The sequence below is a fragment of the Asparagus officinalis genome, chromosome 5 (genome assembly GCF_001876935.1).
Source record: "Asparagus officinalis chromosome 5, Aspof.V1, whole genome shotgun sequence".
NCBI classification, from domain to species: domain Eukaryota; kingdom Viridiplantae; phylum Streptophyta; class Magnoliopsida; order Asparagales; family Asparagaceae; genus Asparagus; species Asparagus officinalis.
The window spans coordinates 22,759,489-22,819,423 of NC_033798.1; the positions used below are offsets into that span (position 1 = coordinate 22,759,489).

At 39.0% G+C, this 59,935-nt stretch overlaps 1 pseudogene; it reads right to left on the reverse strand.

Moving 5' to 3' along the window:
- Positions 47,783-53,841, reverse strand: LOC109841614 (annotated as a pseudogene).

Here is a 59,935-nt window from a genome sequence, read left to right on the forward strand (position 1 = left end):
TGCGTGAAAGACTTCTTTGTCTCGGCTGGGAGAGGTAGTTTCGACTGTCTTCCGAGTTGATTTCTACGTCGTCTTGGACTTTGGAACCCAGATTTTTTGAGGTTTTGGTAGTTTTTTGGCCACCTTTTCCTTCTGTAATTCTTGTGCTTTTTGCACAAGAATACGGGCGTGCGCAAGAAGTGTGCGACGCTTCTGGATGCATTCTTTAAGAGTTGAACGAGTCCTTTTGACGCGAACCCATTCATTGGTCGATGGTTTGGAAGAAACACAAATCTCTTGCCGTTGAGACGACTACATGACTTGTCGCTTCCTTGACTCCGCATTAGTACGATAACGGAGTCCGTCAACCTGCTCTAAGGCTTTGGCATATTAACATGTAAGGCGTTGGTGTTGCCTCTGACTAGCCCTCTTCGTCAGAACTGGTTCGCCTTCAATAATTAACTCCTTGATCGAGAAGGGGCTGTTGTGATTAGCAGATCTGGCTTCATTGGATGGTTGAGGGGCATTGCGGGGAGAACCGTAATAACAACTGGGCTAGAGTCATCACCCTGGGTCTTCTTCAGACCTGAAGACCCGCAAACATTCTTTGAACAAGAGATCTTCCTGTACTTGCGAGAGGAAGAGGATCCAGAGGAGGAGAAAAGGTATTCCTCATACTTTTACTGGTCGAACTCGTACTCGACCTCTGCATCAATCGGGGTCTTGATCATTGGTTGCGATACGACAGTCTCGACAGAGAGGTTGTTGGCTCCTAATGTGGTAGTCAACGTGTTTGCATCGAAAATCATTTTTATTGCAGAATCTATTACAATTATTTATCAATTACAGATTCAAAAAGAATGAGCCTTTTTATATGACTTTTCTTACACAAATGAAAATAAACAAAGACTTTCTAGAAACACGCGCAGGATCGTTTATCGGTCGCTGCTTGTGTGGGATCTTTGCATATGTCGGGGACGCGTTAGTCTGTGAACCACCAAAAATCAGATCTGGGTTGATCGGAACAAAGGCTCGTTGTTCTTATTTCATTTTAGACACAAGAATAGAAGTAAATATCTCAATAATACGCGATAAATACTCTTCTCGAGATAAAAACGACGTTTGATCCCAAGAGAATATGGAAAAGTTACAGATCTCTTGAAAACTCCCTCTTTATGCTAAAGAATTCGCCAAAATCTCACCTTTTAGATCTAAAATTCGTAGCTCTCCTCTCACAAGGTCAGCAACTCGCCTCAAAGTTCAAAATTCCAGATCACGCGTGTATAGAGACCCTAGGGGTGTATTTATAGGCCTCGAATGCTATGTTTTCAGATAAGATTTCATAATTTGATCTTATCTTTAGTTAGAAATGATTTTCCAGTGTTTAGGGATGTTTCCAAAGCAGTTAGGGAGGCACTAGACAGCGTGAATGTCGAGATTTAATCAAAAAACGCGTTTCGGGGGAATCTGTCTGTGCGAGACAGACTTCTTTGTCTCTGCCCCAAGACACACTTTTGTGTCTCGGCCCCGAGACACAAACGTGTCTCTCAGCCCTGAGACACAAATGTTTGTCTCGGGTTTCAAGACACATTGGTTGTGTGTTGTTCGCCATTTTGTCGATTTACGTGCTTCGTTGCTTCGTTGTTCTGTTATTTTGCGCGTTCCTTTACTTCCCTTTGGCATCGGATGATCTTCTTTGACTCAGATATCGGCGTTCTTCGTCTTTTCTTTGTTTCGAGCTGCGTGCAGAAATCTATAGGTAACTTTTAATGCCTACATGTATTAAGTTACTTCACATTTATTTCATACATCAGTTGTACTTAGTTTTTATTCAGTTGGGACATGAGTATGTTTATTTGGATATCTCTTTCTATGTCATGTCTATTGTATTTATTTCTCTTATTTTGCCTGTTTTGTACCTACACTTGTCATTGATTCCACTAGAGAGATATTAGTATGATGGTGAAACATGTTGTTGCACAGTGTGGGTGCATGACAGGTTTGAGATTTCTGGGTTCACCTTGAACTGCAACCATTTGTGAAAATATGAGCGTCACATAGACCTAACCCCAAGTCCAGGTATAACGATATAGGTCCATAATAACTGGTCTCTACAAGTCGGTTATTGTGCTTTATCTCATTCCAGTCTAGTTTCTATAGCAATCCGCCGTAATTGGAGATGATTGATCTGAATCATATCTTATCCTCAACATACCATGTTAGGAGATATCACTCTGATAGCCAGTCTCTCTAATTGATGGCTTCCATAACTGTCCAATCTACACATGCGTCGATTATACCATCCTATGCTCACGAGTTACTGTCCAAGGAAAGCAAACAAAGTTTTGGAAGATTAGACTTTGACCTAGGCTCGCAACTGACAACCTTAGTTAATAATCATCTTCTTCTAAAACCCTAGCCTATTTACCTATTACCTATAATCTTTTATCAATAATTCGACCTAGGCATCGAATGGGCATTGGTGGATAACCTACCATCATCAATCTAATCTTCAATCTAATGCTTTTTCTCAGGCGAAGCCAAATAGACTCAATTACAGCCCGATGTAAAGGCCTATTTCTGTCCTCAAAATTAATCGAACGCCCGCCACGATAGTGTCCAATCTCACGGAGTCAATCCTGTATGATGATTTTGTGCATCAGGAAGCATAATTAAAATTGCCAAATTAACTCTGTGCACTTGGGTCGGGTGAACAATGTGGATCCTCCTCTCTCTTTCTCCTTCATCAACAACCACCTCCCTCCTCATCATTAATCTCTTCTCTGCCGCCTTCCTTGACTTCTGCCTTCCTTTGGGTCCCACACAACCGCCTCCGGTAAGATGTGAGTGGTAGGTGGCGATTGTAGTTGAAAGGAGTTCATGGGAGAAAAAAAAAGAGAGTGAGCAGTCAAGGAATTTTTTGAATAGTTAGAATAGTGTAGATAAAACCAGTTAAAAATTACGTACAAAAATTTATCCTCGTATCCTATCTAGAGTTTTTTTAATGCAATTAATTTTAGATGCAATGTTCTTGAAATAAAATAATTATAACAATTTTTTAGTAGTAAATAAATAGGAAAATATGACTAAGACAATCACGTCGAGATTAAAGTTGCAACTAACGTTAGGAGCCAAATACGTAACCATTTGTCATTCACCTAATCCATTGCGCTTAGTAGTGATTAAATAGGTATGCCCTTATTGATTACTCCACCAAACTTTGGATACACATATATACATAAACTTCTTAATATAAGTTATATTATATTATAATAGTTTGTTTTTAGGCAAAACTTTAATGGAGATCTAATACGTGGGTCAAATATCATTTAGGTTCTTAGTGTTTGAAAGTCGTCAGTAGTTGATCCTAACTTTTTTTTCATCATCAACCTTGGTCCTTATTATAAACTTCCATTGAAAATATTGATAATGTAGCTATGCCATGTCTCTGCCATATCATCAAAAAATTAGTAAAATTACTAGTTCAATTCAACAAAAAAAATTAGTGAAATTGCAAGTTAACTTAATTTGACTTTTACTAATTTTTTGTTGATATGGTAGAACCACGTCACTATCCGGTCAATAAAATTTAATAGAAACTTGTAAAAAACAGGCTAATGACGGAGGTAATATTAAAAATCACTAATAATGTTTAAACACTAAAAGCCCAAATAATATTTGAATGATAGATTAAGGACCTCCCCTTTCCTTGTTTATAACTATCTTGCGAAACATATCCGAAAGTATGCGTTAGGTTCCCAAAATTTATTGGTCTGACTGATTAATTCTAGGCATATATTGTGAAAACGGCGAAGGAATTGAGGAAAAGAATTAAGAAAAAACGTGAAAAATAAGCAAGACAGACTCCACCACACCCTGGTGTAGTGTCTGCCACATCTAGGTGGCAGGGTGTGGCAGAATCTGCCCATTTTGCCATGGGTGTGGTGGCTTCCACACCCTAATGTGGCAGAATCTGTCCTGTTTGCTATGGGTGTGGTGTGTGCCACACCGGAGTATGGTAGACTCGTTTTTAGAATTCTTATCTATTTGGAATTGTATTTTGTTATAAATAGAGCCACGTTTTTTCGGATTTTCTATCTATTGATTGAGTAGCTTGAAGGTGATTTTGAGCACAGAAAAGAGAGATCTTTCTGAGCAATTTGTTTGAGTGTTTAGTTTGAGAGATTTGAGAGATTTGTTTGAGAGATTACTTGAGTGATCTTGTAATCTCTACTTTGTACTCTCTTTCTCTATAGTGGAAACTCATCCCTTTTTGCCTCGTGGACGTAGGTAATTTGCCGAACCACGTTAAACTTTTGTGTTTGAGTTGGTGCCGTTATTTTGGATTGTTTTGGCTCTCTCTCGGCTTTTGTATTTGTTTCGTCACGCACAACAAGTGGTATCAGAGCTCAGGTTACGCTTGGGCTATTTGGAGGGGTAGATCACTTTGAAAGTTCGGCTAGGGCTTCATTTAGAGTTAAAGGTGGGATTTTTTTGGTAAAAATTCTATCTTTTTTCAGTTTTGGATCTATTCTTTGTTTGTTCCGCTTTGATTGTTAGTGCTTTGAGTAATTATGCCTAGGAAAGAAGGAGTTGTGGAGGGTACTTCAGGTGTGAAGACCGTCCAAAGTTTGAATATTCACTCTATGAAGATAGACGTGAAGAAGTTTAATGGCACTAACAATTTTAGACTTTGGCGATGTGAAGTCTTGGATGCACTCAACGCGTAAAATTTGGAAGATACTTTGGAATTGAATGGCAAGCCAGATGATCTTGATGAGAGGGTTTGGAAGAAGATGAATCGAACGACATGTGGTGTGATTAAGTTTTGTTTGACTCAATATTTAAAGTATGATGTGATCAATGAGACTTCAGCTAAGAAGATTTGAGAGATCCTTGAGAGCAAGTATTTGACCAAGAGTGTGGAGAATCGCTTGTATTTGAAGAGGAGACTTTATCGCTTCCAATTGAAGAAAGGAACCTCTATTGGTGATCACATGAACCACTACACGAAGTTTCTTACAGATTTGGCGAATGTTGATGTTATGATTGAAGATGAGGACAATGCATTGTTGTTGTTGAGTTCTTTGCCTAACGAGGAATATGAGACTTTCGTCCTTACTTTTATCAATGGGAAGGCATCTCTTTCGTATAGTGAGGTCACCGCTACACTTGTGAACTATAAGCTTCGAAAGAAAGATAAGGAGTCTACAAGTGAAACAGTAGAGGAGGCGTTGGTCGCAAGAGGGAAGAATCCAAACCGAAAGAATTTGAAGTCACTGTCTAGAGTAGAGCATCCTATAGTTGGAAAAGATCAGTATGCTTGGTACAAGGAGACTGGTCATTGGAAGAAAGATTGTCCAAAACTCGACGAATGGATAAAGAATAAGCAGAAGGGAAAAGGGGGTACGTAGGCAGTCAATTTGATGCAGCCGATTTGGTGAGTTGATACCGACATTTGGAGAGTGTTCGCATTCTCGTTTGGGTCTCGACTTGTTGTGGATTGAGTCCGTTGTCGTGGTATTATTCCACTTCGTACTGGATGCAATAAGTGAGACGTTTGATTTGGTTGGTGTTGGCTCAATTTTGGAAAAACTTTGCCGATGTGGAGAATTATGAAAACGGCGAAGGAATTGAGGAAAAGAATTGAGAAAAACGTGAAAAATAAGCAAGACAGACTCCACCACACCGTGGTGTGGTGTCTGCCACACCCAGGTGACATTGTGTGACAGAATTTACCCTGTTTGCCCTGGGTGTGGTGTCTGCCACACCCTAGTGTGACAGAATCTGTCCTGTTTGCCATGAGTGTGGTGTGTGCCATACTAGGGTGTGGCAGACATGTTTTTAGAATCCTAATCTGTTTAGAATTGTGTCTTGTTATAAATAGAGTAATATTTTTTAGGGTTTTCTATCTATTGATTGGGTAGCTTGAAGGTGATTTTGAGCATAGAAAAGGGAGATCTTTCTGAGTAATTTGTTTGAGGGTTTAGTTTGAGAGATTTATTTGAGAGGTTAGTTGAGTGATCTTATAATCTCTACTTTGTGCTCTCTTTCTCTATAGGGTCTGTTTGGTTATTTCCTAAAAACCAAGAAATAAAAAAAAGTGGAAATCTCAAAAAGTACAATTTCATTCATTTCCATCCCTAAAAGTCACTCACAACATCCAATAAAATATTATTTTTATCCAACAACTCATCCACAATATCTAATAAAAAATATTTTTATCCAATAACTCATCCACCACATCTAATAAAATATTATTTTTACCCAACAACTCATCCACACCCTATCTAATAAAATATTATTTTTATCCACAACATAACTCAACTCATCTCATCTCATCATTTCAAATCACTCACATCATCCAATAAAATGGTGACAACTCATCTCATCTTATTAACATTTTATTTTCACACATTTCCTCCCAAAAAGCTAGGAAAACGATTTCCTTAAGTGTGGATCACATCATCCAATAATATAATGATAACTCATCTCATCTCATCTATTTTCTTATTTTTAAGAATGAACCAAACAAAAGAAAACAACCTATTACAAGAAATAGGTTTATTATAATGCATTTCCTTATTTTTTTGGCCAACCAAACAACATCAAAACAATTTTTTTTAAAAAATCACTCACATCATCCTATAATAAGGTGACAACTAACATCATCTCATCTTCATTTTTTTGATTTCCTTCTTTTTTTTAGCCAACCAAACATTCCCAAAACTATTTTTCTTAGAAATAGTTTTTCATTTCTTTGATTTCCCTCTTTTTTAGGCAAACAAATAGCCCCATAGTGGAAACCCATCCCTTTTTGTCCCATGGACGTAGGCAATTTGCCGAACCACGTTAAACTTTTGTGTTTGAGTTGACGTCGTTATTTTGGATTGTTTTGATTTTCTCTCTCGACTTTTGTGTTTGTTCCGCCGCGCACAACATATATAACTTTTCCTAATCATTTTTGTTAGAATTATCAAAATTAGGATTAACATCATAAATTTATACCAAACCAGACTTAATTATTAGTTAGTGATTAGTGGATAAGGTATTGCTAAAGAGGACAAAGAGGATCTCAAGATAATCCGGCTAATTGGACAAATATCAGGCATATTAGAGACAAACTCGAAGTTTCGATAAAACGAAACCGGTTAAGGGATAAGCGGCCATTCCCCAATAACAAGGTCAGTGGAAGAAAATTCAAATACCTATAAACTCACATCAAACTATCATATAGTCTACATAAGACTAAGGTCTCGTTTGATATGTGAGTATGAGTGGACATAAAATGTCAATTCTCACTTTCCGTTCTTTCCTATCAAACATGACTTCTTTTTTAGTGCTAGAATATACATTCCCAAAATGAACATTCTCATTTAGATAATTGGATTGGGATCCTCTTTAATTATCATCTAATTGGAGAGGTCAAACTACTATGATACTCACTCTTTACCTTTAATTCAAATGACAAAATAAATGTTATGTAGGATTATCATAATTAAACTAGTGCTTTGTAAAACCACTAAGGTAGATATGATAGATATTTAATTTTATATAAAATAATTTTTTTTAAAAATCCCTATTAATTAACCTCTCCAATTAGATGTCAAATAAACAACGTTCCCTCACTAGTACAAAACAGGACAGCCCAAACGGTTGGAACCGTTTGGGAAAACACAGTCCCAAACGGTTACAACCGTTTGGGCTGATAAAAAAACCGGTTGAGCTGAAGCCGTTGGGGAAAAGTCTACCCACGGTCGCCCAAACGGTTGCAACCCGTTTGGGCGATATCCCAAGACGGTTGTAACCGTTTGGATTTTAATCCCAAACGGTGTACAACGCGTTTGGGATATAATACATTGCCAAAACGGTCGAAACGGTTTGGCCAAAATTAGGCGCCAACGGTGACACCGTTTGGGCCAGATATCTGCCTCAAACGGTTTAGGAACCATTTGGGCATAATTAGGCAAACAGTTTCGACCGTTGGTAGGCATTCCCCAAACGGTTCGCAACCGTTTGGTAAGTTACACCAAAACGGGTTAACCAGCCGTTTGTAGCATGTTTTTCACTTGCCCAACACGGTTACGAGAAACCGTTTGGCAGGCCAGTTTTATTACTAGTGGATCTTGTATTTCCATATTTATTATATTTTTAAATATACCTTGTATTTCCTTTTATATATATATATATTATATATATATATATATATATATATATATATTAGGTATCTATATATATATATAATATATATATATTATATATATATATATATAATATATATATATACTATATAGATTCATTTGTTTAAAACTTTGTGCTCACAAGTTGGAGAGACTTTTGTTGATGTAGATTTAAGTACAGAAACGCATTTGCTTCTGACTAAATCTAGATTAATTCAGGGAAAAAAGGTCATCTAGATTTATATACAATGACTATGAGCTATGTATAGGCTTGCATGAAGTTGAATAAGTATGAGCATGGTTTTCAGGCCATATGTTTTACTGCCTAATTGGACGGGGCAGAGAGGATTTCTTTTTTGGCTTTCAGAAATAACTAAGTTCATTAAAGATTAAATGATATCTATCAAATCTATCATGGAAATTTTCAAAACCTCTAGTTCAATTAGGAATCCTATGTAGCATTATCTTACTCTTTGCATTAGAGATAAAAGTGAAGATTGGAGTAATTAGATCCTCTCTAGTTACCGCTTAATTGGAGAAGATCCGAATCTTTCCTATTGAGATGATAGGGAATGGACATTCCCACTTAAATAAGAATCAATGAATATGAATTAAGAGCGGGAAGTAGAAAGGGGCGGTCTTAATGGTGCAAGATAGCGGGCGAATTTTTGGTTGCTATCTTGCTCCCCCCCCCCCCCCGGTTGATGGCGAAAAAGAAGAAAATTAGTGGGAAAAAAATCCTAGAGATCGGACTAAGAGCATCTACATCGAACTCAGATATCTCTGAGGAGTATCTTGAAGCTCGGAGTGAAGAAGATGATGAAGTTTTCATTGAAATGGGTTCAACTGGTCCAAAAGGGGAGAAGAAGACTAGATCTATGGTGGAAATTCTGAGTTCTGCCATTCCAGTGAAGGATCGAGTATGTATAAATCGATTACCAAGTGATTCCGACAATCAGCTTATGCAGGCATCAGATTTTCTTCCCACTCCTGGATCTGGAAGATCTGCTAGGGTATCATGGGCAGATGAGATGGATAATGGTAAAAACTCTGCTAATTCTTCTTTAAATCATGAGTTTCAAAAATCGCTTAGTGATTCAAGGCATAAATCGATCCTGTCTAGTAAAAAGGTTACTGTTACATTGAATGCGGAAGTAAATAATACTATAGATCCAACTTTAAACAAAGAAACTCCGCTGTTCTTGAATAAATCTGTGAATTCTGAGCTGAAAAAGGGGGAAAAATCTGATCCTTTGAATACTGGTTCTCCGTCTGGTGGAAATACTGAACAGCAAAAAGCTAAGATTTCGGCTGAGGCTAATGATATAAAATCTGATAAAAGCTGGGCTAGTTTGTTTGCAGACAACAGAAAAATAGAGTTTGGGATGAATCTGAACTATATTCCCACTGGAAAAAATGATTCAATTTCGTTTGATGATGATGAATGGAATGAAGATGTTTTAATATGGCAATCTTCACTAGTATGCCAAGTAATGGGATTGAATGTAAAATTCAAGGCTATGGAGAATTATGTACAAAAAACATGGAAGAAATTTATGCCGGAGGTCTTCTTACTCAAGCCTGGTATTTTTCTGATCAAATTCAAGAAAATTGATGAGCTAAATGAGATCCTGTGTTCAGGACCTTGGTTCTTTGGTTCAAGACCGTTGTTATTAAAGCAGTGGTCTAATGGAGATGATATTGAGAAGATAAATGATAATATATATCCTATGTGGATTCAATTCCCATATCTAAGGCTCAATTTGTGGAATGCAAAAAGTATTTCTAAAATTGCTAGTGCAATTGGATGCCCAATTGCTACTGACAGATTGACTGCAAACAAACAGCGTTTGGCTTATGCGAGGGTGCTAGTTGAGGTTAAAATGCCATCCCCACTCCCTGACAAGATCACCATTTTAGGTCCTAATGGAAAACAGTACATTCAGAAGGTGATTTATGAATTTAAACCTAAGTGGTGTGATTCATGTAAACAGGTTGGACATGACACAAAAACCTGTAGGAGGAGAGTGCAAACTCAAAAATGGATTCCTAAGCAAGGCCAGTTTCAAAAATCTGATGATATTGGGAAAGGAAAAGTTATTATTGAAAATGATACTACAATACCTTCAAACACCAGTTATCAGGAAGAGGATAACAGTGATATGGCTGTGCATAATTCTGATACAGGGGGTGAAAGAAGTAATTGTTTGATAAATGAGAAGGCAAATGTTAGTGAGAGTACAAATACTGCAAACTCAGAACAGCAAGTAGTGCATAATGGTGTGCATGTTGTGCATTCAGAACAGCAAGCAGTGCATAGTGCTGTGCATGCAATGCAGGTCAGGGAGAATATCACAGGTAGTATCTGTTCTATGGGTTCTGCATCAGGGAATAAGCCTTGGATTCATGTTCAAAAAGGTTTAAAAAATAAGAATATCATTCCTGGAAATTCTTTTACTGTTCTGGATATCTTGGATATTGATCCCTCTACATTAGATAGAGGGGGAGAGCAATGATGTATCTTGCCTTTTGGAATGTTAGAGGATTAAACAAATCCTCTAAACAACACTTGGTGAGAAACTTCATATCCCAATATCATCTATCCTATATAGCACTTCTTGAAACAAAAATAAAGAGTGGTAAGCTTCTTCAGGCAGGAAAAAAAATTGCAGGAAATTGGAATTGGTATTCAAATGTCAATAATCAAAGATCAGCCAGGATTTTAATCATGTGGGATTCACAAAAATTGGATGTTCAGGTTATCTCCATGTCTGATCAAAGTATCACAAGTAAAGTGGTATCTTCTGATGGGAGAACAGAATGCATAATTACATCTGTATATGGCTTTAATCATTTGGAGGCTAGGAAAGGGCTATGGAATGAATTGAAGGCTATACAGCAGTCATTGAGAAATGATCCTTGGATCATGTGTGGGGATTTCAACTCAATTATAAATGGTGAGGAAAAGATGGGAGGTGCAACTGTCACTGAATCTGAAACAAAAGACTTTAAGGATTTTATTGAAGACTGTCATCTCAATCATCTTAAAACAACTGGATGTTTTTACACATGGAGCAATAAGCAGGATCAAGACACTAGAGTGTGGTGCAGATTGGATAGGGCCTTGGTGAATGATTCATGGTTAAACATGTTCAATGCCAGTCAGGTGGAATTTCTACTTCCTCATTTTTCTGACCATTCCCCTGCCTTGGTTTCTCTTTTCCAGGAAAGTTCAATTGGGAAGAAGCCTTTCAGGTTCTTCAATATGTGGTCTAAGCATGATAGCTACATCCCCACTGTATCTAATATCTGGCAAACTAAAGTTAAGGGATGCAAAATGTTTACAGTCTGTAGGAGGCTTAAGCTGATGAGAGCTGCTCTTAAGGAGTTAAACAGAAAGCATTATTATAACATCAGTGAGCAGGTTATCAGAGCCAAACTAGCTCTTGATGAGGCTCAATGTGCTCTTCAGTTGAGTCCTCTAAATCCAGCGTATATTATGAAGGAGAAGGATTGTATGGCAAGGTACAATAACCTCCTGGACTGTGAGCTCTCTTTTCTGCAACAAAAAGCCAGGATTAAATGGAGTGTGCAAGGAGATAGGTGCACAAACTTTTTCCACTCCAGGATAAAAGCAAATAGACACAATAATAAGGTGTTAGTCCTTTACAACACCTTAGGGCAAAGGATTACTGACCTAGAGGAGATTGCAAATGAAATGATTGATTTCTTCAAGGGTCTTTTGGGAGTTGCTCCAGTTACAACAATGCCTGACTCTCAAGTTATTCAAGCTGGACCTTGTTTGACTGAAACACAAGCTAATTCTCTTACTAGACCTGTTACTAAAGAAGAGATAAAGAACACTATTTTTTCAATGGATGAGAACAAGGCACCTGGGCCAGATGGATATGGTGTTGCATTTTATAAGTCTGCTTGGCCAGTAATAGGGGAGGAGGTGATGCTAGCTATTGAAGAATTTTTCAAAAATGGGAAACTGCTGGGTATGGTTAATTCTACTGCTATTACACTTATACCAAAGAAGAAATGTCCAGTATCCCCAGCTGATTTCAGGCTCATATCCTGTTGCAATTGCATATATAAATTCATTTCAAAAATCCTTGTGAATAGGATTAAACCAATTATGGGGAGTATTGTAAATGGAGCACAGAGTGCTTTTGTCAAAGGTAGACAAATCACAAGTAACATCTCCTTGGCTCATGAGCTTGTTAAAAGTTATAGTAGGAAGAACATATCCCCAAGAATCATGATGAACATTGATATCAGGAAAGCATTCGACACAATAAGTTGGGACTTTATAAGGATGATGCTGGAAGGATTGAAGTTTCCAAAGAAATATATTAGCTGGATAATGGCCTGTATAACTTCACCAAGATTCTCTATATCTCTGAATGGTTCGCTGCAAGGCTATTTTGAAGGAAAGAGGGGCTTAAGACAAGGTGACCCTTTATCACCATACCTCTTCATACTTGGGATGGAGTACTTATCAAGGAGATTAGAGATGTTAAATAATGACAGGATGTTCAAGTATCACCCAAGGTGTGGAAATCTCAAAATCACACATCTCATCTTTGCGGATGACCTGCTACTATTTGCTAAAGGTGATTTTGTTTCAGTCCAAAAATTGTTTCAATGTGTTAGAGACTTCAGTGCTGCAACAGGTTTGGAAGCAAACATGGAAAAATGTTCTATCTACTTTGGAGGGGTTGATGATGCAACCAAAACACAAATCAAAAATTTTCTGGGGTTTTCTGAAGGAGTTATACCATTCAAATATTTAGGGGTTCCTCTCATCTGTAAGAGGTTATCATATGTGGATTGCAACCCATTGATAGATAATATTACAAATCAGCTCAAGAAGTGGACAAGACATTCAAATCTGTCATATGCAGGAAGGGTTCAAGTGATAAAAAGTGTGATTTTGGGTATTCAAAACTATTGGACGTCAAATTTCATTCTGCCAGTAAAAGTAGTGAAGAAGATTGATGAAATATGTAGGCAATTCTTGTGGGGAAAGTCTGAAAACTCCTACAAAACTCCTTTGGTCTCTTGGGATAAGGTGTGCTGTGGAAAAAAGCAAGGAGGATTGGGAATCTACTCTGCATATTCTTAGAACCTGGCAAATGCTATGAGGAGTTTATGGTATATACATATAAACAAGGAAATACTATGGGTGAAATGGATACATGGGAACTATTTAAAACATGGAGATGTATGGAATGTCAGAGCTAAAAGTGGAGATTCCTGGATGTGGAAACAGATCCTCAGGTGTAGAGATAAAGCTTTGAATGAAGTTGGGGGTATTGACAATCTGAAACTTTTGCTTGGTAACTGTTACATAAACTCTAAAACCAAGGTGTCAGCAGTATACTCTGCATTCTCTCCTGAAAATCAACAGGTTCCCTGGTTTAATACGGTATGGGGGAAACTAAATTACCCTAGGCACTCATTTGTGCTATGGCTTGCAGTACTGAACAGACTTCAAACACAAGACAGGTTGTTAAGAAGAGGAATTATCAGTACAAACAGCTGTCTTCTGTGTGCAGGAATTGAGAACAGAGAGCATATATTCTTTGATTGCAGTTATTCAAGAGATGTATGGTTAGCTATCATCAACTGGCTTAAGTTTGATTAGCAAACATGTAATTGGAGTATATTGTTGAACTGATATAACACAAGGCAGATGTGGAAAGGATTCAAGAAACAGGTTAAGAGACTTGCTCTTGCGGCTACTGTGTATAGGATTTGGGAAGAAAGGAATGGAAGAAGCTTCAAACAGAGGTTCAAGAGAACAGATCAACTGGTGAAGATCATCAAAACAGATATATACACAATCTGTTTAAATAGTCAAATTTCAGATGTACATAAAGATTGGCTGATATCTCTATGATTCAGTTATTTTCTGTTTTTTGAAACAGTTTCTCAACTTGAGATAGAGATGTACATAATTTCCATATTTTTGGTAAATGAATAAAAATTTTTCATTAACCAAAAAAAAAAGAATCAATGAATATATAATTTCCAAAAATATTCATTCCCACTTTATTTTTTAACATGCACCCAAACGTGAAAATAGAAATGAGCATTCTATTGCCACATTAATTTTATTTGTTCATTCCTTTTCTCATTTCATTCTCACTTTACTTGATTCTCACCTACCAAACGAGGTGTTTGCTAGAATGGAATCAACTTTAACTTGATTCTGGCAGTTTAAATTTGAGTCCTTAATCAGATTAGGATTGATCCATCTTTGCCCATGGATAAAAAAAGCCTTAACCAGAACAGTGAGGAGTGGCCAAACACAGTCTAAGTGAATTATAATTAGGAGTATACAAACATGTGGGGCTGGCGGGGCCACTAGGCCAAAAAAGGCCAAAGACCGTTGCCTTGACCCGGATCCTGTTAGGCCAAGTAGAGGATCCATTTCGAGTACTATCCATTCTAGGCACCGGGAAACCTGATCAAAAGTTTTATTTAATTTTTATTTAAGAAATTTTTAAGAAAATTAAAAATTAAAAATTAAAAATACAAGTGATACTCACAATAATGGTTAAATACAATGATTTGTTCTTGATAACAAATGAGAACACAATGAAGTTCACTCTCACTAAATCACACACCACTACCCAACAATATATTGTATGGAAATATTATAAGCTCAATAAGGTGTGTGTGATACCAGTGAATGAAAATATGCAACTCAATTCAATATAACTAAGTTATGAAAATGAATTAATAAGCTATATAAGAAAGAGTTTAGAAAACTTCTCAATAAACAAGAAGAACAGTAGATGATGATGAGGATAGGATCCTTAGTTGGAATTGAAAACCTCTTCTTGTTGTAGAAAACTTCTTTTGAAACAGACAACTAAAATCAGCTTAAACAACTCTTAAACACCTCTTAATATTTTGTTAAAAACTCACTGTAAAACAAACTCCTAGTTATTGAAAGAGGAGAGCAATGAGGTATTTATACCCACTCAAGACATCAGCCAAAACAATCTTGAAAAGACCAAAATACCCCCCAAAGAATCAAATCAGAATATAGCCGTTGGAATACAATGATGAGTTCGGCGGTCGATCGTGAGAAAAATGGGCAGGTCGACGCGAAGACAAAACTGGCGGTCGACCGTGAAGTCTCCTGGATTGAGACCACGGTCACGACGTCACGGTCGAACGCGATCCAATGAAAGGAATTTTTGAGGCTATTGAACTACTGGAGGTCGACCGTGGCTGTCGATCACAACTGATACATGCTGAGAATCAGGTTTTGAACCGCCCTTTGGCTGACTTTGAAAATACATAAAAAAATATCAAATCTTTTCCAAAAATAGTAAAACTTTGGAGAAAGTTTCTAAATGATAAAATAAACATGTTGAAAGGAATTTTTTAGAAATATATAATTTCATTTGTGAAAACCTCACTGTTTTTGAAAAGGTTGTTCAGAAAACCTATTTTTCGTGAACGATGAGAATTAAACTATGACTTGTAAACTTGTATATATATATATCATGCATACATTATATATATAATGAAGTATGAAAGAGATGTAAACATGAAATAAAAGCTATTGTAACAAAGTTTGATAAAAATCATTTGTATGATATAAAAAGTCAAACTTGTGTTGTGTTTACATATTGAGCTTAAATATAATCATACGATATATGTAAGCAAACTACTCTTATACCTAGGTGAATGCACACACATGAACTTGAATCTTTAATTCTTGATTGCCGTGTGTTGAAATCCTGTAAAGAGAAAAACAAACCACAAAAACTAAAAAATATCTTAGCTATAAATTGTTTGCCAAATCATCATCAAAACCATAGGGCCACCATGGTCATCAATCAACCATTCTAAAGTGTTGAAGGTGCATTTTTAAACTACAGTAGAGATCTGCACTATTAGTGAATCCCAAGCCATGATGAAAAGCACAGAATATGAAGTTGATCCATGTCTCCCATCATGATAAAAGGTCAAAGTCTAGTTCATTACTCCAAACACTTAATTAAAGGTGAAAATAAATACTATTCAAGTTTAGAAAATTTCCTTGTTAATGATCCACTATCTCTACTGGTTAGCTTGTTTACCATCATATTGCTTGAAGGTGAATATGAACCCTTACCTACACTCAGGCTAGATCTTGTAGTAGATGGACGTTGAGATTTGAACCATACCTATCACCACACTCTTTAAATAATTGCTTAAAATAATATTTGATTGTGTTATAATGACTAAGAATGGTAATAGACTCATCAGTATGGTCTATTACTATACTGTCATACAAAGAAGGGTGGCACTAGGGGCACACCACCAACCACAACCTCAACCACACTCCCTCTCTCATTTGCTACAGTGCAGGGTGGCACTAGGGGCACACCACCAACCACAACCTCAACCACACTCCCTCTCTCATTTGCTACAGTGCATCGGGCTCCACATGGGATTTTAAAATTTTAAAATCTCATGTGGGGCCCGGTGCACTGTAGCAAATGAGAGGAAGTGTGGTTGAGGTTGTGGTTGGTGGTGTGCCCCTATCATTTTCCTACAAAGAATGTATGAGATTTTGAAGATTGTCATCCTTCAAATACGGATCAATAAGAATGCTGAAACCATAAATAAAGGAATGTGTCTAAAATATTTATTAAATCTATTTCTTATTTTCATAATTATGTATGCAAAATAATTATCCATGCGATAAGTAAAAATTAAATGTAAAACTTTCAAAGTGGCTAGAGTAATTGGGTAATATCAAACAGACAATTAAACAGTAGCTTCTTAAAAAAAACTTGAAGCATATCCTTCATGCAAGTAACAACTGTCCATTCATGAGCAAGAATTGTAGCCATATAAGATTGGGAAGAATAACATAATGAAGAGTTTTCATGATAATAAAATTATCTATAATTACTTTATATTCTAGTGCTATATTTAATATTAGATATGTGGGATTCTACATATGGTTAACATCCATTGGAAATTTTTCTAGTTTTAACATTACTTTTTTTACAAAGTTATTTTCATCTCTTAACCCTTAGCGTAGAACTAGTAATAAAATAATCTGCATCCCTAAATTTTTTTATCATTGGTTTAATTTCATAAATGCACTTTGCACAATTAAATTTAGAATAATACAAAGGTATTTAAAGTAAAAAATACATCTTGGCATCGTAGTAGTAGAGATGTTTGGATATGGTCTACAGCTACATCGTCATATAACTAGCCAGTCAACTCACATACATCTGAGAACATGACCCAAGTAAAGAGTCAGCCAACCTATCTCATGACCAAATCAAATCCGAGATGAAAGGTGCATTTGAACCGGGATCTACTAGGAGTCCAAATTCGAGGTGAAAGGCACTCCCTAGTCAGACCCGACACTGGGCATCTTGAACATGGGAACGACCAGTCAACTTCACATTGTATTTAATGAATGGCCAATTAGCACCCACACTTTACCGCCTAATCGCTATCAACGTTAATGCAATGTTAGCGATTATGACCTCTTGAGTTAGAGTCTTCACAGTTCCTTGGACCATGCCAGTACTTCGGCAGCCTTATCATTGTTGCGAGGGCAACTCGTCCAACAAGTTGCTAACACGTGTAAAGCATGATTTGACCTATTACTACACAAAGCCGGCCAAATTATCAATGTATCATGCAAATCTTCTCTATAAATAATGGTTACTTCCATCATACTAAGGTAGGGAAATTTTACACACAAAAAATCAATAAGACTATACTTTATTTTTTTCTTTAGATTAATCAGATTAGTCATTGACTTGAGCGTCAAAGAGCACACTAAAGGAAATAATCTCTGGGCTCTCCAAAAAAAATCTTTGGGGTCTCTAGCTCTGCGAGCTATGTTTAGCATATGTCATTTGAGGAGGGTAGTCCCATATGAATGTTTAGTGTGACCCTAGGACTAGGTTGGGTCTGGGCAACCCAACTTGGTTTGAGTTTTTTAGTTGTTGGCATACCTATTTTGAACCCAGCCGGGTTCAGGCGGGATCCAAGCCAATGGGCTTTTAGGACACCCCTAATTGTAATAACTATCCCCTAATTTTGTGCCAATTTATACTAGTAAAAAACGCATGCAAATAGAATGTGGCGCCCCTGATTTCACACAAGGCTACAGTCCAAGGTGAACCCAAGGATGACAAACCTGTCATGCACCTAACACTAGGCAACAACATTTTTCACCATCACAGTAATATCTCTCTAGTGGAATCAAATACAAGAAGTGCGGGTATAAGCAAATAGATTAAAGGTAATGATATAAAGAACACAATATAAAGAAAAGATCTAATAATAAATGTAATCATGTTCCAACAATAGAAAATAAATACATCTGATAAGTCTGAAATAAGAGTAATAAATCTCTAACGTAAGAGTCAACTAATACAATACTAAAGCACTCAGCCTCCAACATGAAATACATCTCTAAACATTGAAAACAAATAATAAAAGTCTACTTTGGATCACTTGCTAACTACTAATAGATGACGGTAAGCTAAATTGAGTTTCCATCAACCTGCGACTCTCTGAACGTCTGACTCGTTGTCTAAAAAAGATAGAAACAACGAGCATCAAGACGCTAGTGAGAACATCTCCATCACCCCTAGAGCAAAATGAGTTAGGTGTATAAAAATACAAGTGATAGCATATATAATATATAAATCATATGCGCTAAACTAAGAGGAATTAAGATTTAGAAATCCACAACACGAGAATGGGTACGTCGAGCTAAATAATCCAAATAAGGAAACCCTCATGTATATACCACGTATCTCAAATTATAAATCGCTAAATACCAACTCTAAATCCTATGAATAAGAATAAATAACAAAGAATATCATATTACTAAACCTCATCCAAAACAAGTCGTGTCATAACTACCCTTGGGTAGTTGGCGTGGTAACAAGTATAATTATCCGGTAAAAGATCTCATATAGTATACGTCGTGTATTACAAACTTCAACCTTATAGCCTATACTCGGGGTAGATAACATGGGAGCAAAACACAATTTTATGATTCCTGCAAAGAAAATAATGATGGGGAGTAAGGCGCTCACAGTATCATCTGGCTCAACGCAACATGTTACGATTCACTACCTTAATCGAACACCTTGCAGAATAGAGGCATGTCAACCTATCCTGGAAAACAATACAAATAAAAAATGTAGAGTCTCGGCACTCACAGCATCCTATGGTTCAGCGCAATCTCATGCGACTCACAACCGAACTCACTCACTCTGCGGATCATAGGCATATCAACCTAATCCGAAAACAATGATGCATAACGGAGTGTAGTCCACTACGGTCTCATTGTAGTATACCAACTAACCCACTCAGAGTGTAGTCAATCCGCAGTCTTATTGCGTTGTGCCAACTAACCCTACTCGAGCATACAAAACTATCATAGTATGAAATAAACATGACTCTTTATCATGATGAACTCAAAAATTAAATTACGTACCTCCAAAAGATTGTGCGTACTTAAATCCAAAACGTGCTCTCTCGTAAACAACGTACGTGTATTGATGTGCGACTCGTACTTCGTACGTACGATCAACAACATGAGGAAATAAACAATATATGTAAAACAACCCAAGTCGGTCGACCGAAATGTTCCATCGGTCGACCGACGACGTGCACAAATAAGCACTCAGGAAAAAGGTCTTGATTGGTCGACTGACTCTATGTTTCGATTGACTGATCAGGGTACATCATTCAACCGATTCTTTGGGTCGGTCGACCGATCAGGGTACAAGAAACATGTACATGATTTTAGGAACAGAAGCCGATTTTCTCAAAAGAACTTGTGAATCGTTAACATGAGATGTATAAACATGTATAAATCTCGTGTTAACATAGTAGGGGTTTATTCTACTACATAAAATCACAAATATAAACCTTTGAAGGGATCTACTAACCCTAACATGGTTATATTGATAAATTTATCATGAAAACAAAATCAAATCGACAAAATCTCATATAAATTTAACTTCAGAACTTATACCCAAGTTAAGAAATCCGTTTCATAATATTTTAAATTAAAAAGATCAAATCTTTATAGCATACAGTTAAAAGGAGTGATTTTTACTCACAAAATAGGTTTTGTAAATCCAATAACACCCAATAAAACCAAATAAAAATGGAGATGTGATTGGAGGAGATGAAACTTGCCTTAAATCATGCTGAACTCCCCAAAAATGCAAGAGACATGATCCTTCTATACCAAACGTTGATGATCTCGCCCTCCTCTAGGTTTTTTGCTTCTCAAAGCTTCTTCAAAATCAAAAGGGACAGTCTAGGGTTTTTAAGAGGGGTGGATGTTGTTCACGTGGGAATAACAAGAAAAAAGAGGAGAAAAATCATGTTTAAGACACACACACACACACACACACACACATAGGTGTGTGAGCAAACAAGCCAAATTCTGACCCGAGCTAAAACCAGACTTTGTGCACCCTATCGGTCGACTGATGCTTGTTATCAGTTAACTGGTGAGCACCTATCAGTCGACGGATGCCATCCAATCAGTCGACCATCCAGTGGCTTATTTCAGTCGACTAGTTCATCTTATATACATGTTTACACTTGTATATTTACACTCATATGTACGTACTCAATCTCAAATCAATTTCAAACATACTCATTCATCTCATAATAGTATCAACCATAATAAAAATTATTTAATATTATTTTTTACAATATTTTCCTAATTTATGGGGTTTTACATGGAAGTATTGTTGGAAATTATGGTTAAATCTGGAATTAAACAGTGAAGGATGATGTGCTGTTATTTTAAACTTTTTTAATTAACTGTTGTGCGTTTGTGAAACGCTGTGCTTAAAGCAATATTTGGCCTACTCCGATGCAAGGATCCTAAGGCCAAACTGCTTCTAGGAACAGTAGTATAGTACTCTGGTGTGCACCAACACAGTACTATCAAGATCTCGTCGATCTATAAGACCTTTCGGTCAAGGCAAAAGATCTCCTCGATCTCAGAACCTTTCGGTTCAAAACCTTTCGGTTTCAGGGTTCCTGTGGGCACAGTTCTGCAGCAGCAGCACAACAACAGCTACAACAACATCGATCCGAGGTCCAGGGATCGGGGCTAATCGGGCTGAGGCGCTAAGTGGCGCTTTGTTAGGAACACTTTGCACTTCGCATGGAGGCATCGGGGCGAGGTAGCACCACGTTGGCTGCCACGAAGGTTGCCTCGCAGGCTGCTTCGCAGCATGCGGACGAGCTACGTATTTGCACGATGGTGGCCCTAGCGTTCTCGTAGTTTGACAAGCTTCGCTCGTTCGACGAGGTTCATCTATCATACGAGGTTCGCCTGTTTGACGATATTAGTTCGTTCGATGAGGTTCGTCTGTCATACAAGGTTCGTTTGTTTGACGAGGTTCGTCTGTCATACGAGGTTCGCTCGATCGTCGAGATTCGTATGTCATACGAGGTTCGCCTGTTTGACTATGTTCGCTCATCCGACGAGGTTTTTCTGTCATACGAGGTTCGTCTGTTTGACGACATTCGTTTGTTAAACGAGGTTCATCTGATTTGCTGAGATATGACCCTCGCATTTCGTAGCAATGCGTCCATTGATTGCCTCGTATTCAGCAGTTACTGCATGCAACAGTTACAATAGTAATTAAAGTAATTTAATGCATTGATGTTACAATCTTAATTGTCATTAAGAATTATAATGGTCACATTAATTTCTAGTGACTCTTGAGCTGGTTTTAGAGGCCTATAAATAGCGCAATTGGCAGCTCTTGGTTGCTGCTAGAAACTCTCTCGCGAGCGTGGAATACGAACGTCAGTATAGAATACGAACATCGGTATACACATGCGAGCTTGGAAAAAGAACGTTAGATCGACGTTGTTGTTGCTGTTGTTGTGCTGCTGCTGCAGAACTGTGCCCACAGGAACCCTAAAACCAAAAGGTTTTGAACCGAAAGGTTCTGAGATCGAGGAGATTTTTTACCTTGACCGAAAGGTCTTATAGATTAAGGAGATCTTAACAGTACTGGGTTGGTGCACACCAGAGTACTGTACTGCTATTTCTAAAAGCAATTTGGCCTTGGGATCCTTGCATCAGAGTAGGCCAAATATTGCTTTAAGCACAGCGCTTCACAAACACACAGCAGTTAATTAAAAAATTTTAAAATAACAGCACATCATCCTTCACTGTTTAATTCCAAATTTAAATATAATTTCTAACAATCTTAAAGCAATATTTTAGATCTACTAATGGATCCTGCGAGGACTCTTGGAGTGGACTGCCTCAAGTTAGAAAACTTTGATGGATCTAACTTTAATGCATGGCGTCGAAAAGTGATTTTTAGGATGCAACTCCTAAAAATCTACTATGTTGTTTCTGAGGAGAAACCTGAATTCGAAGAAGACTCAGAGTCTGAAGCCTCTTGGAATAAAGATAAACATTTCTGTAGGAGTTATCTCCTTAATTTCCTGGCTGATCATCTGACAGATGCTTACACCAACAAGTCATCTGCAAAGGAAATCGGGAATACTCTGGAGGAGCAATACAAGGATGAGGAGAAGCTTTCTAAGTCTCACCTTATTAACAAATTTCCGGACTTCAAGTTTGAAGATGACACTGAGGTTTTGCCTCAAGTTAAAGAACTCGAAAAGCTTGATATGAAGCTGAAGGATGAAAAGATTAGTCTTTATCAAACTTTCATTTCTGATGCAATTGTCAACAAGCTTCCTCCATCTTGGATGCCGTTCTCCATAGACATTCGAAGAAGGAAAATATAGGTGACTTTATCTGATTTGAAGAGGTTCATTCGGATCGAGGACGAGATTCGGACTCGCACAAAGAATGAGCTCCTAGCTAAGCAGAAGGCGTCTGCTAACATGGTGGTTACTAACTCTGACAAGGGTACCAGTTCTTCTAAGAAAAAGAAGTCTTTTAACAAAAAGAAGAATCATAATCCGAAGAAGCTGAATGTTCAGAAGAAAGATTTCAAGAAGAGCGGCAAATGCTTCAATTGTGAGAAGCAAGAACATTTTGCCAAAGACTGCAAAGCACCAAAGAAGGGAACAGTACACAATGTTATTTAACTTGATAATTGTGTGGCTATGCTCTTTCAGGTGATAACTCCCAGCAAAGTCTCTGGTTGGTGATTAGATACAGGTGCTACCTGTCATGTTTGCTCCAACAGAGATTTATTCTCTTTCTATGTTGCTGCCAAAGAGAGCGTATCAATGGCTGATCGTTTTGTGGTTCCTGTTCTTGGAACTGGGACTGTGGTGCTGACTCTTTCTTCAGAAAAGACTCTCACATTGAAGGATGTGAAACATGTTCCTTCAATTGCCAAAAACTTAGTCGCTGGAAGCCTGCTGTGTGACGCCAGTATGAGGCTGGATTTTCAAGGAGGAAAGGCTGTGTTATCGTTTAAGAAAATGTATTTTGGTAATGCATATTGTACTGATGGCATGTATAAGATCAGTACTATTATACCCAACTCAGTTGTAAATGAAGTATCCTCTTCTGCTTACTCCTCTATATTATGGCATAATAGACTAGGACATGTAAATTATAGAAAGCTGTCTAACATGGAGAAGTTAGGATTACTTCCAAAATGTGGGGGTAACAAATCTGATAAGTGTGAAGTTTGTGCACAAGCAAAGTTGACAAGGAAGCCATTTCCAAGCGTCACAAGGAGCACCAACCTATTGGATCTGACTCACTCAGATACTTGTGATTTTAAGAGCTTCGTCACTCGAGACGGCATGAAGTACTTCATCACCTTCATTGATGACCACTCTCGCTTCTGTCACGTCTACCTGCTGAAATCTAAAGATGAAGCCTTCTTCAGCAAGTTTGTCGAGTTTCGGACTCGAGTGGAGAAACAGCTTAGACTTTAGGTGAAAAGACTCAGGAGTGACAGAGGAGGGGAGTACCGATCTAAGGAGTCGGAGACATACTTCAAGGAGCATGGAATCATTGCTAAAACTACTGCTCCATATTCTCCGTAATCTAATAGAATTATAGAAAGGAAGAATCGCACATTGACCAAGATGGTGAATTCGATTCTAATCACATCCGGTCTACCTACATGCTATTGGGGAGAGGCTTTGCTGATGGCAAACTGGATTCTGAACAGAGTACCCTATTCCAAAACTGATAGTACTCCTCATTAATTATGGTTGGGATATCCAGATCCTTTGGATAGTCTCAAAGTGTGGGGGTGTTTCACATATGTTCGAGTTCCAGATATCAGAAGGCCAAAGCTCGGACCAAAAGCAAACAGATGTGTGTTTCTTAGCTTTGCTGAAGATAGTGATGCTTGCAGGTTCCTTGATCTTGGAACCAACTCCATCATCGAAGCTCGGGATGCAGAATTCTTTGAGTATAAGTTTATCAAAGATAAAGGATTATTGCTTAAAGATATATTAGAGAAGCTAGTACGTCAGACGTACCAAAGGAGCCAATTTTGCGAGAAACTGAAAGTATCAGTGATGAATGAGTTACTGAACCATCTTCTAAGCATGTCAGGAGACAGAAAGATTTTGGAGATGATTTCATTACCTATAATGTGGAAGGAGACCCACAGACTTTTCAAGAAGCAATGTAGTCAACAGACGTTCTTCTGTAGAAAGAAGCTATAGATGATGAGATGGATTCATTGATCCAAAATCACACGTAGGAGCTGGTGGATGTACCTGAAGGTGCTAGGCCTATCAGTTGCAAGTGGATCTTCAAGAAGAAGCTTCGTCCTGATGGTACTATTGAGAAGTACAAAGCAAGACTGGTGGCAAAAAGATTCTCTCAGAGAGAAGGAATAGATTTCTTTCACATCTATGCACCAGTTTGTAGGATCACTACCATCAGAGTGCTTATCGCATGGGCGACAATAAAAAGATTCATCATACATCAGATGGATGTAAAGACTACCTTTCTCAATGGAGACCTCACAGAAGAGATCTACATGGAGAAACCAGAAGGACTAAATGCTCCAGCTGGTAAACTTTATAAACTTATTAAGTCTCTATATGGACTTAAGCAGGCACCGAAACTCTAGCATGAGAAGATTGATGGGGTTGTTCACAACAATGGGTATCAAGTCAGTGAGTCTGACAAGTGCCTATACATCAAGGTTGTTGAAGGGAAAGTGGTGGTTATCTTCCTCTATGTGGATGATATGCTCATCCTCGGGAGTGATTTGGAGATAGTAACATCTACCAAGAAATTTCTATCAGCTCAGTTCAGCATGAAGGACCTTGGAACTACGGACGTGATTCTCGGAATCAAAATCATATACTCTGAAGAGGGTATTGGATTGTCCCAATCTCATTATATCGAGAGCATGCTAAGGAAGTATGGCTACTACGACCTGCCAGAATTGTCAGTGCCATATGATTACAACAAAAAACTTCGATCGAACACTAGAAGACCAGTAGAGCAGCTAAGGTACTCAAAGATAATTGGAAGTCTTATGTACGCGATGAGCTGCACAAGGCCAGATATAGTATTCGCTATAGGAATGCTTAGTAGGTTCACAAGTAATCCTGGAAAGCTTCACTGAAATGCTGTCCAGAGATTGATGAGATACTTAAAAGGAACTACAAGTCTGGGCCTATTCTACACTGGATATCCGGCTATAATCGAAGGCTATTCAGATGCGAGCTGGTGCTCAGAACCAGATGAGTGCAGATCTACTGGAGGTTTGTCTTCACCAATATGGGCGGAGTTTCCGTCTTGTGAAAATCTAAGAAGCAAACTATGATTGCACAGTCATCGATAGAATCTGAGTTCTTCGCACTCTGTGATGTAGGAGATGAAACTGAGTGGCTCATTTGTATTCTTCGAGACCTTCCATTGACAGAATTGCAAGGCACAATTACAATCTATTATGATAATCAGGCAACGGTTGCTGTGGCAGTAAACTCGTTGTTCAATGAAAGAAGCGGACCATTCGTCTGAAGCATGGCTATTTGAGAGAACTCATTTGCCAAGGAGTCATCTCGGTGATTGACGTTCGGTCTTCAGAGAATGTGGCTGATCCTTTGACTAAAGGTCTGAAAAAGGACATAGTCGAAAGGACGTCTGTTGCAATGGGTCTCAAAGTTTTGTGAGTCTTACAAATACTTACCATGTTCATCCAATTATTAGTTCAAAGCTTACGCTACTAATAATAAAGGTAACTAATTCAAAAGTCAAGTAAGATTTACAAAGTTTGGTGAGTCTTACAAACACTTACTATTTCGTCAAGTTATTAGTTCAAAGCTTACGTTACTAATGACAAGATGATTGGTTCAAAAGTCAAGTAAGATTTACAAGTGAAATCCTATCATATAACGAGGTTGGCTGTTAAGCCTTAATGGGTCCAAAGCATTTTGGATGCGGGGTGTTGGATAGGTAACATACCTAAATGACTCACTAATAATCCTATCATGTAAAGGGGTTGTCTGTTAAGCCTTAATGGGTCCAAAGCATTTCAGATGCGGGGTGTTAGATAGGAAACACACCTAAAAGACTCACCTAGAATCCTATCATAAGAGAGGATGGCTTTTAAGCCTTAATGAGTTCAAAGCATTTCGGATGCGGAATGATTGATAGGAAACATGTCTAAAGAACTCACCTATGCCTGGGTGAAGATTTGGCTGTCTCCTATGGTGTCTTATGGAAAGATACCTAGAGCCCTAACAGAAACTAGGACAAGCACAGGGCCATAAATGTACAAAGGTAAAGGCAAGTGTGGTTCAAAGTGAAAACTACCACAGATAAGTTTGATCTTGTGTGATCGCTGGATTTTAGACATGTGCTGGTTCAAGTCTTTACGACACCATGCATCTATCTTCTATTCAGTTGGTCTAAGGGGATTCAAGTCCTTACGACATCTACCTTATGCACAACGATTGAAACGATGGCACCATAACACGACACTACTTTAAAAACTTATGGGGGGATTGTTGGATTTTTTGGTCAAAACTGCTTTCCAAAATGAGTTTTCAAACTACATATATTATAAACTACAAGTACTTTTCATAAATGCTTAGTAGCCTAGTGGAAAGTTTATGTTTTGGTATTTCAAAAGGTCTCTTGTTCGAGGCTTGCCAATGTCAAGTCGAGAAGTATTTTATTGGAATTAATCCCTCACAAGTTCTAGTGGGCCGTGGGTCGTGGGCCGTGGGCCAATGGACCGGGGATCGGGGCTAATCGGGCTGACGCGCTAAGTGACGCTTTGTTAGGCGCACTTTGCACTTCGCACGGAGGCATCGGGGTGAGGTGGCGCTACGAAGGTTGCCTCGCAGGCTGCATCACAGCATGCGGACGAGCTACATATTTTCACGATGGTGACCCTAGCGTTCTCGTATAGGGTTCGCTCGTTCGACGAGGTTCATCTATCATACGAGGTTCGCCTGTTTGACGATGTTCGTTCGTTCGTTCGACGAGGTTCGTTTGTCATATGAGGTTCGTATGTTTGACGAGGTTCGTCTGTCATACGAGGTTCGCCTGTTTGACGAGGTTCGTTCGATCAACGAGGTTCGTATGTCATACGAGATTCGCCTGTTTGACTATGTTCGCTCATTCGACGAGGTTCATTTATCATATGAGGTTTTCCTGTTTGACGACGTTCGTTTGTCAAATGAGGTTCGTCTGATTCGCCGAGACGTGACCCTCGCGTTTCGTAGCAACGCATCCATTGATTGTCTCGTATTCAGCAGTTACTGCATGCAACAATTACAATAGCAATTAGAGCAATTTAATGCATTAATGTTACAATCTTAATTATCATTAAGAATTGTAATGGTCACATTAATTGCTAGTGACTCTTGAGCTGGCCTTAGAGGCCTATAAATAGCATCCTTGAGCAGCTCTTGGTTGCTGCTGAAAACTCTCTCGCGAGCGTGGAATACGAACGTCAGTATAGAATACGAACATCGGTATACACACGCGAGCTTGGAAAACGAACGTCGGATCGACGTTGTTGTTGCTGTTGTTGTGCTGCTGCTGAAGAATTGTGCCCGTAGGAACCCTGAAACCGAAACGTTTTGAACTGAAAGGTTCTGAGATCGAGGGGATCTTTTTCCTTAACCGAAAGGTCTTATGGATCGAGGAGATCTTGACAGTACTAGGTTGGTGCACACCAGAGTACTGTACTGCTGTTCCTGGAAGCAGTGATCGAGGAGATCTTGACAGTACTAGGTTGGTGCACACCAGAGTACTGTACTGCTGTTCCTGGAAGCAGTTTGGCCTTGGGATCCTTGCACCGGAGTAGGCCAAATATTGCTTTAAGCACAACGTTTCACAAACGCACTGCAGTTAATTGAAAAAGTTTAAAATAACAGCACATCATCCTTCACTGTTTAATTCCAGATTTAACGATAATTTCCAACAAGTGTCACGATGCATATTATATGACTTTAAATAAGAGTTATAGGTCGACTCCGATATAATTTTGGACCACTAATTCGGAGGCAAATAATAAAAACTTATGAATGAGTCAAGGAAAGTCCAACATGCAGAAAAAGAATTATCTACTAGTCACATGAAAGAAAATTTATTTTGTAAAATTCTGACATTATGAGTCGCAAGAGTATTCTTGGCGCATTGATAAGTCTACATAATACTATATTACATAATTCTATATTAGAATAGGATTTCACAAACACTATCTATGTGCACACATGACTCATAAACGCTATCTATGTTTATTTCACAAACACTATCTATGTGCACACATCTATGTGCACACATAGATTTCACAAACACAATCTATGTGCACACATGACTCACAAACACTATGCAAGTTATTTTGTAAAATAGGATTTCACAAACACTATCTATGTGCACACGACTCACAAACATATTGTTGGCCAAGTCAATACCAAAATCAACTAGTCATTAACGTCATATAGATTATATTTTTATTTTTTATTTTTATTTTTATTTTTTATTTTTTTGGTTTGACGTGAGAATTTCTCAATGATCAAACTCACAGCCATATAACTAAAGGGCACTCTCTCCTCCAAAGCATGATCTCGAATATTTCAGGAAATAAATTTCCTGTGGTACTTGAGAGTTAAACCTAAGATCTTTGTGTACTATTTATAGATAGTTTCAACTAGACCAGGCCCTATAGGTTATTAATTATGTGTCACAGTCCACCGAGTTAGGTCTTTGTTCAAAGATAAGACATTGAACCATAAATTAAGAAAAGAGAAAGGAAGAAGGGAACTAGAACTCTCTCTCTCTCTCTCTCTCTCTCTCTCATTTGAGATACAAAACAACAGAAATTCAGCACAAAGGCGTGGCCATGATCTTTGAGTCCTATAATAGTAGTGATGTGATCTTCTTCATGGCCATCATGTGGCTCTCCATCATCTCCATGGTCATGTTCGGGTCGGGCAAAGATCCTGCCCAGCCCAATAAGGAGCCCAGGGGTCACGGCCCGGTTTTCGTCGGTGGCCGGGGTTGTGACTGCGGCGCTTGTGCAGCTGGATGTGGTGCCTGTGGCACCTACTTATCTTAATTAAGCTTTGCTTAATTAGCTTATTTTTATATATTTTTAATGCAAATTTTAGTTTTTTAAAGTTTGTGAGGAGAGATAAAGGCATATATGCTTTTGTTTTTCTTCTTCCCTTTCTCTTTTGAGGTCTCTCCCGCATTTCTTGTGAATAAGGATAAGCATATGCATGTAAAGGTTAATTTAATGCTTGTGTTGTAAGTTCTTGGATCCTTGATGTTTATGTGATAATAAGAAGAAGAAACAAAATTGAACATTGATGACCATGTTATTCAGGTTTATAAGTGATTTACTGATTTTGTTTGCATTTTACATTCTTGTATGGTATATTTGTTTACATTTTACGTTGTACGATGCTCAAAACACAATTATAAATTCTTTCAAGTATTATCTTTAGAAAACTAAAGGAGCAGGTGGACCTCTAAAAAGTGTTTGGTAGTTAAGCAATCGCTAGCTATCAAATTAATGCTCTTTTATTTGTTTGAATTGGGATTCCTTTCACTGCCGATAGAGAGTAAAAACATTCACAAAAGGAACCATAGCAATCATTTGCTTTAAAAAAATAATAACCGTATCTAATCATTGATTGTCATACGTTTTACATGTATACTAATTGGAATGAGTGTAATTCACGGAGTTATGATGTTAGTTAGAAACATTACATCTTCACTGTTACATCTTCACTACTCAATATATGGAATAAAAGGTCTTAACTTGAAAATAGTACAATTTGTTGGGTGTAACTAGTAAAGTACTTGTTAAATAGAGTTATTGAGCATATTGTATCTCTTTCTTTAGTCCCACATCGCCTATAATACTAAAACCTCTTTTCTTGCTATTGTATTTAAACCTTTCAATACAATGAATAAAATAAGTCTTTTTCTACTAAACTATCCTTTTTTTCCCCAAAAGCTCTATTCTTGACAAGTCATTCTCTTGATCCCAGATAGAGCTCCTTCTTCCTCCTCTATATTAAGAGGTCGACTGAGTTTTTCTGAAAACTTTGTGCTTCCCCTCGACTGCCTCAATACTAGATTCAACCTAGCTCTTCATAGATCTTACGTCAATCATTTGGCTTACCAACTAAATCTTCATAGATCTTGTGCTAACCATTTAGCTTACCAACTAGAACTTCATAGATCTTACGTTAATTATTAAGTTTACCGACTAGATCTTCATAGATCTTGTGCCAATTATTTGGTTTACCAACTAGATCTTCATAGATCTTGTGCCAAGCATTTTGCCTACAAACGAGATGTTCATAGATTTTCTGGTAATCATTTATCCTAGTCAATTAGATCTCTCTTGAACCACTTGGCATAATTATATTGTTCATCCTCTTCATCGTATGCACACAAGGTGTTCGACGAATTTCCTTAGCGAGATTTCTCCCTCCTTGGCCAGCCTCAGGCCAAGCCCTCTCTAGCCAAGCGTTTTTCGTTCATTGATGCTTGCAAGATCCGGTCATCATGCCTCCTCTCACGACCACAGGTCCGTCCTCTCGCAATCACCGTGTGTGATTGCTGATCACTATTGCAACATCATTCCTCGCAGCTTGCAAGATCCAGTCATCATGCCTTTTCCGCGACTGCAGGTATACTCTCTCGCAACCACGGTGCATGACTGCCGATCACCATTGCAATAACATGATCTTGCATCCTGTAATTCTACCACCAATGTGCTCCAGTTCAACCACCTCTCGCTAAGCCATGCCAATAACTATCTATGCAAATTTGGCTCATCTTATCCAAATTCTCGGTTCTCTAGCGACCAAATAGTTATTGGGTATATTGTATCCCTTTCTTCAGTCCCACATCACTTAAGATACTAAAACTTCTTCTCTTACTCTTGTATTTAAACACTTCAATACAACAAATAAAATAAGTCTCTTTCTACTAAAATATCTTTTTTCTCCCGTAAGCTCTATTCTTAACGATACTTATGCGTAGTTGGAGAAAATCGCATCAAATTCATTACAGTATTTCAATTTTCCATATTTGTGGTGGGCCCTCTGCGCAATTAGACCATATTTTTCAAATTAAGCCGGTGACCGACTTATAAAGTTGAGAGTTGAGACGGACATGAGCGAATACTTGCATGGATACATATCTTGTGGTTGGTTTATTGTATATAATTGAGTTCATGAGGGGTCAGTAGAATTTGGTGGAAAGTGATAGAACTTTTTTCGGGTAGAACATTGTTCATGTAATATTTCTTGTTTGATCAATAATAAACTCTCATTTTGGTACTAATTAGTTTGTAAGATGATATATTTCATGAATAAACATATATGAACAGGTTGCGACTCAAAACGATACAAAAATCAACACGAGAGTTGATTTCAGCCTATTAGCCGCCGATGGTCTCGACGCACCATCGACGGTCGCACAAGTTATCGATGGACTATATTTAACAATCTGTATTTTTTAGAAACGAGAAGTCAAACCATCGATGGACTACAATCACTAGTAGAAATTTTAATTTCATAGACGGAATATTCTAGACGGAAAAATTTCCGTCTAGGATGTTTAACAATCTGTATTTTTTAGAAACGAGAAGTCAAACCATCAATGGACTACAATCACTAGTAGAAATTTTAATTTCATAGACGGAATATTCAAGACGGAAAAATTTCCGTCTAGAATGTAATATCCTAGACGGAAATTTTTCGTCTAGGATATTCCGTCTAGGATATACTATTCTAGACGGAAATTTCCGTCTAGAATAGTATTGTAGACGGATTTATTTATTTAAAATTTTTAAAATTAACTAAGCATCTTAGACGGAAATTTTCGTCTAGGATATTCATGTCAGTTTTTATTAAAAAAATAAGCCACGACCCCTAAATTTTGCCGCCTATAATTGCCACTCACCCCGCCCCCCATTCTCCCACCTCATCCCTAAATTCTCCCGCCTCAAACCCTAAATTCCCAAATTCTCCGCGCCCTCCCATTCTTCTCCTCTGTTCGAAGGCCAGAACCGCCGTCCCGTCGTCCCCCCTCGATCTCGCGCTCTCCCGTCGTCCTCCTCGACATATTCGTCCCGTCGTCCTCCTCGACGTTTCGTCGTCGCCTCCCCCTCAGCTCCTCGACGTCCTCCTTCGACATCGTCGTCCGGTCGTTGCCTCCCCCTAACCCCCTTAGCTCCTCGCCGTCCCGTCATCCTCCTCGACGTTTCGTCGTCATCCTCCTTCGGCATCGCCGTCCCGTCATCGTCTCGCCCCTCACCTCGTGTCCTAGCCCTCCCTCTCCTCCGGCATCGCCGCCCATCCTCGCCGACACGAGAGGGAAGCACCGGATCTTAGCGGAGCTCAAGAGGTTTGAACAAGAAGCTCGATTCTTGGAGGTAGTTCAAATCTTTTAATTTTGAATTGTTAGTGTACGTTTAGTCTAGTGTAGAATTTATGCCCTGGTAATTGATGGTTAAAGTAGTTTCTTTTTAAAGAGTTACCTGCTGATTCCTTATGGAATCATGAGCCTGCAGAAAGTGAACGATGAAATTGATGACTTACAGTTACATTGTCATTTATTTATTTTTAAATACAATCAAGCCTTGGATAACAATTTCGTGTAATTAACACAATTTCAAGAGAGATTAAGTTCTCCAAAGCATTATTTGACAAAATAAGCTTGTGCAGAGCAAGACTCCTCCTTTTTGTATAGATATTTAGAGCTATTTGGATGTCCTGTTCTCTAGCCTTTATTAGAGGTTGTTAATGAGAAGTATCACAATTTACTTGATAAAAGAGGATTCCTTTTTTTTTAGCCTTTATTAGAGGTTGTTAATGAGAAGTATCACAATTTACTTGATAAAAGAGGATTCCTTTTTTTTTTGTATATGCATTAATATAGATCATATCTGTAGAGTCAAACAATCGTTAATGTGGAAGGAACTCCACGTCAAATTTATCGTGTTCTGCGACACTATCATGTAACTTTGGAGATTTCTATATTTTGATTTGGTAACGATGCTAGGTATATGACCACTTTACAAATTGGTATATTGCAATGGGTGAGGTGCATCTGAATTGACACAAGCACCACACAAGCACCACTTTTCATTATGGGGTATATAGACAAAAATAAACAATGAAAATTTATTTCTTCTGAATTTAAAAAATATTTTTGCTGCATATAAGTAAATTATTTTCAGCGTAGGGAAAATTTATTTTTCTAAGGTCCACTAACATTAGTCTGTTGTGTACATGATATTTCATATATTCTCTACTTTCACTTTTATTTCGAAAAATATAGTATTACATAGAGATACATCTGGAGTTAATATAATGATGTATATTAGTCTACTGTTCCTTTGGTGCTCCACATGATAGTGTTTCTAGGGACCCATGAAATGGACGTGGCGCATCAAATTTTAGATAAAAATGCGGCCTTTCCTACACTTGCATTTCCCTGGAAAATGACATGCATGTTTGTATGTATGCGCGTAGAGAGAGAGAGAGTGCTCTTTTTCTTGTACTTAAGGCAGGACTCACATTCATTTGAGTCATTAAGATTTGTCTTTTTGAGTATCTTAATAGAGTTAATAGCTCTAGAACATGATAAGGAAATATATAATTGTCCATGAGAGAAGACGGTTTAAGGAAGGTAAATTCCTACACAATCCAATGTTTGTCCATATGCAATGTTAAATGTCATAGAAAGAAAAATTGAACATGAAACTATATTCTTTTAAATGAAGTTGCATATTTGTCACTCTGATGGTTGGAGATGTATTCTTGAAAGGAACATTATTTTTCCACGATGATGTCTAGTTGCTATCTCTGCGTTAATAATTTTTTTTTCCTCCAAATCAACAATAGATTAAGTGTATTTTATTGCATAAACCTTTTGATGAATCAATGTTTTTGACCAAGCTATGATATGTGATAAGTTGTTCGGAAAACCTGGTAAAATGTAAATTATTTATTTCATCAATATTGTCATATTTAACTGTTATCATTGCTCAATTAGTTATTAATTCAGGAGAGTAAGCAAGATATTGTACATTTGGGACTACATATTCAAGTAGTTTATGTAAAGAAGTTATATCATCTACTTAAGGTACAATCAGAGGGGAAGGACGTCTTATCATGTCAGCTATTGCAAGTTTTTCTATTCTGTCTCCAATTGTAATATATAAATAAGTTTTTCTAGTTCCACCCGGACCATCTATAAAGAAAAATGCAAGAGTGTTTGAGAATATATTTTGGCTTATAATATCAAATGCATATTTTTATTGCTTGTTTAGTTTTGATATTGTAAGGTCTTCTTTAGATACATTGATATTTGTTTTCATCTTCTATCTCTTTACATATCCCATTGTCTTCACAATCATTATTCTCAAGATTAGTAAAGTTAATTATATTCATTCATATTAGTAGAACTCCAAATTATCACTGTCATGAAATTTGGGCTATAATCTATATTGATGTCCAGATTATCTTTTATCTTCACAAGTGTATATACATGTTTTTATTTTTTTTCAAGTATTTCCCACGAAGTGAGAACTATAGGAAGACAATCCATTTTAAGATATAGCTCGATGGCTTTATATAAACTAATTTGTCTATTGGCAAGCATATCATGTTAGCATGTGACACTATATGCAAGAAGTGATTTAATTAAGCAAACGGGAAAAAAGTGATTTTTTGCTCTCTTTTATAAGTCCAACATGCATTTTCTTTTTTCTTCACCTTATTAGCATCTTATCAGGACTGAAGCAATAGATGCATCTTATCACTTTTAATCTTGTTTACTAGAAGTGTTTTGCCCCCTCTTGACTTCTAGAGCATATGTATAACACAAGTTAAGATTGGCTACTGGTATAGCAGAAATTGATTGATTGTCTGGAACCTGGTTATTTTAAGTTAAGACTTAAGACATGCCAAAAAAATCAAGCTCGAATTTTTTTGAAGAGGACACACAGATAGTTGTTTGATATTTTGGACTGTCTTTCTCATTTTTTGTAAGTGTTTCAATCCTTCATACTAACGACAATGTTTACTAGGTTATTGCCTAGAGCTTGTCAGAAGACGAAATTGCTGGCCTCAAGGATGCCTTATTTTTTACTTGTGTGAGTAATTTAGCCTAATATTTTGTGAGAATCAGAAAAGAAACTGTAGGCGTCAAAAATTTCCCATAGGTCCCCGAATACAACTCGAATCAAAGAGTGGACGAATCGAGAAGGTTCACGTCAACCAGCTCGCACACGTCAATCAGCTCGTGCGTGTCGGTCAACACGCGCACGTCAATCAGTTCGCGCGTGTTGGGCAATACCCACGCGTCAACCAGCTCACGCGCGTCGGTCAACGCGCGTGCGTCAATCAGTTCGCGCGCGTCAGTCAACGCGCGTACGTCAGTCAGTTCGCGTGCGTCAGTCAGTTCGCACGCGTCAGTCAGTTCGCACGCGTCAATCAACTCGCACGCGTCAATCAACACGCGCGCGTCGATCAGTTCCAAACGCCGTAAAGAAGCTAACGAGCGCATGAAGCAAGTTAGAAAATCGTACAAGTCAACAAGAGGTTCAAATATGCAAAACGGTGAAAAATACAGGTCCAAGAAGTTCGGAAAACACCAAAGGCCAAAACACTCGCGCCCGCGAGAGTCGCGCAATCCGACCCGCCACCCGAAGCGGGTCGGAAGATCCGACCCGCGCGAGTGTGCGCCGGTTCGGATCCGTCCGACCCGCACCCCCCGCGGGTCAGCGGGGTGTTTCGTACAGATTTGACCCCCGAACGCGTTTTTCGACGGTTTTGTACGGTTTTCTCGGGATTTATCTGTTCCAGGGGTTCCCAACTGACTTGATATCATCCACAAACGTAGTTAGGCCATTATTGACTGAAGATAAGACCAAATCACTTATTCTTATCCACATACCCGCATTCGGAGCCCTATAAATACAAGCCTAGGGCCTCTTTTCAGCAGGGGCGAATTATTATCAAGACGTGGAGGTGCTGCTAGATTGAGGAGTCAAGAAGCACGAATTTCAGCGAAGGCAAATCAGATCCCGGCGAACTTCGGCATAAAGAAGAAGCTATTCGAAGGATCTGAACCACATCCGTCCGTTCCTTGAGATTAGGTTTGGTCTTAATCTCGAGAAGATTCGCTTGGTCCATTTCAGCGCTTCAAATCAAATACTCCCTCGCTGAAGGCGAAGCTCTGCCCAATTTTCTATCAACCGAATCCAGATCTAAGGCGGTCCACGGATAAACCCCGGTAAAGGCAAAGATCCCGCAAAAGCAAAAGACCGATAAACGATCTCCCTGCGTTTGTTTGACGAGAGTTGTAATTTTTGTTTTCATTGTGTAAGAGTCTTATAAAAAGACTATCTTTTTTTGTTTTCATTGTAACGACTGAAGTTGTAATGAATACCGTAATGAATACATTAACTTTCGACGCAAACAAACTGGCGACCATAGTGGGAGCCAACAGCTTCGCTGCCGAAGCTGTCGTGTCGCAACCTCGGATCTGCATCCTGGTTGAAGAAGTGGTCGAATACGAGTTCGACCAATTGAAGTTCGAGGAGTATCTGTCGTCCTCCTCTAGATCTTCCACCCTTCGTAAGCGCAGGAAGATCAACACCCCCGTTGCTGCAATGGCTGCACCTCACAACGCCCCTTCGGCCTCCAATGAAGTCGGAGTTACAGATCTGAGCTCCTCCTCAATCAAGGAGATAGCCGCTGGATCCGCGTCAATCCTATCGAAGAGGCCACATCAAAGGCAACGCCAACGACTTGCGCGTCGACTTGCTAAGACTTTGGAGCCAGTTGACGGGATTTGCTACGAAGCGGATCTGAAGTCCAGAAGGTGCCAACCCCCTCAACAGCCAACAAATGGCCTTTTCTCCAAGCCAACGATAAATGAATGGGTCCGCATCAAAAGGACGCGTTCAACGCTCGAAGAACGAATCCTGAAACGCCGTGCGTTGCTTGCGCACGCGCGAATTCTTATGCAGAAAGCACAAAAGATGCAGAAGAAGGACATAGTTGGGAAACAACCAAGGCTACATCAAACTTGGAGGCCAAAGTCCGAAACAGCGACCGAAAAGATCGAAAAACGCGGGTCACCCAGATCCGACCCTCCAGCTCGCGGGTCACTCAAATCCGATCCTCCAAGCCGCGTGTCACCCGAATCCGACCCTCCAGCTCACAGGTCACTCAGATCCGACCCTCCAGCTTGTGGGTCACCCACATCCGACCCTCCAGCTCGTGGGTCACCCAAATCCGACCCTCTAGCTCACGGGTCACCCGAATCCGACCGTCCAGCTCGTGGGTTACTCAGATCCGACCCTCCAGCTCGCGTCACCCAGATCCAACCCTTCATCTCGCGAGTCACCCAGATCCGACCCTCCAGCTCGCGGGTCACCCAAATTAGACCCTCCAGCTCACGGGTCACTCAGATCCGACCCTCCAGTTCACGGGTCACCTAGATCCGATCCTCCATCTCACGGGTCACACAGATCCGACCCTCCAGCTTGTGGGTCACCCACATCCGACCCTCCAGCTCGTGGGTCACCCAAATCCGACCCTCTAGCTCACGGGTCACCCGAATCCGACCGTCCAGCTCGTGGGTTACTCAGATCCGACCCTCCAGCTCGCGTCACCCAGATCCAACCCTTCATCTCGCGAGTCACCCAGATCCGACCCTCCAGCTCGCGGGTCACCCAAATTAGACCCTCCAGCTCACGGGTCACTCAGATCCGACCCTCCAGTTCACGGGTCACCTAGATCCGATCCTCCATCTCACGGGTCACACAGATCCGACCCTCCAGCTCGCGGGTCACCCAAATCCGACCCTCCAACCCGCGGGTCACCCAAATCCGACCCTCCAACCCGTGGGTCACTCAAATCCGACCCTCCTAACCGTGGATCTGACCAGCGCCAGGGTCAAGACAGAAAACATTGTACATCTGTTCCATCGAGTTCCGCCCCTGCTCTTATTGATCCGATACTTCCAATGAAGCCTCGCGGAAGTGTAGACTTGTTCAAAAGCAAGAAACCAATGGCGGATCGTCTGGGTCCTTTGCATAAGGATCAAGGCAAGGTTGTGATCAAAGAACGCTTGAGTCTGGTGGCTGAACCCCGAACAATTACTCGAGCTGGGGGTCACACACTAAAAACTCCTGTAATTGACCGCCTCGGACCGCGAGTCATAGTCCAAGAGCTTGTCAAGAGTTCACGCTTACAAATACATAGCTCTAAACGTATGACTCTTGAGAACGCCAACAAGGCGGCAAATCCCTTGAGAGAAACATATTCATCTGATGATGATAACGTTATGCCTGGGAAATCGTGCCAACACACGATAGGTTGCTCTGGTCATCTGACCGATGAGTTGTACTATCGAGTTGGGGGTACGAACAAGTCTCAGAAGAGAGGTAGCCGGGAGACCCACTCTTACTATCCGTGTACCAAGTTAATCAGGACAGTTTTATCAACGTGTAGCTGCCCCAAGACCGCTCCGTAGAGGGTCTCGGTATTTGAGAGGATTTTTAACGAAGCGACTAAGTCCAAGCCAAGACATTTTCGCAAGAAACAATCGGCCGTTCAAGGTGACAAACTCCCGGAAGTTACAATAAATATGGCTGATAAGGGAAAGTCGATTCGACCTTCTAGCTCTGACTCGCTTATATCGTATCGTCTAACCCGGTTGCGATCGGGAACTATTAGACAAAGAGATTATCAGAGAATGCAGAGGGGATTATCCTCGGATGATGAAGCATCAGATGCTAACTCTGCAGTCGCTTCTGACAATACGGTATCAGCCCAGGACAATCCCGCGAGGCATTTATGATCAACACCGAGCAAATGGCCAAAATCATTGAGGATGCTCTGGCTAAGCAAAAAGAGAGCTTCAAGTTCGAAATGGAAATGGCTATGATGCAGATGAGAGAGGAGCATGACCAACAGATCCGAGCCTTATCGAATCAGATAGGTGAATCCAGTCGTCATAACAATGTTAGCCAAGCAGCTAGCGATTCAGATATGGATGAACACCTTAATGTTGATAACCCTCCCGTTAACCAGAACGCTAGGGGTAGCCCTACTAAAAACAACGACGCTGGGGGTGGTCCCACCAAGGATAACAACACTGGGGGTGGCCCCGTTGTTCCTCTCAAAAATCGTCCGAAGCATGATATGGACGAGGACGAAAAGATGAAGGACCTCGAGAGCAAAATCAACACTCTGATGTCTGCTCGAGAGGTAAAGAGAACTGGTATTCCGAGTCCTTACCCACGAGAGTGAGATTCAATACCATACCCGGCGAAGTTCAACCTGATCAACTTCACGCCATTCGACGGGAAGGGTTCGCCCACTCAGCATCTGATCTACTTTAAGTCTCACTTGGGCCAACTTCACGCCATTCGACGGGAAGGGTTCGCCCACTCAGCATCTGATCTACTTTAAGTCTCACTTGGGCATGATCTCTGGCAATGAGGCATTGATGGTTCAGTCATTCGTCGGCACCCTTCACGGGACCGCCTTTGATTGGTACCGTCGTCTCAAGCCTGGAGGCATCAATAGCTGGGATGACCTGGAGAGCCTATTTCTCACTCACTTCTTTGATGAAGACACTGAGGTGTCAATCAGGATACTCTTCGATGAGAAACAAGAAGACGACGAGACAGTCGACGACTTCGTCAAACGCTTTCGGAATAAGGTGATGAACTACCGAGATCCGATCACGGAGGACTTCATCCTTCAAACCTGTCACAACAACCTTTCCTTGGACGTGTTGAAAGTTATGGGAGTAGCACCGTCCAACACCTGGAAAGAGTTGAAGATGCGCGGAGAGCGAGCCGAACGCTTCCTCCGAAGGAAGAAGGCCGATAGGAGCCAATCGACGGCTAATCCTCCAAACTCGAACTTCAACTCCCGGGGTAAGGGAAAGGCACCTGCAGCAGTTGTTGACATTAATCAGACATCACAACAATAACCCCGAAGGTAGCAAAAGACTTCGGATCCGAGACTCCAAAAAGAGTACTCCTTTAAGGATGAAGATGTTCCAGCTATTTTTGAGTCCCTCCTTAAAAATAATAAGATCAAGCTACCACCTATCGTAGACCAGGAGGAAGCTGACAATACTGCGGATCCAAAGTACTATGCGTAACACAGGAGGATCCTTCATCCTACCAAGACTTGCTTCACTCTCAAGAATAGCATCCAAACCTTGGTTGAAGCCGGCGTCATAACGCTCAATAAAGTTGAATGAAGACTCCGATAAGTATAAGAGTATAAACTGCTCCTTCTGACACTCCGAAGAGTATACGAGTATAAACTGCTTCTCAAAACTCCAACAGGTATATGAGTCTAAACTATTTCCTTTCTTTCACGGGAAGTTCCTGGAGAATGTCATGCCTGATATTCTTAAGGATAACCCGGTCATCCAACTAAGTACAATGTTAGACTCGGTTTTGCAAAGGAAGCTGGGGGTGGATGGTTCATGTAACGAGAAGTTCCCGGAAGAATGATACATGTAATTTTCTTAGGGATAACCCGATCATTACAAACAAAGTGATAAACACTAAACTCCCACTATGATTTCCGAACACTCTTTTGTTGATATGAGATTCGATCACTTTGTTGGATCAATTTTTCCTCACAAAACTCTCATTGGTGTTTAACGACTCACAGTCTTCCACCACAAAATCATCCACCGATCAGACTAATTGACGGTGAGACCACCAAAATTCCTTTCGGTTGAATCCATTCAAACTTCTATGCGTTTGTGCACTCAACATTCCCATTATTAAATTCCAGACATAGTACTTAGAATTTTAACATCTTGATCATTGGCGACTGTCAAGCCCCTCCGTGTTAAGTACTTGTCACTTAACACTAGAAATACCCCTTCGAGTGATTTGTACGAGTCAACACTCCTACTATGATTTGTACTCCCACTCTCACTGTGTACCTCGTCAAACCTTCCTACAGTTAGGACCACAACCAAAATCCCCTCTCGATTCCTTCAATGAACGAGAGGTCCACCTACAGTTAGGACCACAACCAAAATCCCCTCTCGATTCCTTCAATGAACGAGAGGTCCACAAATCGAGTGATCAAACCTATAAAAGTTAGAGGTCCACAAATCGAGTGATCAAACCTATAAAAGTTAGGGTCATCTCACGCTCCCACTCTCACTTGGTCAAACCATCCTACAGTTAGGACCACAGTCAAAATCCCCTCTCAATTCTTTCAAATGAACGAGAGGTCCACTTTCAAATCGAGTGATCAAACCTTCCTACAGTTAGGATCACCTTAAACTTCCGCTTGGTCAAACCTTCCTATAGTAAAGACCAAAACCATAATTCACTCTCGATAAACGAGAAATTCATCTTTAGATCGGTAATCAAACCTTCCGACAGTTAGGGTCATCCGAATCTTTTTAATTCTCGGAGTGGAGATCCCACTCTTAGTTTCACCTTTCCTGATTCTTGAAGTAGAGATCCCACTTTGAGTTTCCTTTTGTAACTGGAGATAGAATATAAAAATTTTCCTCTTTAGCTTTGGGAGATAGAATATAAAATTCTTCCTCTCCCGCATCAGGTTCGTCTTTGCCCCAAGAGAAGACACCACTTTTTTAACTCCCAAAATCCGTGCCTCACACGCACGGGGAATTTTATCCCGAATCTTGAGCAGGGATAAGTCAACACCTAACACGTGTTACCGGTTTAGTCTTTTACTGATTGAAAAAGACACCAGAATACTAATCTGGGGCATTTTATTCCGAAGCCTAAGTGGGGATGAGTTAGCGTTTAACCCGCGTTGCTGGGTGGTTTGTTTTCGTAAAAACGACCAAGTCTACGTATTCAGTATCGCAGTAACAAAAATCCATGCCTTTTATGCATGGGGAATTTTATCCCTAATCCTGAGTAGGGATAAATCAATGCCTAACACGCGTTACCGATTAGTTCTTAACCGTAAAAAGAACAAAAACTCACATATTCAACATTGTGGCAGGTTGTTATTCATAACGCCAAAATCCGCGCCTTACACGCGTGGAGAATTTTATCTCGAATCCTAAGTAAGGATAAGTCAACGCCTAACACGCGTTGCCAGTTTAGTCTTTTACCGATTGAAGAGGACACCAGAATCCAAGTCTGGGGATTTTTATCCCGAAGCCTAAGTAGGGATAAGTCTACACCTGACACGCGTTGCCGAGTAGTCTATTCCCGTGAAAAGGACAAAGTCTACGCATTCAATATCGTAGCACTAAGGGAGTTAACTCTCTTAGCATAACGTCACATGTGGAACGGACTTAAACAATCCGCATGCAAGCCCGATTCAAACGGTAATCGGTAAAGGCACATCAAATCCGTTAAAGGCTGAGGATTTGCCAAAAATCCTAAGTCTACGCCTAATACGCGTCGCCATTTAGTCTTTTCACGTGAGAAAGACGAAGTCTACGTATTCAATATCGTAGCACTAAAAGAGTTAACTCTTTTAGCATAACGTTGCATGCGGAATGGACTTAAACAATCCGCATGCTAGCCCGACTCAAACGGTAGTCGGTAAAGGCTCATCAAACCCGTTGATGGCTGAGAATTTTCCAAAAATTCTATAAATGCAAGTCATTGACGCATCAGCTTCATTAGTTGGTCTCATGACTTGATCATCCAACGACTTCAGGATAAGATCTATATTTACAGATGAATCAGCTTTAACAATTGGTCCTGTAGCCCTAATATTTGGGATCGTCACGCTCCAATGCCTTAAGAGCTTAAACTATGTAGACTCCAGCAAACATACGAGTATAAACTATGTTAACACCGATCGATACAAAACCCTAAGGTCAACGCCGGTCAACGCGTAGCCCAAGGTCAACGCCGATCAACGCGTTGCGATACAACTAATTAGTTCAAAGTCGACTCAATGACATGAGCCAAAATCAACTCATCAACTTCAGTTCAAGATTTCAACAATGGTCAGACGATAAACGCAGCGTCAGAAGAATTTTATCTATTCGACAAAATACAGAATAGACTAAAAAGTGGAGAAGTCAAGAACTGAAGCCAGTTATAGGTCCTTTGGCACCGATTGAAGGTGGGGTCTATCACATCCAAAGTATTTCAGACTCATCTATAAAAGAATGAGGTTGAAACATTTTGGAGGGGGTATCTGTAGGCGTCAAAAATTATCTATAGGTCCCCGAATACAACTCGAATCAAAGAGTGGACGAATCGAGAAGGTTCAAGTCAACCAGCTTGCGCACGTTAATCAGCTTGTGCGCGTCGGTCAACACGCGCACGTCAATCAGTTCGCGTGTGTCGGGCAATACGCACGCGTCAATCAGCTCACGCGCGTCGGTCAACACGCACGCGTCAATCAGTTCGCGCACGTTAGTCAACGCGCGTACGTCAGTCGGCTCGCGTGCGTTAATCAGCTCGCACGCGTCAATCAACACGGGCGCATCGATCAGTTCCAAGCACCAAAGAAGCTAACGAACGTATGAAGCAAGTTAGCAAATCGTACAAGTCAAAAAGACGTTCAAATACGCAAAACGGTGGAAAATACAAGTCCCAGAAGATCGGAAAACACCAAAGACCAAAACACCCGCGCCCGCGTGAGTCGGACGAATCCGACCCGCACCCGCGTGGGTCGGACGAATCCGACCCGGGGGGGGCGCGGGTCGGATCCAACCGACCCGCGCCCCCCGCGGGTCAGCGGGGTGTTTCGCGCAGATTTGACCCCCGAACGCGTTTGTCGATAGTTTTGTGCGGTTTTCTCGGGATTTATCTGTTCTAGGGGTTCCCAACTGACTTGATATCATCCACAAATATGGTTAGGCCGTTATTGACTGAAGATAAGGTCAAATCACTCATTCTCATCCACATACCCGCATCCGGAGCCCTATAAATACAAGCCTAGGACCTCCTTTCAGCGGGGGCGAATTATTATCAAGACGTGGAGGTGCTGCTGGATTGAAGAGTCAAGGAGCATGAATTTTAGCGAAGGAAAATCAGATCCCGGCGAACTTCGGCATAAAGAAGGAGCTATTCGAAGGATCTGAACCTCGTCCGTCCGTTTCTTGAGATTAGGCTTGGTCTTAATCTCGAGAAGAGCCCTGATTTCGCTTGGTCGATTTCAGCGCTTCAAATCAAACACTCCTTCACTGAAGGTGAAGTTCTGCCCAATTTTCTATCAACCGGATCCAGATCTAAGGCGGTCCACGGATAAACCCCGACACAGCTAAAGATCCCGTACAAGCAGAAGACCGATAAACGATCTCCCTGCGTTTGTTTGACGAGAGTTATAATTTTTATTTTCATTGTGTAAGAGTCTTATAAAAATACTATCTTTTTTTGTTTTTATTGTAACGACTGAAGTTGTAATGAATACCGTAATGAATACATCAGCTTTCGACGCAAACAGAAACTAGTGTTTTCATGTGATGTATCCAACAAGCTATTGTAGTGTTATCTTGTATGATTCATGACTGCGGTTTCAACAGGTGACATACCTCTGGTAGACTTATTTGTCGATGCACTGACATCCATTGTAAATAATTTATGTAAAAGTTTATAAACAATTTATGTATTATTTGAATATAATTGGATTTGATATTGGAATATAATTAGATTGTGTTGGATATCCATATAATTTGTTGTTGTTCAATATTGTGTACATGCATTCAAAGTGGATTCTGAAAAAAAAAACTGTAGAGTAGCATTCTAGACGGAAATTCCATCTAGAATGCTCAAAATTCCGTCTAGGATGAATATTTTCTTTCAAAAATTAAAAAAACATTCTAGACGGAATTTCCGTCTAGGATGAGTATCCTAGACGGAAATTCCGTCTAGGATGTTTTGGATATCCTAGACGGAATTTCCGTCTAGGATACCTATCCTAGACGAAACTTTTTTTCGTCTAGGATAATTTCCATCTAGGATGAGTATCCTAGACGGAAATTCCGTCTAGAATGTTTCCGTCTAGGATTATCCTAAACGGTTTTGAATTCCGTCTAGAGTAATCCGTCTAGGATATATTCTAGACAGAATTTTCATCTAGAATGCTATATCCTATACGGAAACTTCCTCGACGCGAATCCTAGAAGGAATTCCGTCTAGGATACTCATCATAAACGGAATCCTGATTTTCCTAGACGGAATTTTCCGTCTAGGATATCGCGTTTTTTACTTGTGAATCAACCATTGATGGTCGCTTCAATCATCGATGGACTACAGTCAATAATCTATAAATTTTAGAAACTAAAATTTAAACAGTCGATAGACTACAGGGAACCATCGATGATCATCAACAGCCCATTAATGGTCGGTTTTAACCATCGGTGGTTTGGACACGTTTTGGCAGTTTTCAGGGTTTTACCTCAGCCGTTTGTTAATAGATTTGATCACCTATTGAAACTTTTGTTAGAGAATCTCTTTCCAATTCCATCAAAGTCTATATGAAGAGGGATTGATGAGGAGATTAATAACAACAATAAGAACAAGATAGAGAGAGGATATTTGCATAAGATTGAAAGATCAAAATCTAGGGTTTGAGAGAGTTTGAGTTTGAGAATTTGATTCCTTGAGCCGCGTTCAACATCGGAAGTTCATTTCAGCGAGGAGTGCCCTTTGCGTTTAACTTCAACATCACTTCTTCACAGATCATCATCAACATCAGTTTGAAGAACGATTTGTTTTAAAAGGGCTGTAAATCTTTTCAATTGTGCTTTAATTATCATTAGGTTGGTTTAATATTTCAAGCTTACGAGTTTGACGGTGTACTGAAGCTGGGATAATTGAGGGTTTTCGTGCTCAAACCAAGGTAATTGAGTATGGCTAGCTAGGGCTAGGTTGTTTCTGATTATTGTGAGGACTTAGGTACATTGATTGGTTTTAGGTACATTTTAGTGTCATATTTATAAAGCCTACTGAATCGATTTGTGATTCAGGAGAACTCCGGTCATAGTGAAAAAGGCCCTTCGCGAGAAGAAAGAGTAGATGAAGGATTTTGATCTGAACCATAAAAATCTCATGTGCTCTTGTGTTGGTTGTTTAGTTTTTCTCATATTTTATTTCCACTGTATTCTGAGTTTATCCAAAAAAAAATTATAGCAATCCTATTCATCCCCCGTAGGCTTGCATCCAGTTTCCAACAGAAAGAAAGTCATATAGAGAAGTACTTTATAGAAAATTGTTTAGGAAGGAAAGAGAGATTCCTGGTTGTCCCCGCATCACAAAATTGGTGACTACACTGGTTCACTAATTTACTTGCAACAATAGTTTAACCACTTGCATTGATTTTTGTAAATTTCCATGTATGCTTTTTTGCCTTTATGATCAAAGAACAAGTGCTGTCCTGCACGGTCATTAAGAATAAATTTAGTATTATATCAATTAAGTTTTGTTTGATCTGCGTCTGGAATATCAATACCATGCTATCAAATTAGTAGAATTCAACTCAAAGGCGAGGACTCGCTTTATAATTGCAATGAAACAAGCACTTGATTTGCAAATTAACAAAGATGTAAATTCAGTACTTTCTCTAACTAATCAAAGACCACATTAACATAGTGAATTTTATCCCACAAAAAAAAAAGAATCCACATTTTGAACACACATTTTCCATGACAAATATAGAATCAGGCCTAATCATGTCAAAGGACCTTACCACTTCGACCAAAACTTCAAAACTGTGACGAGGATTACAATTTTATATTCTAACAAATCCTAACCCAAACATCTAATTATGGGTTTTAAAAGCTCAAAGGGGAATTAGTTGTCTATTGATTGACGCGTTGTTCTTCTTGAGCCTCTAGTGATATTTTCTGTCTTGTTTGTGCGGACATATCCATGCTTTTGCAACATAAGATGTGGATATGAATGGCATTCAAAAGACACATATGGGACTTTCTTTCATTTACTCATGTACAGCTTCTAGGCACCAATGTTGATGACATCCTGTGTATATGAGCTCCCTTAACCCAATTGAAGTAAAACAAAATGTTGCAGTAATAAAGTTTTAGCTGCAGCATAACAAACGACAGCTGGTTCTTAGCGTACCATGTGAGATAACGCTACTTACTATTTGCTTGCGGAGTTATTAAAATGTGCACGTTGTTTGATGTACCAGAAGAAAAACCTGGAAAATCATTCAATTAAAAGAAACAATTAAATTTAGATTGACATGTTTTTGTGTCTTTTACCAATTGCATACAAAGACAGTATGCATGCGCTCACCACCATACACACGCAGGAGAAGGAAACGAGGAGATTGCCACGAACCGCAATACTCTTCAAGCTCTGTGCAAATGTTTTGCCCATCTTCTCGCCATGAACGGATCAAAATAGTCCCAATTCTCGACACAGCTCGTCCTCCCTTGGCCGACACCGCCTCCGACCTCCCTCTCCCTCTCCCCGTCGCTGCTCAGGCTTTCCCCTTTCTCTTCAAACCCTACCACAGGTCTCCCCGGTCACCAGTCTGTCTGCATCCTCTCCTTCGATATAGCTATAACCGCACACAAACAACTCGTGAACCCCTCCTTCAATCCACCGGAATCGCCTCGCCCACTCCCCCTTGGACCCGACCCTCACATTAACCGCCCTAACCACACCCCCCATCAACCTCCCTAAGAACTCCTGAAACTCATGCATCACGAATCCATTTGATGCTCCAAATCCAAACCCTACATGGAACCGATACACTGGCATCTGCAGATGTAGCTGCAACCGTAAGTCTCGAGTTGTGCCTCCTGTCGGGCTGTCCGACAGGTGAAGGATACAACAGCTCGAGTTATGATGACTTCCGGTTCCTCTAGGATCCGGACCCCTTGCTGGGATCCCTGGGCCCGGGATCGCCTGCCGGGCCAAGGCAGATCAGACGGTCGACGACCCTGAGGGCGGACCTCTTGCCGTTAGGCGACATCCGACGAAGCGGGAATGCACGGGTCGCCGCAGTAGCTGAATACGTGACAATCGCGAGTCGGTCAGTCGGGCAGAGCGTGAACACGACGAGCGAGATCGCCTGTTTCAGCAGCCGGAGGTGAGGGCCGTTAGGGCTGACAAGGAGCACTAGGTCGGTAGGGCTCTGATGCGCGAGCTTCACCGAGAGGTAGAGGCGGGAAGACAAGTTGTCGGGAGTAGGGCAAAGTGGGAGCGGGGGAGCAGAGGCGGCACTGGTCAAGGTTGACGGGTCGAGAGGGTCATCATCGTCGTACAAACCTAGCGGCACCGCGGAGGGCAGGAGCGGCGGTTTCGTGCGGAGTGGCGATTGGAGTCTTCAAATGATTGGAAGGATAGGCGTCATTGGCGGCCGGCAGTGTGCGTGGTGAGGTGGCAGCGAGGTGCTCGGTGGGGATGCGCGGGTGAGCGTGGACCAGTGGGCTCGGCAGATGGGGCCAGCGTTACACTTCCGTGGGCGGACATTGGACGATGCAGGTGAGGTGGAAGCTGGATGGGTGCATTCAGCCGGATGAATGTCGCGGAAGGCGGCTCATCAACGGCGCGTGGCCGGAGTCGCGCTCAACAGCTGAGAGGGTCTAGGCAGATTGCCCAACGTAGGCTACTGTTCAAAAAGAGAGATGCGAGCCATTATTATGGACTTGGTGGGGTTTAAGAATCGTCGCGCAGGGCGGCTCATCAACGGCGTGTGGCGGAGTCGCGCCACAGCTGAGAGGGTCTAGGCAGATTGCACATAGGCTCTGTTCAAAAAGAGAGATGCGAGCTTTCTGTATCATATATTTATCTTTTCGATCTTCTCATGTCAGTTTGCTATAAACATTTGTAACCGCATTAATTATGGACTTGGTGGGGTTTAAGAGAAGAACTCGCGGGCAGCCTCATCTCATGCGATGGTTTAATTTGTTTCGGAGACGTTTGCAAATTAGGTGAAGAGATCTGCCCTTGCAAAATTTGGGTCCACTAACCAGGTTTTCCTACTGTAGTGATATTTGTGGTTAGTGTGTGATTTTACTTAATCGTTCATGAGTTTTGTGTTCACCTTATGTATGTCTGGGTGTTGATATAACATATATGGTGATTGTTTTAGGATTTTCATTGAGTTCTGTCTCTAGTTCAAGTTTGCTAGCTGGAATAATTTTCTTTTCGATGAAGTTGTGTGCGTATCAAGATGAGTCCAAAAATAGTTCAGGGGGTACGAAGGGACGAAAAGAATATTGTAGGGGGGCAAGTAGGTCCTGAAGGCTGAAGCTAGCCTTCTATAAATTGTATTTACTTTTTTTCCAAAATAAATAATTGTTCACAAACTTATACACGGCTAACTACTACACGGCTTCGATTGAATAAGTAAACTATCGCTGCATATTGACAACGTAGAGATCTCAATACATGGATTCAACATTCAAACAAATGCCTCTCTCTCTCTCTCTCTCTCTCTCTCTTTTTCTTTTCCTTTATTTGCTTCATCAAAAGAAATAAACAATCAACATGCAACTAATGGTGTGTATGGGTAATGAACAGTTCGAGCGCCTATTGTTGTTCTTACTACATCCAGATTTCTACCCACACATTTGATTAAATGCTTTTATGGTAAAATAGGATTAAGACAGGGAAATTGCATCCACGTTAAAGTTGAATAGTTTAGGAGTCCGAACTACACGATGTTGCAACGCGATTTTTTTTCCTAGGGCTTCGTTTGGATACCATGGTGTTTACCTTGTTGTGTTTTTGTGAAAAAACACCATGGTGTTTTGTTTTTTCCTTCAAATATTTTCGAAACACCATGGTAAGTATTTTTGATCAAGTTTGACCCGTTATAACATTAGTATTAAATATATTATTAATATATTATATATTAATTATAATAAAATATATTATAAATAAAATATTATAATATTTAGTTTACATTATTATATTATTATAAGTATTAAATATAATATTGTATAATATATTATTATAATAATATTATTATTTTATTACTAAATATGTTAGTATTATATAATATTTTATAATTATTAATTTATTACAATTTATTTATTAAAAAGTTAATAACATTAAAATTATTGTACTATTGTATAGTATATTATTATATTATTATTATATTATTATTTTTTTATCAATAATTTTTTATTGTTTTTATTATTATTTATTATTATATAATACATTATTAACATATTAAACACTGGTATTTAATATGTTATTATATTATTATATAAGATATTTTAATTATTATATTTTTATATTATTTAATAAATATTACTAATCTATTAAATTAGCTATAATATTAATATAGTGTAGTATAATATAATAATCACGTTGATAATAACTATATATTAATTACATTTAATATATCATGTTAGATATTACATTAACATCTTCTCAAACTCAAAATCAAAACACCAAACTTAAAACACCTAAATGGTGTTTTGAAATAAGTGTTGTGTTTTTTGTTTGAGGATGATTTAGCTCAAACACATGGTGTTTTGTTTTTGGCAAAAACACCATGAAAACAAATAAAACACTATGGGTATCCAAACGGAGCCTAATTAATCCTAGGCAAACACACCCACATTGTTCTCACACATTTTTTGACAAATTGATTCCCTAGTAATTTATACTATTTATTATTATTTTATTTATTGAAGGACAATTTATCCCAGGAAGAAATTTTCAAAATCGCCTCAACGGAATTTTTTTTTTAAAGAAATCGACCACATTCACTTTTAATTATAAAAATCGACCCACTTTGAGTTAATTACGGTACTAATTAGTCGGGGATGCCAACCCCGACTAATTAGTAGCCTAACTAGCAGCCGCAAACCTTCCCAGCTCCTTGACCCTGCTTGTAATTAAGCTAATAATTAGTCGGTGTTGGTACCGTAATTTACTCAAAGTGGGTTGATTTCTATAATTAAAAGTGAACGAGGTCTATTTCTTTAAAGAAAATTTCTGTTGAGGCGATTTTCTTCTTTATCCCATTTGTGTTTGTTTTCGGCCTACCAAAGTATTGCTGCTTTCGTTGAACGTTCCACCGGCAACGCTCCTGACAGCCCAACGAGAAGGATGGGGCTCTCTGATCTCTGATTGTTCGGGGCCCACTTTACTCTGGCCTCAACAATCGCATGGCTGTTGAAAGAGGACTACAGGAACATGATAGCCATGGGCCCACCACTCACTCCCTCGCGGACGACAAATACAGGACCCCCCAGTTCACACAAACAAGCCCGAGACCCAAACTTCGCAAACTTGGAGATTTTTCTAATATTCTTTTTTTTTTTCTTGTAATAGTGGAATCTTGATTAAGGGACTCCTACAGTCGTACGCCATCAGAGGCTCGAGAAAAACCTGGAGAATTAGGACCAACTGAAACGGACTTACAATCAAATTGAACATACTCATTTTGGGGTTTTTTGGAGATATTTTGATATTTTTGGACTAGTCTTTCCAAATCTTTGAAATTGTCGTCTAGTCTCTCAATTCCTCGAAGTTATATCAAACTAATCCTTCTGATACTATCTCTGCGCAATTGACCGAGCATAGTTATGTCAGTACTTAATCCAAGATAATGAATAATTATTCTATCATTAGGCAATCGACTCGTCTAAATCCACAATCAAACCTCCTTATTTCTCCATTTTTTTTAAACTAGTAGAATAGAGAAAATTTGAGTCGAACTTTTGGGTTTCAGTATGGGTTAGGATGTTGCAATTTTCAAAATGTTGAACTCAATGGTGCACTCTCCACATTTGAGACAACAGGCGTGATTTGTATAAGCTTTGAGTTGCTGACAGCAATGCATAGTTCGAGTTTAAGCATAATCTGTGGATCTAACTCCAGAATGAAATAAACAGACCACACAGCTTTGAAAAGAAAATTTCAAGCTGGATCCTAATATTGCTTGTGGAAAATTGCTTGCAAAACGTACATTTAGACGGAAAATATAAAAATGATTTGGGTATATAATTTACCTTAGCTCTCAGGCTAGTTTGGTCAGCATCTTCCGGGATATTTGCCTCATTCTCTGCCGCAGAAGTTGAGATCTAAATACGTAAATAGTTAGAAATTCGAAAAAAAAAATAGTTTCAAAAATAATATTCTTGATTATTTGAATTCTTTTTTTTTTCCTCCAGGGTGCACCTACCAAAATGGAAATTTGAGTATAATTAAAGAGGAAAATGCAGGATAAACAGAAATTACACTATAACGAAATTCTAATAAAAATAGAACTCTGAAATAAAATTTTGCAGTAACTGAAATATTTGAAATGAAAGTTGGACGTTGTAGGAGAAAATTCCGGAAATAAATTGGGAAAATTAAGAATTAAAGAAAACTCAGATATCGGCACAAATGGTAAGAGAATAAAAGGGATGCAGAATATATGAGAATAATTAGACAATAAGTATAAATTTGGAAATATTACTTTCAACAAGATTTTTTTTAAAATTGCATTTTTTTCCCCCAGTTCATAGTCACCAAATGGAAGAAATTTAATGATCATTAATCACAAATAAAGAGGAAGTTAAGGTATGAGAAAATGCAGCATGAAAGTAGAACTTCACAAAATATAACAAATTCCAAATAAGACTAAAATTTTAAAGTAAAATTCTGCAAAAAAAGATCAAGGGATGAGAACAATGTACGTATTACCCCAAAGATTTGATGTTGTACAGTAAAATTTGCAAAAACTAGTGTATGAGAACACTGTATAAAAATTGGATCTTTTCGAGTATAATTTCACGAAAAAAAAAGGGAAAATGAAATTTAAAGGAAACCCAGATACAATCACAATTGGGAGGGGAGAAGAAAATTCAAAAACAAAATGCAGGACTCTATAGAGTGAGAGAGAGCACAAGGAATTAAATAATCATTTTCAATTCGAACCCCAACAAAAGTTGGATCTTTCTAAGAACATTTAACAGAATACAGAAATTTAAAGAAAGCCCGGATATAATCACAAATGGGAAGAGCAAAAAAGGAAGAACAATTCGAAATACAATGCAGGATTCCAGAACGAGAGAGAGAGAGAGAGAGAGAGAGAGAGAGAGAGAGAAAGAGAGAGAGATTACTGTTGTAGGAGGTTGATTGATTGAGATTTGTGGGTATAAACAAGAGCAGAGAGACCCAATTTGCTTTGCTAATCTCTTCCATTTTGAATCATTTTCCTCCATTATTTCTTCTTCTTCTTCGCCTGCTGCTGCTGCTGCTGCTCTGTCGTCTATCCACTGTCTTCTTCTCCTTCTTCAGTTTTCTTTTTTATGGGTTTTTGGAGGTTTCTATCAATCAAAAGCTCTCTCTCTCTCTGTCTCTCTCTCTCTCTCAATTTGCTTCTGTCATCTTTGTCTCCTTGTTCCTTGCTTTATTCTTCTTTTTCCACACAGATACCTCTACCTTTTCCTTTTTTACCCATTTCTTTATCTTTTTTCATGAGATCACTTAATATTTATATCTATGCATTTTTACTCCTTCGTAATATAAAGTTTCGACAAAAACACATTTTCATTTCCTATGACATTTAGTGTTCGGTGGGACAAATATAGGTGAAAAATCTATATTGTACAGTTGAAGAAAATTTTCTCTAGATTGAATTGGAAATTTTTTACAAGCTGATTTTACTTTTTATCTTCTATTTCCTCTAATTGTAATGTTGCTAACCAAACTTCAAAGATCTAAATTTGACAGCAATATTTGTTCCTACAGCTCTGTTTCCTCTCAACCACACACACTCTTCTTAAATCTAGTTGTGCTTCTCTTTTTCTGGTTTACTATGTTTGCAAAAAGACTATGTTTCCTTTTTCTTTTCTTTTTTTTCCTTTTAATTATTTTTATTGTTAGTGCTATAATACTATTTATCAATATAAGAACTGTTGATGCTAGGAAAAGCTTACTAGATTGAGTCCATAAGATTAGACTCATCAAAGAGGGCCTCTCGATCAGCTTAGATGGTTCGAGAGGGTCTTGGTGTTGGCATCTGCTTGACATTCCTGATGGGCCTGTGATACACAGAAAAAATATCAGATTGACGATGGCGGGATGTCCACCAACACCCCTCCAAGTCTAAGTCAGACTCTTGTAGAATCCAAGCAAAAGGTATTTAGGCTAGGGTTTTAGAGGGAGATGATCCTTGGTCGAAGGTAGCGAGCCTAGGTCAAGCTCTCATCTTGTCCAACATTAGGTAGGACGCGTATTTATATTGACTACCTAGGACAGCTCAAATATTTACACGTATCACTATCCTGATGGTTGAGTTTGTTATCGTATACATTGCCCTTAAGATATTTACTTGGGCAGCAAGTGTGATCAAGTGGCAGCACCTCATCAGCGTAGGATAGTACAGCTGATGTATGTGTAGATTAAGTTATTATGGAAGTCGGCAATTAGATAGATTGGATAGCTAATTGATATCTCCTAACATGGTATGTTGACGATAGAATACAATTCGAATTAATCATCTCCAATTAGGATGGACTGCCATATAGAATGGGCCAGGTTGAGATAAGGCATGGTACCCAACCTAATGAGATAGGTTACCATGGACCTACATCGTTTTATTTTGAGATATTGGGTCAAGTTCATGGGTCGTGATCCGAGTTATAAGCTGATTGTGGATGTCCCACAGTGTAGTGAATTAAAGGGCATACTTAGTTGACCGAGTCGACATTCTATCATGAAGTGATTTGTTAACCGTAATGTCAAATCTGGGTTATATGCAAAAACTAATAAGAATAAAGGTTATGGAAGTATGAATTTGCATAAATACTCAAATAATCATCCTAAACTTGTTCCTCTCTGAACAATGATGCAACTCTCTGGTTTCCTTTGACAATTTAATTGCCTGGAGTGGTTAACAATTCAAAAAGTTTTTTGACCTCACTTGCTAGAAAAGATAGCTTAATTCAGGTGATAAGAGGGGCATATATATTATGTATGATTATTGGCTAAAGTGACAAACGTTATATCAATGTGGGGAAGAAAAGTAATCATATAGAGGGCACTAGGCACAAGTTAGGGGAGAAATAGAAACTTCAAGGCTGGACCACAAATTTTAAATTTGCTATGTTGATGCACGAATTGTAGTAATTTAATATTTTGTTTACTGCAGATTACACTAAAACCACCCGCACAACACGGATAGCCAAAATGACTTTCAACATTCTGCAGTAAACCCCTAGACAAAAAAATCACACTAAACCCCAGATAACTAATGGAATTGCATTAAAAAAAAAACCCAACAAGTTTTCGTGTTTCGCTAAAAATATCACATAGGGGTTATCTGCAAAAGACAAAATATTACTGGGGGGTTTTCGCAGGCTCAATGCGCGAAGTTCAGAAGTTATCGGAGGTGTACTTCAAGATGCTGAAAGTTCTAAGGGTAACTTACCATTTCGTTCACCTTGGCTTTTAACTATGTGCGCTGATTCTTTTTTTTTTTTTTCAGACTAAAGTTTATATTGTCTGCTGTACGGATTTAAAATGCGCAACAAGAGTCTCTTTCTCCTTTCACGTGTTTACTTTTCAATGACTTTATGCCATCAAGTTGGGTAATTTTGTTTGAACGACTTCGTTAACAAAATCACATTCAATATGGGAACAGGTTTAAGTCTTAATCATGGCATAAATTATTCTGTCTCAACTAACTTTAGTCTCGATCAGGTCCGGTTTTGGTCAAATTTGTTCACTTTTTTTTTTATAGGCAAGCACCACGTCACGAGACTATGAAAAGAAATCATTAAGATTTCCACATTTGCCAAGAAAAAAGAATGCTACGCGAGTCTTCTTTCTTCTTTGGACATTTTAGGTAGGATCCAATGCAGTTTTAGGTTTGTGCTGAGAAAGAACTGCTTTTTTGCAAATAAAAATTGTTAAAGGGGTTATTTAGAGACTAAATATTCCTTACCGTGGAAGATAGAAACGGAATCCGACAAGTGACTCCTCGGGAAATACTTGCCTCCCTTTTCGGTAAAAACTCGAAGAAAGAAAAATAGATAAAGATGAGGATTACATATAAAATTTCGAACAAATTACTGATAAACCACGCGGATTTTATGGGCAGTGTTCCGGGTCTTCCTCTTGCTATTTAGGGGGTGTTTGGTTGAATTTGGATCCTCTCCACTACAAAAAAATAGTGGAGAGATCACTACTTTTAATCTCAATCGTTGATTGATTAGTAGATGGTTATGGTATAATCTAAATCTAACACTCGCCATAGCCCTGTATAATGCACTCGTTCCTAATTTGCACTCAAAGAAAAACTCACAACCATCAACTAGATAATTAATGATTGTGATTATGTAGTGGACCATCCACTACTTTTTAGGTAGTGGAGAGGATCCAAATCCTGTTTGGTTAGGGTGTTTTATAGAAAAGTTTTGGAAAATATACTGACAGTGACAGTTTCGTAAATAAAAATTTTCTCATAATTTTTATAAAGTGTGTTTTGGTTCAACATTGAATTTACAGAAAAGTTTTATGTAAAGTACAGAAATCTATACAATTTTATAGAAATTGTTTTCCACTCAAAATGAGTTGAAAACACCCAAAAAACTAACAACCTATTATTAAAATATTAAACTCACCTCCTAACCACATTTCCGCCCCCACTTCACACTTCTCGTGGCCGCTAGAACGCGAAAAATATATAGGGCTTCCTCCTTCGTTCTCACCCCCAAACCTATTCCCCCGCTCGAGTTTTCCTTACCTCAAGCTCTCGTCCTCGATTATTCCCGCCAATCGCTAGCGAGCTCAAAGATCTAGGGCTTTGCTTTAGTTCGTCGGCGTTCTTGCAGCTAATTTGGATCGATTTTCCCTTGCCTCGAGGTCTCGTCCTCAATATTTCCTTACCTCGATCACTCGTCGTTGATTATTGCGACCATTCGCTAGCGAGATTGACCCACTAGGGCTTCCGCCACATACGTCATCGGTGTTCTTGCAGCTAATTTGGGGATTTTTGGTTGTTAGCCGAAATCAATGATTCTACCATTAATCTTCTGCGCTATTGAGATATAAAAATAAACCCCTAAACCCCCTTGATTATCCGAGATAATTCGGTTGATTTTTCACTTGATTTGATTTTTTAGTCGATTATCAGATCTTGCTTAGCTCTCGATTTTGTTATTGTTGTGGCTTAATTAGCATGTTGAAATCATCAATCATTTGAGCAGTTGACTATAAAGAAAATTATGGCCTAATTATGGGTTTGGATTTTTCGATCTATTGTGGTCGATTTTCTGTTCTTGTTTAGCTGTTGATTTTACTACTATTGTGGCATGAATGAGACTGAAAATGAGTCTATTAATTGTTGGATAAGAAAATATTGGCAAACTATCTTCATATGCTTGATAATTCTAGCATATATCCCTGGATAGTTGTTTTTTATGTTATTATAGTGTTATAAATAATATTCTTTGGTAATAGTTACAAAATTCTATATGCAAACATCGTCATCATGAGTTCAACCATTTGCATGACTATGTTCTATTATTGCATAAACGTTTTAAACTATAGTTTCTTTGTAATTAATGTAGATGGATGGTATAGATGAAGAAAAAATAAAGAAGATGAGTGCTAAGATGTCTATATCTTCCATGATTACAATAATAGCTTGTTTATTGAGATTGCGTGCTAGGCGCAAATCAATTTCTAATGCTTCAAGCGAGGATAAGATGATAAATTTTTTTGTAGAAACGCCAACTTCAAGCGTGTCTTTGAAGGATATTGTGATAGTTGTACGTCTTATATTAGAATGAAGCCTAAAACATTTTTCAAACTTGTGAATATTTTAAAAAATAATGGTTCTTTAAAGGACACAAGACACCTTCAAGTTGAAGAACAACTCACTATGTTCATGAGCATAGGGGGTCATAAAATAAAAAATAGAGTAATAAGGACTGAATTCATAAGAACGGGTGAAACAGTTAGTATGTACTTTAATAAAGTTCTACATGCTATGAATGATCTTCATGGTCGATATATGAAGCAAGCACCAAATGAGATTCCACCGGAGATTGCCAATAATCCAAACTATTTTTCTTACTTCAAGGTAAGAGAGAAATAAATTGTTATCGTTAGTGAATTGCATAATTTAATAAATATGAGAAACTAATGTTTATCACAATGTACTATTTTCATAGGATTGCATTAGTATGATAGATGAAACACACATTGATGTAATGTTACCCTCTAACCTAGTTGCACGCTTTACAGGGCGTAAATGTGTAACACAAAATATATGAATCTGAGAAAGAGGCAAGGAGGTTTTTTATCAAAACGAAGGAGGTGCAGAAGAGGTTTATTAAAAGTCTTGCGACGGCCCAACGATGGGATACATCCTTGGCTTGATGGATTCATGTGATCTTGTGGGCTTGGTTATTTTGTGCACACGACACTCTATTTTGCTAAATCACATGATGTTCATATACTTTGCATTCGTGTTGCTAATTATTAAACACGTACACGTACTTATATTTTGTTAATTGCAAACGTTAGATGTTGCAATATATGTAGCTAATATTTGTTGTTAGTTATATTCATGTTGCTAATTATTATTGTTGGTTATTTGTCCTTAGATTGAGCCAATGGTTGTTGGTGCCTTGTGGTATATAATACTTAGTATGAGCTAAATGACGCATGGCTTTTTGGTACTCTATTTCTGGTATTGGTTCTTTTTGTACTTGTTTATTTAGATGGGCAAAGATGATGATAATAAATTGAGAATGTAGTCTATATTTATTATGTAATGCTTAGGTGAGACAATTTTGTGTGGAATGCAACCCACATTGATATTTTAATGTATGGGTGAGGGCAAACCATCAAAAGAGCAGTATATGTTACATCATAAATGTTTAGGCGAGGCAATCTTTTATGACAAATATATTTATATCCTGAGCTCTAGTAAGTATTCATGTAATGGTGGATTTATGCTCATTATCGAGGTGTTGGTGCTATTTTCTTTTGGTTGGACTGATTTTAACGCTTGTTTAGCTCTCTATTCTACATTATGTTGGTGGATTTGTGCTTGTTGTCGAGCTTTTGGTGTTGTTTTCTTTTGGTTGGACTGACTTTAGAGCTTGTTTACCTCTCTATTCTATATTGTATTGGTGGATTTATGCTCATTGTCAAGCTGTTGGTGCTGTTTTTTTTTTGTTACTATGGTGATTTTGAGCTTGTTTAGCTCTATATTATGAGGTTTTTGGTTGATATTTGAGCTCAGTTTGAGCTATTGGTGCTGTTTTTTTATTATGCTGATTTCGAGCTTGTTTAGCTATATATTTGGTGAATATTGTTCGAATTTGAGTTGTTGTTGGGTTTATATAGGTTCATGGCTGATTTTGAGCTCGTTTAGCTCTAGCTTGG